At 44.3% G+C, this 72,089-nt stretch overlaps 1 protein-coding gene across 1 annotated transcript; it reads right to left on the minus strand.

The window, feature by feature from the left end:
• Positions 1-24,259: 24,259 nt before the first annotated feature.
• On the minus strand, positions 24,260-53,450 carry MOBP (myelin associated oligodendrocyte basic protein). Its single transcript, XM_062200125.1, has 5 exons — positions 53,365-53,450; positions 42,186-42,263; positions 35,742-35,818; positions 24,773-24,982; positions 24,260-24,521 (listed from the first exon to the last, which is right to left on the minus strand). The coding sequence occupies exons 3-5, from the start codon at positions 35,753-35,755 to the stop codon at positions 24,260-24,262; spliced, it is 486 nt and encodes a 161-aa protein (XP_062056109.1). The 5' UTR covers positions 35,756-35,818; positions 42,186-42,263; positions 53,365-53,450.
• Positions 53,451-72,089: the final 18,639 nt, after the last annotated feature.

Raw genomic sequence — 72,089 nt, forward strand, 5'->3', positions numbered from 1 at the left:
CGGCTGCTCCACTTCTGATCCAGCTATGGCCTGGGAAAGCAGTGGAAGATGACCAAGTCCTTGGGCCCCTGCACCCACGTGGGAGAGCAGGAAGAAGCTCCTGGCTCCTGGCTTCGGATCAGCACGGCTCGGGCCATTGTGGCCAACTGGGGAGTGAACCAGCAGATAGAAGACCCCTCTCTCTCTCTCTGCCTCTCCTTCTCTCTCCAACCCTTTCAAATAAATAAATTTTTTATAAAAAGAAGAAGAAATTAGGTATCTTGGACTGCACTCTAACGTCTATACTCATTCTACAGGCCTGTGATTCCAGAGTCATTTTACAACCTTTGCAGTCTTACGCTCAGCTGATGCCTGTGCATGGGGACATTTCTAACTCCAGAATTCCACCTGCTCTTATGAGAAACTAAGGGATACCTTCTGTATGAAAAAACTAAGGCTAGTGAATAATTCAGGCAAAAACACTTCTTAGTATTTAAGTAAATAGAGATAAATTAACCACACGTTGAGAAAAAAAATGCTAACTATGAGATGCTTGTGTCTCGAGATGGAGGTGCTTAGGTATGAGAATTTAGTGAGAGTAGCAAAACCTCTAGCAGATGACCCAGATTCTCAGGACCAAGAAGCCACCACTGCCTTGGACCAAGAGGAAAAGAGTAGTTGGACTACACACAGTTCAGAGAGTGAAGGCAAGAGCCAGGACAATAGGATAGTGTCAAAAGTTACAAAATAAAGTCCATCAAGTCTAAGTAAGGGTGCAAACCAAGGGAGTCTGAAAAGTGACCAGTGGATATGAATGAATTGTATGTGGAATATCATTTTGACTTGTTGGTGACTACAGAAATTATATTTACATGGCTTCAAACCCCAATCTGTGATGGAAAGAATTTGAACTCCTCAAAATACCCTTAAGATTTCTCTAGGTGTTCACAATGGGGTGGACAAACTAACATTATCCAAGAATTGCCATTAGAGTTGGCTTTTCCTTTTCTCAAGGTAGCATTCACCATCTTCAGAGACAAGAAGTCTCACCAACACACTATTTCCCTTGCTTACCAAAGATCTACAAATAGAGCTTTCTGGATATCATTACATATATTCAGGCAAGGTTTTCTTTATTATTTAAGAGACATAGACAGAGGGAACTCCCATGCACAAGTTCACGCCCCCAATGCCCACACTGGCTCTGATTGGGCTAGGGACAGAGTCAGAAGCTAAGAACACAATCACAGTATCCCATGTGGGTGGCAGGGACCCAAGGCCATCAACGCTATCCTTCTGTGGCAACATCAGCAGGAAGCTGGAATGTGGAGTCAGAGCTGAGACTGGAACCCACAGACTCTGATATGGGATGTGGGTATCTTAGCCAGCCTCCGAACCATGGGGCCAAATGCCCATCCAGAGGCAATAAGGTTTCAGTAATGCTCAGAGCAGGTTCTCCCAAATGTTTGGATTTTAAAGAGCCAGTGAAGGAGAGATGCTCCTGTGTTGAAAGCTTTCATTTCCTCCTCTCTCCAGGGATCTCATCTTTCTTTCATAGCTGCTGAGAACAAAGAGGACCATTTGTTCAGAGCAGTGAGCTGCCTTCATCACCACAAATCCATTTCAAACTCTTAAGCTTCCACTGAGTGAGTTTTCACAGTGACACTCATAGGAGAGAAGTGGAGCAGACTAAGCAGGCGAATCTGCCTGTCCTGATGGACTACGACCAAGCACCCACTCAGGAACTACATATTTAGAAAAAGGAACTTCAAAAAAATTGTGGAAATCCAATTAACAGGCAAATTTATTTTGGTGCAAAAAAAAATTTTTAAATCCATACATACAAAGGGGTCTTCAAAAAGTTCAAGGATGGGGTAGGGATGTAGCCTAGTAGTTAAGATACTGTTATCTCATATCAGAATGCGTGGGTTTGAGTCCCGGCTCTGCTCCCAGTTCCAGCTTCCTGCTAACGCAGACTCTAGGAGTCAGCAGTGATGGCTCAAGTGGATGGGTTCTGCCATTCATGTGAGAGATCTGTATTGAATTCCAGGCTCCGCTAACTCCGCCTGGCCCAGCTCCATCTGCTGTGGGCATTTGGAAAGTGAATGAGCATATGGAAGCGAGCTCTCTCTCCCTGCCCCCGTAAATTAAACATTTTTAAAGGTCATGGAAAATGTGTGCTATGAAAAAATGATGCATGGATTTGAAATGTTCGCCAATAAACTTGACTTTTAATTCCACTTTCCACAAACTTTCTGAAGTCCCCTTGTAGAGCACCAAATCCCTCTTTCCTTTATTCTCCCTTAACCTCACTTTGTTCCCACCCAGTACTCGATCACGCCATCCACTGCCTGGACCCACAGTGCTGGTCTCGGCTTGCCCAAATCAGGTCTCCACTGCCCCCTTATTTGGGGAAAATGGCTTCATCCCTGGTTGTCCATGTTTGGTGTATGTGATGTTTTATTACTGGTCAACCTCTTGAGTTGTTTTCTTCTTTTTCCAATTTTGTGTAAACCACAGTTTGTGTCTAAGATGTGGATTTTGCCCAGGACAGTTATTACTATAGACACCAGTTGGTGTCTGCCAGTTGTTTCTCTTGTAGTTCCTTCAGACATCAGCTGTCAACTTGTGTTCTACGGACTTGTTTTCACACTTGATCTTTGTGCTTTTTGAGGTTTTGGTGTAAGCATGCTTTGCCCCCAGATCTTTATGGTCAGACTTTTCCTTCATCATTTTACTTCCCATTTCTTCACTTATTTTATACTCTTCCTTGATTTTAAAATCTCCTGAAGAGCAGATGTGTAAGTAAAATGTACATTTTATGACACATTTTCCCCTTTATTTTACTCCTCTTACTTTTAACTAACTTTGATGCTTTTCTTATGCCTACATCGCTTTTTTTTTAGATTTATTTATTCATTTATTTGAAAGTCAGAGTAACACATAGAGAGAAGGAGAGGCAGAGAGAGAGAGAGGTTGTCCATCCACTGGTTCACTCCCCAATTGGCACAACGGCCGGAATTGTGCCAATCCGAAGCCAGGAGCTTCCTCCGGGTCTCCGATGTTGGGGCAGGGGCCCAAGGACTTGGGCCATCTTCTACTACTCTCCAAGGCCAAAGCAGAGAGCTGGATCAGAAGTGGAGCAGCCGGGACTTGAACAGGCACCCATATGGGATGCTGGCACCACAGGCGGCGGCTTTACATGCTATGCCACAGCACTGGCTCCACCTACATACCTTCTGTTTGATCTGGCCCACTCATTATGTTTTGTTCATCACCATCCACTTAACATTTTCTGACATCTATAAAATTTCCTCCATTTGAGGTAAGGCATAACAAGCCTTATGGTGGGAGTTGAGAAGCTGGTTCTGCTTTATCACCTGTGGTGCACATACCCATAATAATGAAAATCAGTGTAGACAGCAAACTCATAGAGTAACAAACACCCTAAACAGCATTCTGACCTCAGAATCAGCCTGAACTGGGTGACAAGCCCATGAGAACATTTCAGGCATAGAAAGCCCAGACACAGTGGCAAAAATTTTTTTAAAAAGTCCTACATGAAGGATCTTTGTACGACAACAGTGGAAAGAAGGGGCCATCAAAGGATTTATTTTTCTCTGAAGGGAGGAGAGAACTTCCACTTTGCTTGTGACTATCTAAATACTGACAGAGCTTATAGACTCAAAAGGCTTCCATAGCCTTGGCAGCGCATGGCAAGAGCCTCAGGTGATCACTGACATCATAAATAAGAGTGTTAATTGTTAAATCAACAACAGGAGTCACTGTGCACTTACTCTCCCGGTAGGACCTCTGTCCTTAATGAGTTGTACTATGAGAATTAACTGCAAAACTTGTTCTCAAACAGTACTTTATACGTTGTGTGTGTGTGGGTACAAATTGTTCAAATCTTTGGAGTTGGTCTTCTTATATAAAGTTAGTTAAAAATGAATCTTAATAAAGAATGGGATGGGAGAAGGAGTAGGAGGTGGGACAGGAATGGGGGTAGGAGGGTATGGGGAGAAGAACCACTATATTTCTAAAGTTGTACCTATGAAATTTGTATTAATTAAATGAAAGCTTTCTTTAAATAAAAAAAACATAGTGTAGACTAAGGATACAGAGCCCCTGCAGAGAGTGAATCATTGTTGGATAAATGGCCATCAAAAATGACACTACTTAAGGAGTGTGTGTGCTGGTGGTTGATAAATCTCAGCAGGGCTTTTCAGGGACAACATACAGTGCAGCGGCTGCTGGGAGCACACAGGCAAGGTTGTCATTGACTGCGGGGAGGAGAAGAGAAGCAGCTCTCACAGGCCACCCCCAGCACCCCCAGAAATACCGATTCTCTCCAAGGTTCCTGCATCCTTCTCTGGCAAATCAACTGCACTTCACAGAGATCTTTGGAACTATGTAAACACCCTGCAATGCTCTTTCTGAGTCCTCAAAGAATAACCACCTGCATTTTCAAACTGTCATAAAAGCCCAAGAATAGATCTCACATACTTTGGGTTAATCATATACAGACTTTTCAGTAAATAATTGCATAAATTCAGTATATTTTTGGACAATTATAGTATAGTTTTAGTATAGTATAGTTTTTCATAGTATTGTGGACTTAGTACTCTCATGTGTCCTAAGGCAACCTTGCTTTCTTTCAGCATCTATAATTCAAAGTCTAATTCTTGACCTTGGAATTAACTATCCTACCCAGGAGCGCTGGTTCTTGTTATCACAGAATAGCTTCAGAAGCCACAGGCACAAGGCTAAAAAATATGCTTCTTCCACATTCTGACTAGGATTTGGCAGGATGACACTAAAAGTATACAACAGTACAAATCACTGTAGAGACAGAACAGATAAAGCCTTCCTAACAAAATGCCAGTGGAGGCAGAAGGCTTTTAGCCTAGTGGTTAAAGATGCCCACATCCCACTTCGGAGTGCCTGGGTATAAATCCCAGCTCCAGCTCCTGACTCCAGCTTCCGGCTAATGCAGACCCTGGGAGGCAGTGGGTGGTGGCTCAAGCAAATTGGATTCTTGCCACCCACATGGATGACTTGAGTTCCCAGCTCCCAGCTGCCCAGTCCGGCCCAGCCCTTGTAGGCATTTGGGCAGTGAGACAGCAGATGGGAGTGAATGCACTCACGCTCTCTCTCTCCTTCCCCCTCTCAAATATATAAATAAAAATTCTTTTTAAAAATACCATAGATTCCTATGAACATTTCCTTTTTTTTTTTTTTTTTTTTTTTTTTTTTTTGGACAGGCAGAGTTAGAGAGTGAGAGAGACAGAGAGAAAGGTCTTCGTTCTGTTGATTCACCCCCCAAATGGCCACCATGGCCAGAACTGTGCCAATCCGAAGCCAGGAGCCAGGAGCTTCCTCCTGATCTCCTATGTGGGTGCAGGACCCAAGCACCTGGGCCATCCTCCACTGCACTTTGGGCCACAGTAGAGAGCTAGACTGGAAGAGGAGCAACCGGGACAGAATCTGGCGCCCCAACTGGGACTAGAACCTGTGGTGCCGGTGCCGCAGGCAGAGGATTAGCCTAGTGAGCCGTGATGCTGGCCTCTCAGCCCAGTCATTCTGAAATGACTTCCTGGGTCCCATTGATTGTTTGGCCAGCATCAACTTAGCACCCATACCTGAAGGAAAAGAAGTTGCAGCCTCTGAAAGAACATGAAGGAAATTTAAGAGTTTAGAATACTCAGTGGGATACATAGACAACCTCTTTGCTTAATGAAAGATTATAGAATGTAGAATAGACAAATAACACTTCTCAAAGCTTTAAAAATTCTCACTTCACTCTTGCTCTGAGCTACCCAATTTGAATGTGTTTTATATTCTCCTTCAATTTTTTCTTTTACTAGTGTCTTTATATATTTGCGGGGCATAATTTTTACTCCAACTCCAGTTTCAGATTCCCATGGGTATCCAAACTGGTGCCTGGTGCTGCCTATGCTGATTCATGAGCGTCAACTGTGAACATCTCTTCCCTACTCTGCATTCAAGGACATCACATTTGCAGCTTGAAATCAGCAAACTGGAAATATGTACACCATGGAAATCAGCAAAGGCTACTCATAGGACTTTCAAGTAGAAATCCTGTTGTTAAACATTTGCAGATAAACTTTGGGTACGCTTCTCCACTTCCCCAAAACCAGTCAAAATGTCAGAGCATAAGATAAGTGAACATTAAGAATTATCAGAGTCATGTGCTACTCATCATGCTTGATAATTTCTACTCTAAGTTCACATAGAATATATTTTGGTTCTTTGTATAATTTCTACAACATTTCTTGGGTAGGTCCCCAGAAACAACCCTGTAAAGACAGAAATATAATTGGATTACAGCACATTTTAGCTATGATATCCAAGGCACATTACATTAGCTACTGACCAGTCTCAAGTAATTTCCAGATATGTTTGATCCATCCCCAGAAGGTTTTATTTCCACAACAGACAAACACAGAGTTCAGTCATTTCTAGTTAGTAACATTGCTGGTCTAATATCCAACTTTTTGCATGCATTAATATATGCTATGCTCTACCCTCCCCAACCATTCTGTAGTAAACATGTCTTCTAAACAGCATGGAAGGACAGGGTTCTACAAGCTCTGCGGATGTGGCTTTGCCAAAGCCTGAAGGGATGTTAACTTCTTTACTAGAGCTAAAGAGGGATGGGTTAGTAATTTGTTTTCACTTACCAGTGGTCTGTCATGTACTCCCACCCCGCCCCCACCCTGCCACATCACATTATTCCTAGCCATGTAATGGCCTCAGATACCTCATCACTGGAAACTGTTCACCAGAGAGGTTCTCATTTTGTTGTTCATTTAGCACCTGAGATTAGGCAAGAGAAACGTGTCTTCCTGAAGGTTCTGTAGAGTTATATTCCCCTGCCTTCTTATTGGCTCATTGACAGAGCCATGGATGCCCAAGTGAGGAAGCCAGGCCACCCTGGTCTTCCTTCAGCTGCCTTGGGATAGGACCGGCCTGATTCCTCTCTAGGGGGAATGACATTGTGAGCCACATCTCAGACCTGAGCCTACCACTCTTCCCTGCTCTCTGCCTTTCTCTCCCCAAGCCCTACACTTCGAACAGGATTTCCTCAGACACTGCCCCTAAACTTTTACTTGCCTCTTAAACTTGGCTAGGTCTGGTTGTGCTCAAAGACACAAAGCCATGGCCTTGCTGGAGCTTTGGGCATATGCCTGTGGTGGCCACAGCAGCTCCCAGCACAAGACTGTTCTGACTGAGTGGTCCTGTGCTCTGTGTTTCCCTCTATCCTAATACAGTCCATTTTACATACCTCCACGTTCCACAACATTCTATTGTCTTCTTCTGTGTTTTACTACCTATTACTGAAGGAAGATTTTGAAGGCAGAGATGTTTTCCAATTCTTCCATTTACCCCCCAGTGTCACAAACCACCAGATGCCAAAATCGCAGGCCTGGATCTAAAATGGACCCATAACAAAGACTTTTCTTGTTAAGACCTGTTACCTTGAGCACATCCTAGGCTCTTCATCAGGCCCCTACTTTTCTTTCCAAACAAATACGTATGACCAATATTGTAAAATATTTCTATATGGCTTTTAAATTTACATAATTTCTTCAAACCAGGAGTTACTTCCAATCTTTTCTAAAAGGATAGATTTTGTGAGTATATTTTTTGGACTTTGGTGTCATTTTTTGTTCTACTGTTCTTTAGTATTTTATTCATGAATATGTCACAATTGATTCATTCATTTGTGGTGAACATTTGGTGGACATTTTGGTTAATTTCTATTTATGCATCTATTTTTTCTCAATGGCACACAACGATTCATTGAGAAGATTTGTATCTCATTTTTCCACGAGTGCAAGTTTTCTCTACGAAAAGATAACTAAAATCATAATTTGCTATCCCCATACTACTCCCAAAGATATTGTAACAGTTCATAAATTCTCATTGGTAGCTTATGAGAATTCTCCTCACATTCTTGCCAACACTTGATAATTTTTTTATTTTTGCCATTTTGATGGTTGTACAACAATCTTTTTGTATGTCCCTGAAGAAAGATATATATCTTCAGATTGAAGAAACTTGAGTCCTGAGCAGAATAAATAAAAACAAAGTCACACTTAGTAGCATCACAGTGAAACTTCAGAATAGCAAAGACAAAGAAAACTCTTCAAAGCAACACAAAGCAAAGTATGATTTACTTACAATGGAAGGACAAGCAGACTGACAGATTTCTCAATGGTAAGGATAGAAGTCAGAAAACAAAGGGATGATATCTTCAAAGTGCTAAGAGGAATTTAAAAAAAAAAAAAAACATGTCAAACCACAATTCCATATGCTACTGTTCAATTATTCTATAAGTGGTTGTATGCATACATCCCCAACTGGTCTCCCTACCTTCTTCAAAAATAGATACTGTTCCTTGATCAGGTATTTGAAACTGAGTAGATGTCTAGAAACTCATGCCCCGGTCACTGGTAGGTATAAAAATAAACAGGGGCCAGCGCTGTGGCACAGCGGTAAAGCCGCCACCTGCAGTGCCGGCATCCCACATGGGTACCAGTTCGAGTTCCAGCTGCTCCACTTCCGATCCAACTCTTTGCTATGGCCTGGGAAAGCAGTGGAAGATGATGACCCAAATGCGTGGGCCCCTGCACTCTCGTGGGAGACCCGAAAGAAGCTCCTGACTCCTGGCTTTGGATCAGCTTAGCTCCAGCCATTGCGGCCAACTGGGCAGTGAACCAGCAGGTGGAAGATTCTCTCTCTCTCTCTCTCTCTCTCTCTCTCTCTCTCTGCCTCTCCTTCTGTCTCTGTGTATCTAACTCTTTCAAATAAATAAATATTTTTTAAAAATAAATTAAAAACAAACAGAATCAGCTGTGAGACCAGTTCAACCTTGCCCCCTCCAAGTTTTGGAGATGCCTATTCTTTATTTCTGTCCCTGACATCTCAGAGTCCCAATAGGAATCTTTCCTTAAGATTTAAAAAAAAAAAAAACAAAACTGAAATAGAACCCAAACAGGACTAAGAGAAAATAAGAATGAGAAATAGAAGGACAATTCAAGAAGTTTTAGGGGCCAGCACTGTGGCACAGCAGGTTAAAGCCCCAGCCTGCAGTACTGGCATCCCATACAGGATCAAGTCTCGGCTGCTCCACTTCCAATCCCTGTTCTGGCCTGGGAAAGCAGGAGAAGATGGCACAAGTCCTTGGGCCCCTATACTTGCTTGGGAGACCCAGAAGAAGCTCCTGGCTCCTGACTTTGGATCAGCTCAGCTCTGGCTGTCGTGGTTATTTGTGGGGTAAACCATCAGAAGACCGATATCTCCCTCCCCCTTCCTGGCGCTACTTCTCTCTAACTCTTTCAAATAAATAAAGTGAATATTTAAAAAAATAAAAAAGACGACGACATTCTACTCAGAGTTCATTTTTAACTGATTATAAGCGTAGAAACAGTCAAGATTAAGTGATTCATATGGGGCCGGCACCGAGGCTCACTTGGTTAATCCTCCATCTATGGCGCCGGCATCCCGTATGGGCACCGGGTTCTAGTCCCGGTTGCTCCTCTTCCAGTCCAGCTCTCTGCTGTGGCCCGGGAGGGCAGTGGAGGATGGCCCAAGTGCTTGGGCCCCTGCACCCTCATGGGAGACCAGGAAGAGGCACCTGGCTCTTGGCTTTGCATCGGTGCAGCACCAGCTGAAGCGACCATTTGGGGAGTGAACCAACGGAAGGAAGACCTTTCTCTCTCTCTCTCTCTCAGTCTGTAATTCTACCCATCAAATAAATTAAAAAATTTTTAAAAAGATTAAGTGATTCATAGAGCCTCAACACCATGAAATACAGGAGACAAAAAGTAATGAATAAAAACATTGCCCATCAGGAAATGAGCTTCTATAGATCTACCTACAAACAATTTTCCACCTTGGAAACAAGAGCAACTCAACTTCTCTGTATACACCCCCATCCCAGGCACAGTCACCGGGTACATCTGAACGTCCTTGTGTTCTATATTTTTATTCTTCATTCAAACTAAGGACAACATAATCCATTTAAACCATAGAATTTAAGAATTGGAAAATGTCAAAAAGGCCTTTTAATATAACCCTTTCATTGCATAGATGGGTGTCAAAGATCACAGGTTGAGTTGTGTGGAGTGACAGAACTAGTGAGAGACAGATTTAGGGCTAGAAATCTTGAGTCCTTAGGCCTCACTATCTCTGCCATCACATGAATTCTTGGAGTGCCTTTCCTCAGATACTTAGCACAACACTCTGCCTGGAGTAGACATTTTCCAAATGCTTGCTGTCCACTGTGTCCTTCTTGTTCCTTCTTCTCTCCATTTTTTCTTCACTAGAAAGTTCTTGGAGTTGATGTTAAACTTGCTATCCTAAAACTTTGCCATTATATCTGAAGATTTCACATTCTAGGTATCAGAGAGATTGGGTACACCTCACCTCATAGCAATAGTTAAATAGAGTGAGGAAAGGTGGCTTGGTGTAGATTAGACACTGATGTGGGAAAATCAAATGTGACTCCGCAATTTGGAGTGGATTCTGCTCTTAGCCTAAATACTCCTTAAATTTAGTCTAATGCTTTAACATCCTAAAAGAAAAAATAATCCAAGTCCAAAAGATGAAGCCTTCAAAAAGCTTTGGAACAGGGGCCAGCATTCCCATATGGGCACCAGTTCAAGACCCAGCTGCTCCACTTCTGATCCAACACCCTGTTAATGCACCTGGGAAATCAGCAGGAGATGGCCCAAATGCTTGGATCCCTGCACCCATGTGGGAGACCCAGAAGTTGTTCCTGGCTCTTGGCTCCAGCCTGGCCCAGTCCCAGCCACTGTGGCTATTTGGGGAGCAAACCAGCAGATGGAAGATTTCTCTTGCTTGCTCGCTCGCTCTCTTTCTAACTCTGCCTTTTAAGTAAATAAAAACTAAATTAAAAAAACACAAAAATATTTGGAACAAAAATAAATCTCACAATATACATTAATAAATTTAATTAGATTTTGCCATCAAATCTTCTCTGTTCTTGCGCCAAAGTCTGTCACATTTCCTATTCCTTGGTGGTCTCACCCTCTTACCTCCCTCCTCAAAATTCCAGAATACCCCTCTCTTTGTTCAGGATTGTAATCCTCTATCTACCTCAGTACCTTGCTACTTAGCAAGGCAAAAGCGATTTGATTTGCCAAATATCCCATAATCCTCAAGCCCACTCTGATCAGGAAGCTCAGTTTGTTTGGCCAGCATACAAGCATAGCACATGCATGGTTCTCTATGCAAAGTATGGGATCAACACCTCCTTTTCTCAATACCACGTGGCTCTGAATATCATTCTGTATCAATAGACTGGCTAGACCCTACCTGATCACAGTAGTCAGGTTTATGGAATTCTTTGTAACCAATCAAAGTAAGAAGACTCATATCAACTTGCCACCTTCCTAGTTTAGAAAACTCCAGTCACTTGTCCAGGGTCATACACTTGTCCATATTCAGACAGGGACTCAACCACAGGTGTATACTCTGATTCACCTCACTAAACACCTCTCCCAAAGATGGTGAAGTGAGAGCTACCATGGTCAACTCCCACTTCTGGTGAGAATAGGAGAGCCAATCTATTCTTATGCCCTTAACACAGACCCACACTCACAACCCAGGCCATCAACCAAGTGAGCACTTGTCAACTGAGAGTGTGTTCAATGTACCCCATGAGTCTCCTGTCATGCCCTGAGTGGATACAGTAGACAGTACAGTAACACTGTTACCGACAGTTGAAATTTTCACCTCTGAGTATTTATTCAATAAACACTTAAAGATTTTTATCTTCAATATATTTATTTATTTAGTCAGAAAATAATGATCCTGTTGGTCAGTGTCAACACTGTGATGAGTAGGATTGCCCATGAATTTGAAGACAGAAACTATTAATTTTATCTTTTAAATATGTTGTAACAGTGCTTAGTGCTCCAGGATTCCATGAAAGGTAAGCTTCTAAAAACAGGCAGAGAAAAAAGTCTGGCTGATCCTCTAAGGTCTTTAAATTTTAAGATTTTTAAAGACAAAATAAATTATTTAGACAAATCACACACACCTGATTTTCCCTTGTGTAAATAATGTCCTATTCTAAAGAAGTCGGTTACCACATTCTCTAGGGAAAAAGTCACCATAAAACATTATGATCATTTACATCCCCATGGGAGTTTAAAATGATCAGAGAATAAAGCTGCCTTAAAAAACAGCCTATAAAGCCTTGTTCAGTGATATGTGTACACTAAATTGTGTGTTTTTTGTTTTTTGTTTTTTTTTCATTTTGACAGGCAGTTGAGTTTCACAGGTCAGAAAAGAGAAGGAACCAGAGTGAACTGCCATACAAACCTCCTCCCGGAGGGTAAGGACCATAATAAGATTTCCCATACCAACGGCCGTGACCTCTGAGTGCACGATTTTCAGCAAAGGGGACACAGGGAATGGGAGGCAGGGAGCCAGCCTTCCTCCCAGAAAAGGAAGAAGCCACAATCTCCTCCCGGCCTTCCTCTCTCACACACATATACTGATGCCAAATACTCCTACCTCATTCTCCAGAGTCTCCTAGAAGGATCCCAAGAACTTGAGAAAAAGCTTAGATGAGAAGAAAGACGTCACTGGAGAAGCTGGTTCATGTACTGACTCAGGGCTCTTGAAGACTGAACACAATGCAAGTAACAGTGAACTAAAACTGCAGGTGAAAGCAAGCTAAGGAGGTTGGCTCAGTAGTGAGGTTACCACCCTAATAAAGCCGTAACACATGATAGGACCATGGAGGTTGGCTATTAGGGAATTGGAGAGACCTGGAATCAGAGTCCACCTGGCCGTGGGTCCACACCCCCACCAGGGGCCCTGCTGGTTGCTTGACAGTGAGGAACCACATAGGTCAGAATGAAGCTGGTGTGGGCAGAATTTCCTTTACCAACCAGGGGAGTATCTGCAGAGAGAATGCAGTGAGGAGAGTAAAAGTCCAGAACAATAAAAAAAAAAAAAAAAAAAAAAAAAAAAGGCTGTTAGTAGAACTGAAGTCTATAAAGAAAGATCTTCTGTGAATTTAAGTTGCAGACAACCAGAGCGATCAGAGAAGCGTGTGTTGGAATAATGGATGAGGGAAAGAGCTAGAAGGAAGACGGGAGCTTGAAGGAGAAGGCGCAGTACAGACTCATTGGTAGGGGAACAGAAGACAGAAGGCTGTGGTCTCTTTCTGTTCCTGCCTGCTCCTGTCCCCCATCCTCCACCTGCAGAAATCACTGAGCAAGCTTAGCTTAGGAAAATAATGGAGGTGAGGTTCTGAATAAATAGGTTGTGCAGCTGAAACTGCTTGATCTTGATCTTCGACTCAAAGGAGAAAAATTAGGGGGAGGGAAGGAAAGGCACCAGGTGATGTTGAAAACGACGTCAGTCGGCAGAACACCAAAGAAGGGGAAAGGAGAGCAAGGTGATACTGAAAACCACTTTAAACAAGAGTTGGGGAAGCATACATACTCAAAGGTAATCATGAGGTGTCAGCAAGGCATCAGCTGGAAGCAAAACAAGTAAAACTTGGAAAATGACCTTTTTTACTTCTTGCAGGCAAAACTCTAATTGAAAATAAACACAACACCATGCAGCTGGCAGTAGAAGCGCTTAACGATCTTCAGGAGCAGAAAGCTCAGACTCTGCTAAGGGACCTGACTCGGAATGCTCCGTAGTCAGAGAAGAGCGAGCAGAATCTGTCAGCCAAATGAGAAGGGGACGTTCACAACGAACTCCAGAAACAGAAGTGGATGCATGTTATATAAAAATCTTCTGATTCATCATGAGAACTAAAATATCCCAGGCCAACAGGTCTTCCTTCTTGATATGGCAAGATTTATTCCCCTGCCTTCCTGAGACAGAAGTTGCATGTAGCAAACCCAAACGTGGGTGTGCTTCACAGTCCATAGTCACAGAACCACATCCAGGAAGATCGACCAACTATCTCCCATCAGTAAGAGATCCTGGACACCAGACTGGCTCCAAGGGGTCAATCCCTATGAGGGCAGAGGTACTTGCCTCACCATAAGTGCCATCAGCTGTTTCTGTTATGGAAGAAGTTTGCCTAGGGAGGACTTACGGGTGCTGGGAAAAAACTTTACCCTCTGATCTGTAAGCCAATATTGATTTAATTAATGAATAGTTATCGTAATGTCTATTGTGCACCCCCCCCCCTCCATCTCAGGATGACAGACTACCTAACTCTCCTTGGTGGTGGACACACAGTGTATCCCTGCTCAACTGATAACCAAATAGATTTGTCTGGAGGTCAGGATGGGGTTATGCATGGGCACCCACATGGGTCAAGGAAGAATTTTCAACATCTTGTAAAATATTTGCCTCTGGCCTGGCGCTGTGGCACAGTGGGTAAAGCTGCTGCCTACAGTGCCAGCGTCCCATATGGTTATCAGTTCAACTCCCAGCTGCTCCAGTTGGAATCCAGCTCTGCTATGGCCTGGGAAAGCAGTAGAAGATGGCCGGAGCCCTTGGGCCCCTGCACCTATGTGAGAGACCCAGAAGAAGCTCCTGGCTCCTGGCTTCAGATGGGCCCAGCACCAGCCACTGCAGCCATTTGAAGAGTGAACCAGCAGAAAGACGATCTCTCGATCTCCCTCTCTCTCTCCCTCTCGCTCTCACTCTCTCTCTCGCTGTGCCTCTGCCTTTCAAACAAATAAATAAATCTTTAAAAATGAAATAAAATATATGCCTCTAATATTGATCCTAGTTTGACTTCATTAACAAAGAAAGGCCCCAGAAGTTCTTTATGCATTTGGGAGCAGGTGTTGATGTAAATAACTTTCCATCTTTATCAGGAACTCTGTCATTAGCTCACCATGAAAAAGATTCCCACCACCAGCAGCCACCCGCTCAAACATGGACTCGGACACTCTTTCCCACCCTTTCTTCCCAGTGGCTTTCCATCCCCTAACACAGGACAGGACAGAATAGGATCCCTGCTTAAGGAACTTTTAGAAACTTAAAGCCCTACACAGAACACCTGTTTTCTGGACCCTAATTACTTAGGCTTGTCTACCTTTCTCTCTACAAAATCCTTACAACTTTTGCCCTCTAGGGAGGAGTCCACCAACCTCCCCAGACGCCAACACTGAGTCCTGAGGCTTCCAGCCTCACATTTTTTTAATTGATTCTTGGGAGAATCTGTGTGCTTCAAAAGCCAAAAAATGTTACTTTGGTAACTGGACTCAGCCCATTTTTAGAACATAGGTTTACTGTTAAGTGGTCTTCTAAAGCAAAATTATTAAAATCAGATGCACATTTGATTTGCTATAAAATTAGGCCACCACTTAAGCTGTAGCCTCCCCATTTTTTTCAATTCTCTGCAAACCTGTTTTGTCTGTTATTTAATGTAGCTTATGAGGTTAATGTAACATATGCATCAGAAATGGACTTTTAGTCCCACATTGAATACACTACTTTTACATAAACTTAAATAACTACATAACAGAAATAATTATTGGGACTGGTTGCTAATCTAATCTATGCTTTTTGCTCACTTGTAGTCTGGGTAAACCTAGCCAGTTGATCAAAAGTCAAAACACTCAATTTAGTGATAGGTGAATTGCTTCTGAAGAGGAAAGAAGTAGTAACTGAAATGTCAGCCAACTAAACCCAGACCTATGATGTGATACTACATAGCACATTCAGTAAGTCATTTTGAAAAGCAGTAACAAAAATGCTATAAATTTTTGCTTTTACCCATGAAAATGTAGATTATCAGCGGGATCCTTTATCCATATAAAATTAGAAGTCAACCATAGATCCTAAAAGCTACAGTGGAGTCATAGCCCAAAGTCCTCTTGGCTCTACCTTCCTCTCAGTTCATAACACAGCATTTTCAAGTACCCCAGCTTCTACCAAACCAAGTTTAGAAGTTTCTAGGGAAGATCAGATTCTGCCTTTCTTTCTCTAAGTCTTTCACCTTCTATCTGAAACTACGTTGGGATCAAGTTTAGATTTACTGGGAAAATGTTGTCTTGGATTTTAAATAAATTAAAAAAGATGAATCCACCTGGGAAAACAATCATGACAGAAGACAGACTTCAAAGATATAGGATGAAGTGATTGCTTTGTAATCCTCTCCTCTATCCTCACACCTCTGACCCCCCAACACCACTATCCCCCTAGAGAGCAGGCCACCTCCTCTGGTTTAGAACGATAATCAAAGCCCCAAGGAAGAACTGCCTCAAACTCCCGACTCTCAAAGCCACCACAATCTACATTTTCCTCCTCCCCTCATTTCCAGTGAAAAGTCATTCCTGTTTCATGCCTGATCCCGTCATCTGTGATGCAACTCTCTCTTCCATCACCAATTTTCTCAGCTCCATCAACTATCTTCTCCTCCTTCGTACACCCTCGGTGCTGTCTCCTTACCACAAACATTTCAGCATGTTCAATTGCTTCCTGAGTTCATGGAACTCTGTGTCCACTGCTCTATTCTTCTGACTCCCTTTGGGGTCAAGCTAGGATAGAGCTGCATTCATGAGTTTGTTCTTCACCTACATTTTGCTCAACACAGAATGCCCTTTACGGTCACCAACAGTTCCTTGTTGCAAAACCCAATAGACGCCCTTGATTTCTCCGAAGTTTCTAAACTTTTGAAAAACCATTTCTATAGCAAACAACTAACAAATATCCATTCATTCCACAAGCTTCACCTTTCTAGAGCCAGGAACTGAGGATGTAGCAATAGACAAGAGGTTGGCAACTGGGGAGCTTGTGTTCCAAGAAAAAAGAGAGCCAAGTATCAAACTGGTAGATAAATGAAAAAGATAATTCTTCTAGGTGATAAGTGCTATGAAGACAAATAACAATGAAAATGGAGAGTATGGGAAAGACACTGAGTTGTCAAGGCAAACATTTCTGAGATGACAACACCTGTGCAAAGACCTTGGGCCAGCGTATCACAGGCAGAATCAACAGCAAAAACAGAACCTTCAGACAGGCACAAGCATGTGTGTTCATGTGTGCAAAAGGAGGGAACAGAAAGAAGGCAAGAAAACGTGGTCTTGCTGGATAGGAAAGGGGTTTCTGAGACACAAGCAGAGTAGGTCAAGCCTGGAAGGACAATGAGTCCTGTACTACTGAAATCTGGGGCATGGGCTCCCCTCCCCGACACAGACCTCCCAAGTAGAAAAGTGTTGGAGGGCTTGGAGGGGTTAGAGAGGAGTGCCACAAGGATACATGCCTACATCTTTCACCTTTTAGTCCCAACTTTTGGAAATAAGAAGTCTCCTAGTGTGGGCTTAAAAGAAGCTGAGATGGCTATGGGGATGGACCCAGCTGGGTCCCGATTAGAGACAGATCTGCTCCAACCCCTGTCCTCTGGGCTGAGTAGGGAAAGCAACCTAAGCTCTCTCAAGGGTGCTGTTGAACATATGGTGGAGCCACAAGCCAAGTCCCTGAAGGGGTTGTGTTAAAGTGAAGGTTTCTCCCAATCAGCTCCAGTGGTCAAGGGCCTCAAGGGGCAGGAATGGACAGTGAGCTGACTTAGAGTAGGGCTCTCCAGTATTTGTTCCTGGGAGAGAAAATGAGCATCCGATGACATTCTCCCAAGGTTAAGCTCCCCAACACACACATGCACAACTCAGTCCATGGGGCAAGATAATCTAAATATACTCCACTTGACCCTGCAGGCAAACATTCCTCCCAGAGCAAATGTGTTTGTGTGCAAAGGATGTGTTGAAATTAGGTGAAGTGGGGCTGGGTGTTAGATCCCACAGCCCTGACCAAGAGTCCAGACTCGAGACTGAAGTCCTTCCCAAGAGTCGAGGCTACAAATACCAGGATCAAAGCACAAAGAAGAGCTGGGAAGTCAACCTCCACCCCTGCCCCATTATAGCTGAGTTCAGAGCCCCCACCCCATGGGTGACCTCCCACACAGGGAGGGAAGTCTGCATCTACTTAACCCCCTCTTACTTCTCCCCTCCTTCCCCCACCCCTGCCAACTGACCCTCTTCTCCCCCAAGGCCAGGCTCCTCTCTTATTTGTCTCAATCCCAGCATAGGGGAAACACTGGGGAGCCAGGCTGCAGAATCACTATGAGCACCATTTCTGGTGCTGTGAAAATGCCCTGGGGCCATCAGCCTGTGTCGTGAGGCGCAGAGGGACAGGAAGGCAGCAGGCCTGTGTCCAGGTTCCCTCAGGAGAGAGAATGAGGTCGGGGCAGTGTGCCTACAATGACAGCATGAAATCAATCAGTTCTGGAGTTGGGACCATTCAGGTGGACTGGACAAGGCTCCAATGCAATATCTTAGGCTGTCTGCTCTCCCCTAGGTTGGGACAGGGAGGTAATGTTCACGAACCCACATGAGGTTGACAAAGGGGCCTGTGGAAAGGCAGGGGTCTGCTTCCCCATGCCTTTTCTCCCTGCCTTTGGTATAGCACACTGCTGCATCTGACACATGAATTCAGAAAACCCCTTCCCTCTCTGGAATTTTCTTTGCATCTCTGGATTATATGGAAGCCTAATATCATACTCAGAATATAACTAGGATATGCACCAGTGCTAACTGTGGCTGTGATACTCTCCGGTGTCAACTGTGCCTCTGACTATGGGCTACTTCAGGGAACTGACTGAGGAGGTCCAATGGAAACCAAATGGCACAGGGGACAAAAGGAACCCAGACAGAAAAGTGATTATACATAAGACAGTTAAGGATTAAAAACCAGTCTCAGCAACAGGATGCCAGCGACAGCAGGGACTCGAGGCTTGGAAGCCAATACAGGGCTGGCACTTGAGCCATTCTTACCCAAATACTCTGGACACCTGTGCACATCTGAGGGATGAAATGACTACAGGTGAAACCAAAAGACCTATGCACTGAGCCCAGGAGCCCTAAGGGTGCTGCTGTAACCGAGAGACTGGAGCGTAACACAGAGATGCCCCTTCTCACCTCCAGGCAGGCTGCCCTGAGGCCCCCATGCCATGGGGACTGTGGCCAATGGCAGTTGCCACATCACTTCCAAAGCCAGATAACTTGTCCGAGGGCAGATGGGTCGCAAAACAGTGAGTCCAGGAGCTGAGGCCATCCATTCACTTTCTTGGTCACTTCTTTTTGGGGGTTGGCTTGGTTCTTCTTTTCAATCTGGTTTCCAAAAGAAAAAGGGAAATGCACAACACTGGTTAAATGATGTATACACACTCTCTCTGTGCTCGGTTACTATAATTGTAAATTTGTACATGATTTTTTAAAGATTTTATTTATTCATTTGAAAGTCAGAGATACAGAGAGAGAGAGGAGAGACAAAGAGAGAGATCTTCTATCTACTGGTTTACTCCCCAAATGGCAGCAATGGCCAGGGCTAGGCCAGGCTGAAGCCAGGAGCCAGGAGTGGCAGGGCCCCAAGCTCTTGGGCCATCTTCAGCTACTTTTCCAGGCCATTAGCAGGGAGCTGGATTGGAAATGGAATAGCCAGGACTTGAACTGGCACCCATATGGGATGCGGGCACTGCAGACGACAGCTTAACCCACTGTGCCACAGCGCCAGAACCTGTAGATGATTGCGAGGCTGTTTCTCTTCTGGGAAATTCAGCCTTGGACTCCTCTTTTTCAATTCTGGTAGTCTCTGGCCAAAATTGGCGTGATCACTTTTTTCCTGGACTGACCTAGGAAAAATATTCTTAAAAGCTCTCCTGGGGAGGAGGATTAGCATACCAGTTAAACTGCAAGTTGGGATGCCCACATGCCTGGGTTCCAGTATGGGCTCTGTTGCAATTCCAGAGTCCTGCCAACGTGCACCCTGGGAGGTGGCGGATGACAGTTCAAGTGTTTGGGTCCTTGCCACCCATGTGACAAATGCCAAATGAGTTTCCAGCTCTCAGCTTTGGCTTGGCCCAATCCTGGCTGTTATGGACATTTGGGGAGTGAACCAATGGATGGGAGTGTTTCTCTCCCTCTCTCCTCTCTCTCTCTCTGCCTCTGAAATAAAATTTTTTTAAATACTTCCATTTTTATGTGTGCCCTTTGTTGCTGTTTTTCTGGTTAATTATTGTAACTTTGAAACATTAAAAAAAAAAACAAACCACTAAGGAAATCAAAATATACCCCACTCCTGGGGAAAAAAAAAAAAAACATGTTTTACCACCCAGAAAGATCTGACAGTACAGGTACACAGAGTATAGGTGCTCACATAAAAAACTGTGGGGGGTAACAGACTACATTAAAGAAGGAAATAAACAATACCCAATAAAGACACTACAACAGTGTGACTCCAGACAAGCACTGCTTACAAGTGTACCAACTGACATGTTCTAGGACATCGCCTTTAGACAGCACGACCCTGTGTGACTTCAGGAAGGTGAGGTCATGGTGAAATTTCAGCGCATCATCACCGTTCTTATGTTACAAAACAAACAAAAGACCAATAAACCAAGATGCAGGCATTAGGAATGCAGCATGCTTTTATTTCAGGACCAGACTTATGGGCAGGACTCACGGTTTTTCTTGTAACTTGAAAGTTTTTTAATTAGAAATAAAATTAAATTTTGGTATTAGCCATAGCATTTTCCAAAAATCTGAAATGATACCGCAATCCCTTCTAACTGAATTGAGGAAACTAGGGAAAACAAATGAAGTGATGTTTTACTGAAACTTGCAGAGCAAATTGTAGCCTGGGGGTTGAAGCACATCCCTTGAAATCTGGAGAGGGAATCTATTTACATTTTTCAGATTGCTTCTATGGCCGCAAGACATGGGCAGCCGGGTGTGTTAGAACTCCCCAAAGATTCTGCGGAATATAAAACCCAGATGCTGAGATCAGCATGGAAACCCACACATCCCAGGCATCACTGTGTGCAGGCCCCACTGCAAGCAGCCACATCTGATTATCTAATGGCAGCATCTGGTTATTTCATTGGCACCTCAATAACAATGACAGCCACTTGGATGACAATGCTGATGGCCAAATTATGCAACAATGGCCCCTGAACTCCAAAGCAACCAGGGGAGGCAACTAAATTGGAGAGAACTTGCTAGGAGTTGAGATTAAATGACACAAAGTGCCCATTAAATAGAAGTTCTCATAACACCCATTTACCTAGTACTATAATAATAATGATGAACTAAACATTTAGTAATGATCACTAATGAATTAAGTAAATAATGTCTTCATTTTGCAGATAGGGGAAATTGCAGCTTTGAGAGAATAAGTAGCTTGGACAAAGGGAATCCACAGGCAGTAGAGCTTAGACTCAAACCTGATGCCAGAGCCTTTGCCAGACTGCTGGGTGTATTAAGAGATTTCATTCCATCAATAACATCCACCAAGCTCTGAGTCAGATCCTGGGGATATGCGTGTAAGATTTCAGATCCTGACTCCTACACACTCCAGCAAGGGAGATGGACAGGCAAGTGAATGGATGAAAAGCAGGCAAAAATCAACAGAGCCCAGGGAGAGTAAGAACATCTGCCCAGCACAAAGTGTGAAGGCTTGTAAGTCAAAGACCTCCTTACCACTGGCAATAACAATTTTGTAAACACAAAAGAGAAAGTGCTTTGCCACTATGAAATACTTCAGACATCATCCCCAGCAACCCATTCAAAACAGGAAAACAACAGTTCATTGTTGTGACATAACATCCTCATCGTTTAATTGCAGCACAGCTTTGAAAGGTTAAAATTATAAACACTGCCCACATAGCAGAACAGAAGAAACAAATAACTCGGGCCCATATCAGGTTGTAGAAGGAAGTGCCATAAATCCTTGGCCCACACATGGATGGCTATCACAGGACTGCTCTTCAAGGTGTTAGCATGTCTCAAGGAGAGATTGGTCCCGAATGGGAATTGGAATTAAATCCATCACATAAAACCAGTCTCTAGAGCTTTGGTAACCATCTCTCATAAACATCAGGGCGATGTCAGTACCTGGTAATTCTGACCAATTATCACCATAGTAATTCTGATCGTAAACGGAATCCCTATGGCTCTTTAAATACAAAGCATGTCTATGCCCATTCTCTACTATGGTGCCGAGTATGTCAACCAATGGACAGGGAGGAAAGTTGAGCCCCATCTGGCAATGAGGATGTGAAGAAAGCACAGGAACACACTGACAATCCAATTCAAGAACCTTGTCTGGTTGGCTCGGGCCCTTGGCTTCTAATCTCTTTAATGATCCGGAAAACCAATTTGATAAGGGCATAATGTGAAAATATTTGTCTAAAAAGTAAATGTTTTAAGCAAAATAGATGTTCAAAAATATACCAAAAAGTCATACTTAAAAGAAAAATACAGATTTATCGTTATTCAAAGACAACATGTATGTCAACATTGAAAATCCTATTACACCAGAAAAACTCTAGAAGGAAGGAAGTGAGCAAAATCACAAGATACAAGATCAATATACAAAAAAAAAAAAAAAAAAAAAAAAAACTTCTATTTTGTATGTTAATGAACACCTGAAAAATTTTAATGACGAAAAGTATATTATTTTAATAGCATCAAAAACTATAGCTATAAAATGGTAAGAAAATAGGTACAAGATATATATACTAAAATCTGGTCATTTGCTCAAAATTTTATGTTCACATGAATGTATGTAGTAGTTTTTTTTCTTAATCATCAAAACTGGAACCATCTCTTTTCCACGTTCCACTTGGCCACCCCAAGAGCCACCACTCAATCATGATCATTCAGTAAGTGACGCCTGAAAGCCAGACCATAGATGACACACCTCTTAGATAATTCATTTCCTCTTCCCTGCACATTTCTAACCACTTCCATATATCAGTGCTTACCTGGCCCAGGCTCCCTTTACTGCAACCCTCTGAAGAGTAAGTTAACGACTAGGTAACCTGACATGCAATGTGCTTTTAAAGCTTTAGTAATGGGTAGATTATTACTTCCTTCACAAATCCAATTCACTGGATCTTGCATCTTTTTTAATGCTTTCACTTTGGAAACCAAAAAAATTTAGCACCTCCCACTTTTCTGTACTACCTGCCACAGACAATCTGGATCATTTGTTTAAGGACGACTTAGGTCAGTACTGTTCCTTCTGTAGTCTGTGTACTGCCCGTCAGTTTTGCGTGGGAGAGGGGTGGGAATTAGTTGTTGAAAATATAGATCCCCAGGCCTCACCAGGGAGCCAACCAATAAGATTGTCTAGGAGCAACTTTAACACACTCCCCAGTTGATTCTTCTTCCTACTAAGTCAGTCAACATTGTGTCACATCTGCACGTAGTAAGGACCCTTACAAGTGCAGGCTATCAGAGTAGACATGAGACCCTCAAACCCAAGCAACACTAATAACAAATGTATAAAAATGATTTGCTTTCAAATATTAAAAGGACTAAAGAGTTGGCTAGCTACGTGTGCAGACAGGAAATCACTATACCTTCCTCAATTTTTCTGTAAATCTAAAATTGCTCTTCCCTACATTGTTAAAAAATAAAATAAAATCTGTTTTTTAAAATATTTGGCCTATATCTATGAGAGAAAAGATGGACATGTGCTTCTCCGGCCCTCCTTTTCTCTACTTGGATCACCCTCTTTGTACCTACTCTTCATCCTAAGCTAATCTCCTCTGCGAAGCCCCAAACTCCTGGGGCAGAGCCAATATCTCCTTCTCCAGGCTCCCACAGTCCAATATCCTACTGATTATAACAATATTAGAGCACTTACACTCTACACCATGACCAACTGTTATCTTATTTGATCCTGGATAATCACAAATGCCATGTCTGATGTACTGTCATACAAGTATGTCCTCCCCAGTACAACACAGAGAATTTTGTTGAATTGCTTAATGAGTGTATGATATTGAGACTAAGCTTAACATCAGATGATATATGTTGAGAGTACTGGTAGAATGAAATGCTTGATGCTTTTTATTCTAACACATATACAGATATTCCAGTAGAGCACCATTCATTCTCTCTCTCTCTCTCTCTCTCTCTCTCTCGGCATAGAAACTGAGTATTCATTTATCCAATCTATTACTGTGGCAAATCCTTGGACTTGGGAAATGAATGACTTCCAGCCCTATTTCATAAAGGGAGCAGTGGACACGGCCACCTTACACACACAGCCATAGCATCTAGAAGGAAAACAGAAGCCACACTAGGTATTTCAAACAGAGGGGATTTAATGTAAGGAGACGATTACACAGGCGTGGTCAGGCTCTAGGAGGGCCATTGAGACAGCCCGAGGGTTAGTAAACACAGGAAGCGGCTACTAACCTTAGGGCTGGGGTAACAAAAGGGAAGAGCCCGTGTTACCAGAACCTAGAAGCTTTGTTGGGGGACCCCCCACGGCTGGCGCCTGGCCCTCTGACGGGGCTGCTGCGCGGCTGTTGCTTGGCCTTGGCCTTCTGAGGGGGCCGCTGCTTGGCGGGCGGTGGTCGGACCTCTGGGCGGGGACGTGGCTGACGCTCAGACCTCGGAGGGGACCGTGGCTTGGCGGGCGCTCTGACCACCGCGGGGGGCGCAGCTGGCTGGACCTTGGGCCTCTGGGGGGACGCTGCACGGCGGCTGGTGCTGGGAGGGCCAAAAGAAGCTGGAGGCTGGCGCCAGGGCTCTCCGCCGCCGCTCGAGGGACGCTGACCGGAGCTGCAAACCGGAAGGCAGGCCCTGCGCCCCCTCCCGCCTGGCGCTCGCCCTCAGTGCCTTCGGCCGTCGGACCCTCGCAGGGAGCCGGGGAGGAGTGCTGGGCGTCCCCGGAGCAGAGGCGGCCCGGGGGCTCGGAGCGCACCGCCCGCAGGGCCCCGGCCGGCAGAGCCCGCACTCACCTGGTCCTCTGGCACGCGCAGCAGATCCAGTCCTCCTCCTTCTTCTGGTAGAAGCAGCCACTCTTGCAGATGCTGTACTTGCGATCCACGATCTCCGTCTTGGAGTTGAGGAAGGTGAAGGGCGGGCAGCAGCGTATGCTGAAGTGCTCCGAGAACCTCTGGTTCTTGGAGAGTCTGGGACCCTCCTTACCCGTCTTCTGACTCATCTCACTGCGGGTCATCGGGGCAAGGAGAGAGGGGAGACACAAAGCAGCCCGTGAGCCTCTGCGGGAGCAGCCCACCCTGCTCCTGCTAAGCCCACAGTCCCAACGGAGGCGCAGGGCGCAGGGTTGTCCCGCAGAATCTGCAAGATCGGCTTCCCGAGCAACGGAACCAAGGGTTTGCTTCAAACTTTGCTTTATAGCTTTGGGAAACCAGTGGTTAAGAATGTTATACTGCTGTCGTTGTACTGACCTGTGACTACTTTAAAGTTCGCTGGATGTGGGTGAAATGGTCATTTGCCCATCAATTACTGCTTATAGCCACTGGCTACATCCACACTACACTAGGCTCTTTTTGCTGTTTACTTGTTAGCCTTCTTGTTCAGTGAAGTAGTAGGCATTTTTATTGTAATGTAAATTTGAAATATGTTAACTCAAAAGCTAAAATAAAAGAAGCAAGGGGGGGCCAGCACTGTGGTGTAGTTGGTGAAGCCACCGCCTGTGGTGCCGGCATCCCATATAGGTGCCGATTGGAGTCCCAGCCGCTCCATTTCCGATCCAGTTCTCTGCTATGGCCTGGGAAAGCAGTGGAAGATGGCCCAAGTCCTCAGGCCCCTGCACCGCGTGAGAGACCCCGAAGAAGCTCCTGGCTCCTGGCTTCAGAACGGCTCAGCTCCAGCCATTGTGGCCCTCTGGGGAGTGAACCAGTGGATGGAAGACTGACCAACCTCTCTCTCTCTCTCTCTGCCTCTGCCTCTCTGCCTTTCAAATAAATAAATAAATCTTAAAAAAAATAAAAAGAAAAGAAAGCAGGGTAGTAGGAAGGAGCATGGGAGGGAGGGAGAGAGGAAGGAAAGGAACATAATTACGTTCTTAGAATTGATTGTTTCTTTAAAAGCACATTGCATTTGTTAAAAACATTAACAATTAAAAGAAAAAAGTAAATTAAATTTTTAAATAGTTTTTAAAAAGAGCATGTTCATTTTTATTTGTGTATTTATTTTTAATGTTTTCTAGGAAGGTGGGGGGGCATAGACTCTTTTTTCCCTTGTGTTTCAGAAACCCATATAGGATAAGAAAAATATTACAAAAGCTTACATATCCTTGATTTAATAATAATCCTTAGTTAAATTACATAATAGATATAGTAAAGGTTGTTTTTCTCAAACACTAAGAATAGTTTATAATTGAAACCATCATCACTATTTATACTACAAATACTACACACTATGAAAAAGAACAAAGAATCCATACACAGATCAGTAGCTTTGGATCTTAGAAATGGTCTGTTGAAGAAAATAAGTTGACACAAAAGAATAAAAGCTGTATGGCTCATTTTATGGACGAAAAGAATCTGTGGTGCTAGAAATCAGAGCACAGTTACGTTTGGAGAAGGTAGGAGCTGCCTAAGAAAAGGCACCAAGGCGCCTACAGGGGAGGGAAATGTTCCTGCTAGGACTCTGACAAATGCAGAAGTAGTCCTCCCCAATGCTCCAAAACACTGGGGCGCACAGCCTTTCAATGACTACTAGCCAACAAGTCAATCAGTATACAAGGGTGATGGGCATATCCGAGTCAGGAAGGTGCCCACTGCTGACAAAAGCAAGGTCAAGCTGGAGGCACTGGTGTGCAACAGTTCTCACACTGGCCAGCAGAGGGACTGGAATAAAAGCTGTATGGCTCATTTTATGGACGAAAAGAATCTGTGGTGCTAGAAATCAGAGCACAGTTACGTTTGGAGAAGGTAGGAGCTGCCTAAGAAAAGGCACCAAGGCGCCTACAGGGGAGGGAAATGTTCCTGCTAGGACTCTGACAAATGCAGAAGTAGTCCTCCCCAATGCTCCAAAACACTGGGGCGCACAGCCTTTCAATGACTACTAGCCAACAAGTCAATCAGTATACAAGGGTGATGGGCATATCCGAGTCAGGAAGGTGCCCACTGCTGACAAAAGCAAGGTCAAGCTGGAGGCACTGGTGTGCAACAGTTCTCACACTGGCCAGCAGAGGGACTGAACAAAGGTCAGGGAGAGAACAAAAAGCAATGGATTCTTCAAAGAAGAGGGCATGATGGCTCTTTAAGGCTAAACACAACTAAATTACACTAAAAGGGTATTTTAATGTCTTTGTTCTTTTTTGATATGATTGTCTTCTGCTACAAACAGAAATCAGGGTGGGGAGCCAGCACTGTGGCGTAGCAGGTAAAGCTGCCACCTGCAGTGCCGGCCAGCATCCCATATCGGCGCCAATTCAAGTCCCAGATGCTCCACTTCCAATCCAGCTCTCCGCTATGGCCTGGGAAAGCAGTAGAAGATCGCCCAAATCCTTGGGCCCCTGCACCCATGTGGAAGACCCAAAAGAAGCTCCTGGCTCCTGGTTTCATATTAGCCCAGCTCCGGCCATCGTGGCCATTTGGAGTGAACCAATGGATGGAAGATATCTCTCTCTCTCTCTCTCTCTCTCTCTCTCTCTCTCTCTGTAACTCTGCCTTTCAAATAAATAAGTAAATCTTAAAAAATGAAGGAAGGGAGAGAGGGAGGGAGGGAAAGACAGAAATGAAGGCAGGGAATTAAGCAGCGTGCAATTTGAGTGCGCTCTGCTGCCCCTCTGATTATGATCGTCTCAGTTTTGGGTTATGTGTCTTATTGTCAATGTTCTTTCCCAGTGTTTCACTAAATTCTGTCTATACAAAAAATAATTTTTATGCAATTAAAATTCTTATTCAAGGTTCTGTATTTTGCTTAGAGAGGCCTTCCCTATCCTACCAGCTTTTACGCACAGTCATGTATTTGCTATTTTGATGAAAATCATCTGCATTTCAGGCATGGAAAGCCAAGACTCTGTGGCAAAAAGATATCCTGCACAGAGGATCTCTGGGAGACCTCAGAGGAAAGAAAGGGTCATCAAAGAAGGAGACACTCTTCTCTGAAGGGAGGAGAGAACACCCACTTTGCTTATGGCCGTGTCCAAATACCAATGGAGTCTATGGTGACAAAAGGCTTCCATAGCCTTGGTTGCCCATGGTAAGAGCCATGGCTGATCATTGACTTCATAAATAAGAGTGTCAATTGTTAAAGGAACAACAGAAGTAACTGTGCACTTACTCCCCACGTAGGACCTCCGTCCCTAATGAGTTGTACTATAAGAATTGACTGCAAGTTTTGTTCCTGAACTGTACCCTATATGTTGTATGTGTGTGTGGGTGCAAACTATTGAAATCTATGCTTAACATGGAGTTGGCATTCTGTGTATAAAATCAAACTAAAAATGGACCATAATGAAGAAGGAGATGGGAGAGGGAGAGGGAGAGGGAGAGGGAGAGGGAGAGGGATGTGGGATGGGAGTAGGGGAAAGAAACACTATATTCCTAAAGTTGTATCTATGAAAAAATGCATTCATTAAATAAACAAAGAAAATAATCTCTGGATCCTACTACCCCAATCACTTGCCTCTTACTCTACTCCTCTTGATAAGCAAAGGCCTTGAAAACTTTTCAGTACAATTCTGTCTCCACTTCCACGACCCCCACTCACTCATCAGTGCGCTACAATCTAGCTAGTGCCCCTTTTCTCCATGCTGCTAAACCTGTTCTCCTCTGAACTGGAGCTCTCTCCATCAAAGCCCTTCCCTTTCCTGTGGCACCACATTCTCCTGGATTTCTTCATCTCTAGCCCCTCTTTCTTGATTTCTCTTGTCAATTCATCCAGTTTATCCAAATCTTTTAACATTGGAGCTCTTCTAGGTGCAATAAGTATGAAATGATTAACAGAGTTGCCCTCCATCATTTAATTCAACAACTACTATATGCCAGACACTATGCTCAGGGCCCTGAATTATGCTAAGTCCTCAAAAACTTAACTTACCCACCCCTTGGAAACAGAAACAAGTGTGAGGCTAGAATGCATAGAGTGAACCAATGGCCAAAAGACTCATTTTTGGAGCCCAGATCTGTACAAGTCACTGAATGGGGTGAGAGGATGGATCAGATAAACATTGCGCTCAGGATGAGCTGACACTATAGACAGAGGAACATTACACAGGCACCAGTGACAGCACTAGAAGGGACAGCATGTCCTGGAACCTGTGAACATGCTGACAGAATTGAATTTTAGGGCCCCCAAGAGCCCTCATCCAAAGTGCAGTGCAGAAAGGGGGAGAGAAAATGGTGTTGGGCTACAGGTGTCGAGGTAGATGGAGAGTCGCCTGTCACCACAAAGTGAGCAGCTCTAGTGCCTGGGAACATTGGCAAGCCATCAGCTGGTCAGAGGTGCAGAAAGATGAGAGGGAGGCAGGCCATCCCATCAGTGTGGAATACCCTGAGTTTGAGGTGCCCAGGACATCCCTGAGGAAATGGGCATCTAAAACCCGGGAGCTGCCGCTGGCATCGTGAGAGTCCTTCCACACATAGAAAGAGACACAGCCTTGGAAACAGATGGGACGCTCGGAAGTGAGCAGAACGGGAGCTCTGAGGAGGGTACCAGGCCCACCTTCCCCCACCTTTGGGCTACAGGAGGAAGAAGCACAGAGAATGGGGAAGCAGGGGTCCTCAGGGACGTAGGCTGAGTCACAGTCTCTTAGAAATGTCCAAATTTTCAGGAGAAGGAGATGACCAACAATATCCAAAGAATACTTTTCCCCAAACAGGCATTTGTAGACCAGTGAGAAACTACAGATGCTTCACAGGGTTTGATTCATTGTAAAGACCCCGAGTATATGCCCAATCCTACATGTGTTGCCAAGTTCAGCTTGAGAACTTCACGCACACCCACTACGTTCCAGCAGGGGGCAGCCTCACCTCTAGCTACCCAGCAGTGTGTGGTCTGGAAGGCAAAAGCAATTCTCTTCCTGGAAGAACCCTACCACCGTCCTAGCGCAACCAGCTGAAAATTCATCCACCTTTTAAAATGAGATTTTTCTCCTCCCTTAGTAAAATGTCTATATTCTGGAGCCAGGTTCTTGGTTACTAACTCCTTTCCCCTGTAACAGACACACATTTAGTTGGGGGGCATGGTTGCCTCTCCAGCTCTGTCTCACACTACCCTCCTGTTTAGACAAGCTAAGCCCTGCTCACAAAACAGCAATATACACAAGAGTCACCCTTTCCTAACACCAGGATTACCAGGAAGTCAGCTGTAGATACAATAACCAAAAGCAAAGAAGAGGACTGACACTTCGTGAAGGATCTGCTATAGGGTGGTTGATTTACATATTTCCTCTTGCTTTTTTATATGGTCAGCAAACGAAAGACGAGAGGCTAAGAAATGTGGTCAAGTTCATAAATCCAGCAAGATGCAGACAGGGGACTGGAATCCACATCCAAGTGACTACAACACTCCAAGCTCAGCGTGGCTTTGAACTCCTCATACTCAGCCCTCCTCACCAAGGCACAGAGCAGGAATCCAGGTTCCGGGCCTGGACTGCATTTCAGGAGATTAGGAATGGGCCTAGGGGTGATAGACAAGGCTGGGTCTCTGTCCTAGGGTGGAGAAGACAGAAAGCTGGGGACATAACTCACCCACAAGGGGAAAGGGATGGGATGGAACTGGGAGCCTTCACAACAACACGGCAGCCAGGACTTGTCTGCCTTGGGGGTCAGAACGTGAACCTGAAATGGGTCCCAGAGGGAGAGTGACCCACAGGTGCTTTTGCAGCTCCTTCCCCTCCAGTCCTATAGCAGGTTTTACAATCTGTTTTCACTGTTGAAAAATTAGAAAATTTAGGCCGGCGCCGCGGCTCACTAGGCTAATCCTCCGCCTGAAGTGCTGGCACCCCGGGTGCTAGTCCCTGTCGGGGCACCGGATTCTGTCCTGGTTGCCCCTCTTCCAGGCCAGCTCTCTGCTGTGGCCAGGGAGTGCAGTGGAGGATGGCCCAAGTCCTTGGGCCCTGCACCCCCATGGGAGACCAGGAGAAGCACCTGGCTCCTGCCATCGGATCAGCGCGGTGCGCTGGCCGCAGCGCGCCTACCGCGGCGGCCATTGGAGGGTGAACCAACGGCAAAGGAAGACCTTTCTCTCTGTCTCTCTCTCTCACTGTCCACTCTGCCTGTCAAAATAAAACAAAATAATAAAAATAAAAAATAAAGTAGAAAAGACTTTCTTAAAAAAAAAGAAAAATTAGAAAATATGCACAGAAGAAAGTAATATAAATTTTTGTATCCTTAACTCATTGTAAAACATTTGAACATTTCTTCCTTTGAGAATATTTGCATGTAAACATATAGTTAATAAAAATCGGTACCATAACTTCTATACTGTTCAAACATATAGAGTTAGAAAATCATTCATTTTTAAATTTTAAAATTATAGATGCAATATTTACAGTACTCTCATTGTTTTTAAACTGTGATAAATGCCACTATAACCCTTTTGATGGTTTATATAGCTCTTCTCTTTTCTTGTGTAAACTTTTAAGAGATTATCTCATCATTTTTTTCAAAAACAAGCTCTTGATTTTCTTGTCTTTGTTCTTTCTAGCTCATTCATTTAAGTGTGTGCTTTTTATCACTTTTCTTCAGTTTTCTTTAGGTTTATGTTCTTGTTCTCCATTATTGAGCCAAATGCTTGGCATATATGTGTGTGTGTATGTATATTTACAACTATAACTTTTCCATTGAGTACAACTTTAGCTGCATACTGCAATTGATAACCCAACTCTTTCATCTTCAATCCATTTTCAATGTAGATAAATTGTTCGTGAATTTATCCATTGTTTTCAAAAATCTTTTATAAAATTTTAAATTTTATGGAATTTTTATTATAGTGACTTAAAATTTTGCTGCACTTAAGTCAAACAAAGCAGTCTGTGTGATAACAACTTGTTGATATTCACTGAGATTTGCTTCAAAACTACATAGTTAATAATTATAAATGGTCCACATATGTTCATAAAGATTGTGCATTTCTAGAAATTAATTCAGGATTACTGAATGAAGATAAATAATGAATACATTAGATAAATAATGAATATGTGCATATTGGTCAATATGGCTAATTGGCTGCCCACTATCTATTCTCTCCTTCGATGACAAACCCTGATATCGTGTGACCAGTTAAATATACCCACGCCCCAGGTGACCATGCTGTAGCCAAGGAGATGTAGCACAAGCCATGGAGAAGATGAGCTTTCCTTAACACTAGGGCTTTTTTTGGGGGGGGAGGGGAGGTGGGTTGTGTAGCCAGTGGAACCCAGCTGTTCCAGGCCCACAAAGGTATTATTCCAAGCTTTTAGGTTTTTATCCCATAGGACCTTTTCCCCTTGCTCCGTTGCCACCCAATAACTGCACAGTCAATACTTCCACTCCTTTAAGGCTCAGCTCGAAGCCAAGTCATTTCTTAAGAGCCTATCCAGAGTCTCCCATAACCCAGGAGTAAAGGTTACCCCTGCCTCCGTGTGCCCTGACTTTGTACACTGTACATAATCCTAGGACCAGCATCTAGAAGTTTTAGCACTTTCTTCCACTGTCTCCTTAAATGTTCTGTCCCTAGAAGCCTCATCCAATACTTAACTGAGAGCAGGTGTGAGTAGCTGCTGGATTAATGAGAGAGCACACAAGAGCGTTTCTCACAACCTAAGCTACTCACTGGCTGTCCCCAGATGCTCTCCTGCACCCGGGGACTCTGCACTGGCTCAGGCAGCAGTGTCTGTTCAATAAAAAACACAACGCAAGCAGGGATCCTTCTAACTGACCAGAAAGTTACAAAACTGGGATCTTTAGGCAGGGGAGGGGGGAAGTTTTGCGAACTCCCTCTACTGTTTCCTATTTATGCAAATTAGCTAGCCAACTTTCATTTTCACTACACATTCTAGAGACAGCCCTAGAATCTATGTAACCACTAGTGTCATCGACATCTTTAAGCACAGCTTCACTATTGCCTAAGAAGACTGCAGATGGAAACTGAAGCCATGAATATAGAGTTTACAGAATCTACAATTTTTTAAAAATTTTAACTTCTTCTTAAAAGGCAATTGACATGTGGGGTAATTATTTAACAGAAGAGGCATGTGCAGTCCCTGGCAGTCCTCTGGAAAGAAAAGACAGTGCAAGCAGTGGGTTGACGTGAGACAGCCCACGCACCCCTGCACATCTGCCTGGAACCACAGGAAGTCAAGCATGAAGATCGCTAGGAACTGGAGTGACAGGCGGACACAGGCCACTATTCGGAAGGCAGAACAGATCTTCACTTGTCACTCGATGGCTCAGAACAAGCAAGGGTCTACCCTGCCCTTGTTACATGGTGGAACTCAGCATGGGAAGGACAGCAATGAGCCTTTATCTTGACATCCAGGACCTGAATCCTACAGGAGAGCAACATTCTGCCTTCAGATACAGAAACTCCAAAGGAAGGTATCAATCAGTCCCAAGACTGAGTCCCTATGCACTAAGAAATGGGAAGTTTAATATGTACTTAGGAAAAACAGTTTTTAAGTTAACATAGCTTGAAATTTCTGATTTATTCAAACTCAGCTCGATTTTACCCAATCCTCCCCCCCCCAAAAAAAAAAAACACAATTTTTTTCACGTCTCTATAATTACACGTCTGATATAATACTCCATGCCATTCCATACTGCTCATTAGCTGGGAAAGAAATGGGGAGGGAGAGAGCAAGTGAACCTCTGAATTTGTAGTGCCCTGATCACTTCCAGTTAAACATCTCTTCCTAGTACGCAGCCAGTTAGAATCCCATTCCCTAAGAGGACTCTTCCTCCCCTCCCTGGGTGAGAGCATGGGGAAGCTGAGTGAGCTCCCGGACAGCCTGGGTGCTGCTTTCCCCTGGACTCTGCTTCACCCGGCCTCACTGGGGGAGGCAGACGTTGCTGCTGACCACCAGACTCGCCCACAGCCTCTAGTCACCAGGACCCCTACTCAGCTCTGCCACACAGACTCTAGGAAAGTTCTGGTTCCCATGCAGGCTATGAACTGCACATGGAGCAGCAAGAGCACTACCTTGGGGCCACTGGCCTTGACAGCACCCCAGCCAAGCCGTGCACTCACTCAGGGTAGGGCTGAGGACCGGCATCCTCAAATAGCCTGCACTGCAGCCCACCCCACAACCCTGCTGTTGACGTGAGTCCGTGAGTCACTAGCCACACATACACACACACCCCACACATACACACACACCTCACACATACACACACACCCCACACATACACACACACCTCACACATACACACGCACTATTTCAAATCTATTTGGATGAGTTCATCACACCTTACAACATCTCCCATCAAAAAAAAAAAAAGAGGGGCCAGTGTTGTGGTGTAGCAGGTAAAGCCACCACTTGCAGTGCCAGAATCCCATATGGGCACCGGTTCGAGTCCTGGCTGCTCCACTTCCCATCCCGCGCCCTACTGTGACTGGGAAAGCAGCAGAAGATGGCCCAAGTCTTTGGGCTCCTGTGCTCATGTGGGAAAATAGCAAGTTCCTGGCTCCTAGCTTCGGATCAGTGCAGCTCCAGCCACTGAGGCCATCTAGAGAGTGAAACCAGTGGATAAAAGCCTCTCTTTCTCTCTCTCTCTCTCTCCCTCCCTCCCTCTCTTTCCCTCTCTTTCTCTCTCTCCCTCTCTCCCTCTCTCTCTCCATCTCTCTCTCTCTGTAACTGCCTTTCAAATAAATAAAATAAATCTTTAAAAAAAAGAACAAAAAGTGCTAATTTTAATATGCCCTAAGTCATACCCACTGGGAAATGAATTACTAATAACAATTGATTTAGTGCTCACTGTGATTCACACATGAGCATCCCAGGGGTAAATTCCTAAACATGAGATCACTGGGTCAAAGAGTCCCTGCATGCAAAGTGTTGTAGATTTCAACAGATTTGCCAACTTGCTCTCCACAGGGTTTGTACAAATTGTCATTCTGCCAGCAGCGTATGGTAATGCCCATTTCCTCATGGCCTTAACAATAAAGTGGGTTGTCAAGCCCTTAGATGTTTACCAAGCTGATAGGTAAGTTGTTCTATAATGCAAACTAAATAAAGTAAGTCTCAGAATGCTTTAAATTTGGAAAGTCTACAATTTACCACGTTAACAAAATAAGTGAAAATATATAACAATAAAATAATTCAATGAAATTTAATATCCAAACTTGATAAATGTTCTTCATACAGTGAGAAGAGAAGGAAAGGTCCCATGATTATCACCTATCATTACCACGGTTTAACACTGCACATGGCCAGCCCCGCGGCTCACTTGGCTAATCCTCCGCCTACGGCGCCGGCACACCAGGTTCTAGACCCGGTCAGGGCGCCGGATTCTGTCCCGGTTGCCCCTCTTCCAGGCCAGCTCTCTGCTATGGCCCAGGAAGGCAGTGGAGGATGGCCCAAGTCCTTGGGCCCTGCACCCCATGGGAGACCAGGAGAAGCACCTGGCTCCTGGCTTCGGATCAGCGCGATGAGCCGGCCGCAGCGGCCATTGGAGGGTAAACCAACGGTAAAAAGGAAGACCTTTCTCTCTGTCTCTCTCTCACTATCCACTCTGCCTGTCAAAAAAAAAAAGACCTTTCTCTCTGTCTCTCTCTCTCTAACTCTGCCTGTCAAAAAAAAAAAAAACAAAAACAAAAAAACTGCACTTGAAATTCCAGGCAATACAAAATAAAACAACCTCTACAAACCATTAGAACTACAAAAAAGAGTCCAAACAGATTTGTGGACATAGATCAATATGCAGAAACCAAAATCATTTCTAGAGATCAAGACAGTCCAATTAGAAAATACAAAATTTAACATGAAAGGAGACGTTTTCACCGACCATAAAACCACAGGGCACTTACAGGTAGAAATACATCAGATGAAAGATTTATATATATGCAAAACCTTCATGAAGAAATCTGCAAAATCATTTTGAAGGCTGAAAAAGAAATATTCAGTAACATAAGTACACTGAATATCTTTGATTTACGTAACATAACTCCAATCAATATCAGATTTTCACAGAATCAACAAGATAATTCTATAGTTCTTATGGAAGTAAGACAATTTTGAGTAAGACTGAATGGTGAGTGTTGATACCACACTCACCATAAATTTTACTAATTACAATAGCATTGGCTTGAGAAAAGAATAACAGATCAAAGGAACAGAGTAATAGACCCACACATGCACACATACACACACACACTAACACACGCACATATTTAGCATGGTTCATAACAGACAGAGGATTTCTTTAAAAAATAAGAAGTGAATGTACTACTCAAAAGGCAGAATGGAATTAGACCAGACTTTAGTTGATAATAGCATACACTTGGCACAAGATACAAGACAGGCACTTTTCAAAGGCTTTATATATTTAATTCATTTAAACCTCATAATGAGGCCAGGGTTATGGCATAACAAATAAAGCTGCTGCCTGCAACGCAGTGTTCCACATGAGGACTAGTTCAAGTCCCGGCTGCTCCACTTCTGATCCTGCTCCCTGATAATGGCCTGGGAAAGGCAGCAGAAAATGGCCCAAGTGTTTGTTCCACTACACCCACCTGGGAGACCCAGGTGCAGCTCCTGGCTCCTGGCTCCTGGCTTTGGCCTGGCCCAGCCCTGGACATTGCAGCCCTCTGGGGAGTGAACCAGCAGATGGGAGATCTCTCTCACCCTCTCTCTCTTTTCCTCTCTCTCTAACTCTGACTTTTGAACAAAAAATAATAAAACTTAAAAAAAAAAAAAAGAAACCTCATAACTTCACTATAGCCCAGTTGTACAAATGACAAATATAGAGAAGTCAAGCAACTCAGCCAAGGACACAGAGCTAGGAAGTGGGGCGCTAAGATACACTCCTTATCCTGACACTGTGTTCCTTCTAACACAGCAAAAATAAAGGGGAGGATATTAAACCATAAAGCCTGCCCTACAGAACGAAAAAGATTTTATTATATCATAACTTAAAAGTTCTGTGTCAGTATAAAAAGGAATACTCTAACACATAGAAGTATAAATGTTTAGTAATAATATGTTTCAATTTAAAGCACTATACATTTTTAAAAATAGGAAAACAGGCAAACACTAGAAAAATGAATATCCAGTAGCCAGTAATCATCTACAGATACTCTGAATCCTGCAGTTCTCAAAGAAGGGGAATTGAAAGCAAGGAAACGTCATTTCATGCCCACTCTGGTTGACCCTCAAAAACAAGAGAATCCTGGGAGGCAGCAGGAGACGGCTCAAGTGGCTGAGTGCCTGCCACACATGCGGGAGACCCAGGCTGGGTTCCCAGATCCCAGCCTCAGCCATTATGGGCACTGGAGTGAATCAGTAGACAGAAGTGTGCTCTCGCTCTCTTGCTCGCTCGCTCGCTCTCTCCTTCTCAAATAAATAAATAATTTCTAAAATGTAAAACAGAGGCCAGAATGGCATCAGCAAAGGATGGGGAGAGGCAGCCAATCAGAGGCGCCAGGGAGAGGGGCAGTGGGATGTGCCCCTTCAACAAGTACTGACTGGGCTCCTGCTTGGTACAAGCACTCAGCAGAGTCCGTAAGTGAGGGTTGCACAGCTGTGCTTGTAGAAAAGTTGTTCTGGAATAATAACTGGAGGTTCAAACGTTTCATCGTAGGCCAGAGCTTGCATTTAGCATAACCCTAACCACGCCTTCCAAAGACTGTGCAGCCCAGCTCCTCAGCTGTGAGAAAAATTCAGTTTTCACTGCTGAGCAAGCACCCTCCCCATTCACCAGCTCTCTGTGAGACCTCAGTAGTTTCTAAAACCTTACTAATCTGCTCTTTCAGAAGCGGTACTTTCCTCTGAGTGTAGACATACATAATATAAGATGATGACTGCTGTGTTAATTAGTCCACAGCAGCAAAAATTTCTGGTTGTAATGACGACCTGCTGTCTCTAAGGAGATCTTTAGCCATTTGTCCTTGTTCATCCATTTGTCTCCACGGCAACGATGCTGTTTACAAATTAGTACAATGAGTGTTGAACAATAATTTGTTGGTGTCAAACTGATACCAGATAATGGGAAATTCTGTCCAAATATTTATTTGAATCAGAGTGCTTTTCAACAACGAACTGCAATTGCCAAAATTCAGTAGTAGGGGCCAGCACTGTGGCAGAGCGGGTAAAGCCACTGCCTGCAGTGCCAGCATCCCATATGGGTGCCGGTTCGAGTCCTGGCTGCTCTACTTCCGATCCAGCTCTCTGCTACAGCCTGGGAAAGCAGCAGAAGATGGCCCAAGTCCTTGAGCCCCTGCACCTGCGTGGGAGACCTGGAAGAACCTCCTGGCTCCTGGCTTCAGATCAGCACAGCTCTAGCCTTTACGACCAATTAAGGAGTAAACCAGCAAATGGAAGACCTCTTTCGCTCTCTTGCTCTCTGCCTCTCCTCTCTCTGTGTAACTCTGACTTCCAAATAAATAAATAAATCTTTAAAAAAAATAGAATTAAGGTTTTAGCATAAAGTGATTTACATGGAGAAAACATTTTTGTTTTTAAAGTGTGCCAAGTTTTATCAGTATTTCCTTCTTCTAACTGAGTGCTTGCGAGGTCAGAAACAAGGACGGCATGTTTCTCCCTATGAAAATGATGAGATTCTGAATGTAAACATATTTAAGTTAAAGACATCTTCTCTCTTGTTAATCCTTTCCAGAGGGGTGCAGAAGGCAAACAGTCTTCCTGATTGTATTGTTTTAATAGAAAAGCCTAAATGCAAACTTAGTGTATGGTCACAGCAGGAGACTTAATGAAAGAATCCATGTTACTTGATAGGCTGATGTATTGCTCTACTCACAGTGTGAGTGGATGCTGATAGCTACCAGCTGCCTTGGGTTCTCCAAGGGTGAAAGTCAGAGAGACCCAGAAGAGACCAGATGCTAGAGATACAAGGCCAAACAAGCACGCAATCATTGATCACATCTTTTCTAGAATTTTCTTCCAAGATTCTGATCGCATAACACAATAGAAGTTATACTGGTAGGTTTCTTCAGCTGGATCAAATCCCACTTATCTTTGTCCATTTTGCAATCTATTTGCCTCTGTTTTTATATTCTTATTTATTGAATTCTGTTGGAATCTTTCATGCATTCAAAACAGCACATATAAGGAACCCAATACAATGTCAACCCCTGACAATACCACAAGTAGACAGAGGCCCCAACCCCAGAGAGTGCACATTCTAGCAAGCGGGTCAGGCGGTCAACAAATGTCATGTTGAGTAGCAGTTATTTAATTAGAGCTGTGATTGGTGCCATCAAGGGAAAGTGCAGAGGGTACTGAGTCCACATGGAATGAGGACTGGTACAAGGCTAGAGTGACTGGAACACTGCATGTAAGGGGGGCAAGTAGAGCAGGATGGGCTTGGAAAGGAAACCTGAGGCCTAGTCACAACCTGACGTGCTTAGTAGATCAACCACACTAAGCATATTAAGCGGGGAAATACTATACTGAGATGTGCATGTTTGTAAGGTCCCTTCTAAAGCTTTGGGGGAAATTAATGGAGGCCTATAAAGGCAAGAAACCTGTCAGAAGGCCATTTCAGAAAGTCATGGGAAAAATGATGTTGGTGACAAAATATTCTGAGTAGAGTCATGAGGAGTGGTAACAAGAGGCAGTCAAGGATAAATCCGAAGTACAGAGTTTGAGCAGGGGGCTAGTGGAAGTACCTAGGCAAAGGAAAAGAAAGCTTAGGAGTAAACAGAGTTTGAGTTCCATTTTAAATGCACTCAAGTTATTTATTTATTTATTTTGACAGGCAGAGTGGACAGTGAGAGAGAGAGACAGAGAGAAAGGTCTTCCTTTGCCATTGGTTCACCCTCCAATGGCCGCCGCGGCTGGCGCACCACGCTGATCCGAAGGCAGGAGCTAGGTGCTTATCAAGCTAAGGCATCTGTAGGCATCCAGTTTGGAGATGCCACATGGACAGTTTATAAGAGTGGTCTGGCTGCAGATAAAGATTCTTGGAGTACAGATGATAAATTAAGCCATGAAGGGGGACAGCGTTTTCTTGGTGACAAATGTAGAATGAGAAGAGACTAGGACTGAGCCTTGGGGTACTCCCGGACTTACAGGTAAGGTAGAGGAAGGGTGAATGGCAAATGATAAAGAAGAGTCAGAGAAGTAGAGGGAACCTAGAAACACGTGTTGTCATGGCAGCCATAGGGAAGGAGTGTTCCAAAAGAGGGAACAGTCAACTCTGTAGAATGACTCTGAGAGACTGTGTGACATGAAGATGGTTAGAGAGGATTTGGCTACCTGATGTGGAAATAATTGATGGCTTTAACAAGAGCTATTCCAATGGAGTGACTGAAACAGGAGTCATAGCAAGGGCTTGTAGAGAGAACAGGGGTTGAAGATCTGGAGAGAAAAATTATAAGAAATTCAGGCCAAGCATTCGAGAATAGAGGGAGAAGGCTTACGGTAGCTAAATAAATATATGGTTTCCAGAGTATTTTTTGGGGGGGAAGAGGATGTAAGGGGTGGAAGGAAGTTGGTTGGTTATTGATTTGTTATAATGAGCGATGATCAAATGTATAAATGCTCATGGGAAGAATCTGATAGAGAAGAAGACACTGAAGCAAAATCAGAGGCTGTAATTAGTGTTCTCTAGTGAAAATAGAATTCAGAGCACATGCTGAGTGATTGGCCTTTGTTAAAAGAGGGAAAACAGTTGGCTGAATGAGGTTCCCATCTATCAGCTTCCATTCTTCCAGAGAGACGGGAAGCAAGATTATCTGCTGAGAATGAGAGAGTTGGAGATTTGAGAATAGCTTGGGAATTTTTTAGGATAGATTTAAAAGAGATTCTGCTGAAAGTCACAGACCAACGTGCCAGAAAGTTTGGAGAGCCCAGATAAAGGTATTGACCATTGCTATGTAGTGATATCGAACTGCTCCAATGAGTTTTTCTCCACTACTTCTCTGTAACTCCGGTGTAGACATGGAAAAAATAGACAGGTTCATCCAGGACTGGGACTTGCCAGAGAATTTCCAAAAGGATAACTGAAATGATGGGTTTTGGAATCTACCAATAATATGAAAAAATATGTTAGAAAAGGGTGACTGGTGAGTGGGTTCATGAAATGGTGGGGAAATGGAGGAACAAGTCAACTAAAAGCATTCAATGGAAGAATAATTTTAGTGGGATACTTAAAGCAAGTTGGAAGAAAAGTTGTGAATGAGATGCTAGATGTTTGCACTGTTCGAATGACAACAAGTATTGACAGAGTGCACAACATGACAATAGATGGATGAGGCCGAGTGCATAATTCATCGGAGTAGCAAATAGTGCATTCATGAAACTACTGAAGTCATGTAACTACTGGAGTGAGGAGCCTGGGAACAAAACCACCAGTGAAAGATGGGAGGTCAGATGAAGACTGTCACAAGGAACGGAGAAGCTTCCGGATGCAGAGTGAAGACGTAGTGGCCTGAAAGCAGCAATGGGAAGGACACCGACCCCAACAACGTGGCTATGTGTCTCAGATTTAGAGCTACTCACAGAACAAAATGACAGCCACTTGGAAGGCTCACAGATAAATCTTTGCTCTCAGAAGACTGGCTAGATTCAGGTAAGACAACAAGATAGAAGGAATCCCCTGAGTAGAGTTTGAATATATGGGAGGAGGAAGTCTCTCTCACAGAATGGCTACTCCACTGCACATCAGTACATGAGTTTTTCAAGGATGGACAACTGGTGGTTGGTTTATAGTCTCTCTGATACACAGGAAAAAAAATTTCACCTTTCTACTCTCAAAACCTAGCATACTGTGAGACACCAGAACATGATGGGAAAAAATTTAATTCTTATTGAAAGTTTGATTGCAGGGCCGGCGCTCTGGCACATCCGGTTAAGCCCTGGCATGAAGTGCTGGTGTCCCATATGGGTGCCAGTTCAAAACCCAGCTACTCCACTTCTGATCCAGCTCCCTACTGTGGCCTGGGAAAGCAGTAGAAGATGGCCCAGGTCCTTGGGCCCCTGCACCCGTGTGGGAGACCCTGAAGAAGCTCCTGGCTGCTGGCTTCAGATCAGCACAGCTCCAGCTGTTGTGGCCAATTGGGGAGTGAACCATCGGCTGGAAGCCCTCTCTCTTTCTCTCTCTCTCTCTCTCTCTCTCTCTCCCTCTCCTCTCTCTGTGTAACTCTTTCAAATAAATAAATAAATCTTTAAAAAAAAAGTTTGATTGCTCCATGTTTTGCTGTTCTACATTCTGTTGTGATGTTCTGAATACTAGTTATTATCATACAATAATTTACATGCAGATCCAAAAGAATATAAGAGACACAATTTACCTGTATTTTCTTCCACACGCATATGGTGTTTAGATCTCTGATATGAGCTTGTCTTGGTATCATTTGCTTCTTTTTTTCCTGAAAGTGAAGCAGTAGAATGTGTTAATGTAGCATTTTGGTCACTTAGGCTGCAGATAACTCAAATGTGTTACACATGACATTCTCACAATCCTACAAAGGATTAGGTTTGATCATTGGAGGATGAGTCAGGGGTACAGTCACAAAATCATAGGCAAACTCTTATAAAACATCTTAATATTAAAGAGGAAAAATTCTATATGTCCAGTTAATTCACTGTCATAAAGTAAAAAATCATTAGCTTTTCCCCCATCTCTTTTATTAAATTGAGCTCCATACGACTGAATTTTACTTATAAAAGTAATGAATAAAATCACAGAGTCTGGCTCTAAAGATTGAAATCTTCATAATCAAATAAATCATCCCTAGAAAGAAGTTACAGTAATGCCATCCTCCCCCACAGCTCTGGAAATAGATGAATTTTTTTACTTATAAACTAATTGAAGAAATATAATTTGATATGGCATTAAATTGAGAACTTCCATGGGGCATCAATATTGTTTTCTCATGCAATAAGAAGATTTATATGACTATTCAACCCTTGATCCCTTCTTGCTCAATACCCTCTTACATCAGATCTTGCAAGTGTTGTTTGAACAAAGGGATCTTTCAAGATTCTTAAAATTCCAGACACAAAAATAACCTGCAAGAGAAAGCTCTAATATTGATTGGTTGTCTTAGTTGATAATGTGTTATTATAGCAATAATGTATTTGGAAGCTGTATATGATGAACTGTATAAATCTTTGTAGGCACACTAGGTCACATCAGGAAAGAATCGCAAGCATGTTCCTCTTCTCCCACCTGCTTGACAGAGTAACTGAATCCTGTGAGTCTGCAAGCTTTTTTAGTTTTTAAAAACATCAATCAGACATGACACAGTGGCAAGTACTAAACTTGCACTTCCACTAAAAACAATAAAGCTAAATAAAAATACACGAAGTATCCTTGGGCTTTGGATGGCTATGATCCCTGAGAGAAAGGAGGCAAAGAAGGTAAACCCCCATGTTCATGCTGGTTTTCTCCCTGAAGGTATTTTATCCAAACTGCTCTAACGGGAGAAAGAATGTAAGCAGAGAAACAAACAGATACAAGTGACAGGGCTGGGGCTGATGTTGTGGCACAGTGAGTTAAGCCGCATTGTGACTCTGGTATTCCACATTGGAGTGCCGGTTTGAGTCCCAGCTACTCTGGCTCCAATCCAGTTCCTCATAATGCACCCGGGAAGGCAGCAGCAAATGACCCAAGTACTGGGGGCCCTGTCACCCACAGGGTAGACCCAGGTGGAGTTCCAGGCTTCCTGCTTCAACCTGGCCCAGCCCCACCTATTGCAGCCATTTGGGGAGTCAATCAGCAGATGGAAGATCTCTCTCTCTCTCTCTCTCTCTCTCTCTCTCTCTATCTCTGTGTGTGTGTCACTTTGCCTTTCAAATAAGTATATCTTTTATAAAAAAGTTAGAGGGTGCTAAGACTTCAGGAATCCAGAAGGAATTGGAGAGGAGGCTAACAGACAGTAGGATAACAGACACAGAGAGAGAGAATTCCCCCCAGATAGTTGATCAGACCCAACTGCAGTATAACACTGTGGGAAGGGGGCAGCACTGTGGCATTGCAGGTAAAGCCGCTGCCTGCACTGCTGGCATCCCATATGGGCGCCAGTTTGAGTCCCAGCTGCTCCACTTCCGATCCAACACTGCTATGGCCTGGGAAAGCAGTAGAAGATGGCCCAGGTCCTTGGGTCCCTGCACCCACGTGGGAGACCCAGAGGAGTCTCCTGGCTCCTGGCTTCGGATCAGCACAGCTCCAGCTGTTGCGGCCAATCAGGGAGTGAACCAGCAAATGGAAGACCTCTCTCTCTCTCTGTCTCTCTCTGCCTCTGCCTCTCCTTCTCTCTCTGTGTAACTCAGACTTTCAAATAAATAAAGAAATAACAAAGAAAAAAAAAAAAGACTGTGTAAAGCCCAAGAAAAAATATCTGCTAAGAGGCTGATGACTGAGCAGAAATATCAGCGCTCACACCTTTAGGGAGACACTGGGAGACTGCCAGCTTCCAACGGAGACCCCAGGAAGACCTCACTTTGCAGAGACCACCCCCAGGAATGAAGACAAAGATGAATAGGCCTGTCCTAACCAGGCCGACAACCCAAGCCTTGTGGTATCTTTCTTTTCTTAAGATTTGTTTATTTATTTATTTGAAAAGCAGTGTGACAGAGATGGAGAGACACACACATGCAGAGAGAGCGCGAGAGAGCGCGCGCGCACAAGCCTGGTTTGAGTCCTGGCTCTTCCAATTGATTCCAGTTTCCTGCTAATGACTACTCTGGGGGCAGCAGGTGATTGTTCAACTACTTGGGTCCCTACCGCCCACAAAGGAAACCCAGATTGAGTTGCTGGCTCCTGGATTCTGCCAGGCCCAGCCGTGGCTGTTGTAGATATTTGGGGGAATGTGTGTCTGTCTCTGTCTCCCTGCCTTTCAAATAATATGAAAATAGATCAATAAAAATTTTCAAAAAAAAGACTGAGGAGGGGCTGGCGTTGTGGCATAGCAGATAAGGCTACTGCCTACAACACCAGCATCCCATATGGGCGCTGGTTCATGTTGTGGCTGCTCCTCTGATCCAGCTCCTTGCTACCAGCCTGGGAAAAGCAGCAGAGAATGATCTAAATGCTTGGCCCCTGCCATCCACATGGAGCTCCTGGCTCCTGGCTTTGATCTGACCAGCCCCTGGCCATTGCAGCCATCTAGGGAGTGAACCAGCAGATGGAAGATTCCCCTCTCTGTCTCTCTCTCCCTATCTGTAACTCTGACTTTCAAATAAATAAATAAATCTTTCTAAAAAAGAAGAGCAATCACAGATTAGAGAAGATCGAGGAGAAATGATCACTAAGTGTACTGTGGGATCCTGGATCAGGTCTTGGTATGGAAAATGGACATTGGTGGTAAAACTTCTTAGATATGGATACGGTCTGTGGATAATTAATAATGTTTATCACTGTTAACTTATTTTAGTTATACCAGACAGTTCTGTAAGATGCTAACTTTCAAGGGATCTGAGTGAACAGTACACTGTATGTATCACCCCCAAGAGGATGAAAACTGGTTCTTGGAGGGAGGGGTGCAAAAAAATCTTGTATTTTCTATGTGCAAAACACATATCCCTATGCTTACATTACATAAACAGATATACAGTATTCTATAGTGTTAAAATATTATGGAGGGGGAGAACAATTAGGAGAAATGGCTCCTGGTGGAGATGAGAGATATAATTTAGATGACACATACTTTTAAGAGTCTATATTTCATTGAAGTTAATGTCATCGTGTGTTTTCATTACAACAGTGCACAATATTTCAGTGAATGGAGTAGGAGCTTCCAAATTTCTTATTTGGATGATTCAGATAACAAAGCACAACAGGTAAAGAGAAGCTAAGCTGGTATTTAGCTCCTATCTCAATGTGCTTCAACCACACTGAATCTTTTCAAAGCTGTATGGTTTCTCCTGCCTTGGACACTGACTAATAATAATACTTTTTCTGGAAATACCCAGCTTCCTCTACTTGTGCAATGCCTGTTTGAGAATACGAGATTTCAGAGGGAATTTCCCTGCCACTTAGTCTAGATTAACTACCAAGCATCCTATTACACAGTATTATAGCGTCCTGCATTTTTGTTCTCCTTTTCTTTTCTGATTATTGGAGTTGTTGTAGGATGCATTTTTCACTACCACTAAAATGTAAACATGCTTTGTCTACCTTTGATCTCCAGGGACTGACACAGGGCCTGCCACGTGGGCTGTCAACAAGTATTTGCTGAATGAGTGAATGAAAAGAAATGCAACGCAAGCTTGTGAAGAACCTGGGATAAATGCTGGATGTGGACTTTCAGGTGACCTGGAATTCTCTGACTTACTACGATTAACATTAAATGTTAACACCAACCTGATTAACATCAAGTGCCTACATGTTGGCACTAAAGCACCAAGGCTATTCCATGCATAGCTACTAGGAAATGTGCATGTTAGTAATAAGCTCCACAGAGTTAGGTGTAGGACAGAACCATGCAGAAAAAGAATAACCTGTCTCCTCTACTACTACAGAAGGCACTAGGACTCTTAAGTCCCCAACTTATTCAACATCTATTAATTAGCAGATTTTACTCACCACTGTGCACATGGTAGTTTTATTAAGAAACCAAATTATCTTGAAGCAATGCATACTACAAGGAGAGCACAGTATCCAATCACAGCCTGGCTTACAGTGAGCTGAGGCCCTGAGGAAAAGCTGAAGTGGATTCAGACTCGTATCCAGTCTCTGCATTTCTCATGGAGCGTCTGGAAGCGGACTGTGGACGCGCTGTTTATCTCGATTACATGACAGGTGTTACCCTCACTTGCTTGACTCGTAGTTAATGACTGAGGTCTACCTCCTTCACATCTGGTTGTGACCTTTACCACTTCTCATTAAAACTCCCTGAGCCATGCATTTGCTTCCTCTAAGCGATGAGCTTCTACATGCCAGGGTCTAAGCCAACTGTCCATAAATAATCAGCAAGAATATCTACGCCCACGGACTACATCTATTTTCTTCCAGTCATGACTTATTTTCTCATTTATTTACTTTTTGCCTTGGGATCACTGAGAGAGCCAATGCTTTGCCTTTTCTCTGTCCCTTCCTCCCTCTTTCTTCCTCCTTCTCCCTCTCCCAAGGAATGAGTTTATTGAAATATGTTCAACAAGTATTTATCAAGTGCCGACCATGTGCCAGGTGCACGGAAACAGAGTAAAGACATCAAGTCCCTGACTTCTGAAAGCTCACAGCTGAAGCCATCCTGAGATTGGACGAGCAGACCAGCACACACTGTGGTGATACCCATGATCAATGTGTGCTGCCGAACAGCTGGGACCCCTACTTCAATCATGGCTGAAAAAAATCAACAGTGCCCATCCAGAGAAGGGGATGATAACCAAAAGATTCAAAACATGAGATCCAACTATTCAAGTAATGACATGGGAAGGGTGTTCCAGGAGTTGGAAATTAATAGTGCAAAAACCCGCATAAAAGAAAGATTCGCCCATTGGGATTGCAAGCAGTTCGGTTTGACTAAAGAGATTGGTTTGTACGTGGTGGTGGCAGGAGTAGGGTAGGGAGATGGGAAGTGACAAAATGAAGTTGAGGGCTATGCAGGGGAATTTTTGACAGTTGAAATATTTTAGTGTGGAGTTTTAGCCTGAAACTACTCCAATAAATTTCATCCTTTCTGGCTAAGAAATCAACTATGACTATTGTATATTTCATTTAACAAAAACTAGGGGACTAGTACTATGGCACAGTGGGTTAAGCTGCCATCTGCAGCACCGGCATCCCATGTGTGTGCCGGTTCTAGTCCTGGTTGCTCCACTTCCAATCCAACTCCCTGCTAATGTGCCTGGGAAAGCAGTGGAGGACGGCCCAAGAGCTTGGGCCCCTGACCCATGTGGGAGACCCAGATGAAGTTCTTGGCTCCTGGCTTCAGCCTGGCCCAGCCCTGGCTTTTACAGCTATTTGGGAATGAGCCAATGGAGGGAAGATCTCTCTCTCTCTCTCTCTCTCTGACTTTTAAATAAAAGCTTAAAAAAGAAAAGAAAAAACTAGTAGTTAAACTTAGATAACATTTTCAACCTAAGATATTTGGCCTGCTGAGGTCTGCAGAGGTAAAGGAACATGCTCAGAGCTGCAGATGCACTGATGGGACTTAACTCCTAGGTCATGTATTTATGTAGTCCCGTGGTGCTTCCTGAAACACAAAATTTCAACATAGGTAGATTTTTTTAAAATTTCAAAGTATTTATGATGTAGATATGATTTTAATATATCAGACTAGGCTATCAAGTCTTGCAATGACCCTTACTCTATTCAGCCACTTTATCACCATAATCCCAAAGAAAGCAAGTGTGAGTTCTACTCTGACCAGGAAAAGGACATGATATTTGAAGGGTCCATACAGGATGGAAAGATCAGTTGAGGGAACCCTTCCACTTGTGGGAGAGAAAGAAGAACTGGAGAAAACAGACACGTATCTGCCCAGAGAAGGGGGCTTTGGAAAGTTCATGAGAAGTTGCCATCACCTTCTAATTCCATTTTCCCATAAACTTCTAGGTCAAAATCTAAAGGGTAGGTGGTGAAAGAAATATCTGGTGTGCTGTGGGCCAACTCAAAAACCTTGGTTCCCATTTTCAAGAACATTGAAGCAGAGAGTGGGGCCACAGAGTGGTGGTACCTGAGCATAGAAAATATGGGGCACTCAGCTGTGCCCTTGGGTAGGTAGAGATACATTCCCCACAGCAGTTTTCTGTGTAATGACATGACTCCACACCTCGCTAGCTGTAAGCAGAAAATGTGCCCATAATCTCTTTAATATACACAGACCAGGAGAGTCTCATAGAGGGGCCTTCCAAGCTTTCCATTTCCTGGCCTCCAGTTCTTTTGGAACTGGAAAGAAGGGTCCCTCCTGTTTTATCCCAGGATAGTTCGTCACGGGAACACATAGTCCTTTAAGCAAAAACTACTTCATCAAACCATACACTGACTTCCATGACCCAGACAAGGCAATCATAGTAGTCAGTGCTACCTTCTCCTCAGTAGCTGAGCTCCCCAAAACTAAACAGCACATATGCAGAAGCCCAAACTTTTAATTTAGTCCCATATTTGGTAAACTAGAAAACATTTATCTACCTCCTCCAGGGACTAGTCTTATGAAGCCACCGTATGTTCACTTCACTACAAAAGTCATACAACAGGTTCATCAACTACTCCATATTCAGATTTCTGGTGACTGCAACATTTTCTCTGAGCAAAAAAAATGAATGCTTTATATGTGCATATATAAAGAGTACATTTTAGTACTTTTCCCCAAATAAAGGAAGTCAAAAGTCTGTCTTGATAAAACTGCCAGCTACCTCCAAACACAAGTTCCCCTACTTACAAACCAACCAACCAGGGTGTCTGGCTAGAAAACCATCTCAAGGGTGATATTAGAAGTGCACCCTGGTGGTTCTGTGGAAAGCACTACAAAGGCTCTCCATAACAGATACAGAAAATCCACTGGGCTTGAAGACACTAGAAACCCTCATCCCTTTCAGTGCACACATTATGTGGACAAATGAGCTCAGCTCTGGTGTTCCAAAGGGGTAGATCACACTTGCATATACCTATTACTTCTTTGGGGAAATATAGCACATATAGTTCAGTACGGGTTGGATCTCCTTCTATGTGCAATACTAACTGTAACTTTAAAGTGTACAATATCTGAATAAAAAATAATGAAGGCTACCCATAAAAAACCCACAGACGTCTATCCTAGTTTGAGTCCTGAGCTCTGCTGTTCACTGGCTGTGGTCATGGAGCAGGCTCTGGATATTAACTTTCTCATCTGGAAAATGTGGGTAACATGTCCCAGCTCACAGATTTTGAGATTTGTTTTAGGAATGCCTGGTTCCTCTCAGGGATCTCAGAATTATGGGTCTTGTCCCCACAAAGACAGAGTTCTATGCAGGGTTACGGATACTGGAACATGAAGCAAACTTTTTTAAAATTTACTTAAATGTTTTGTTCACATCAAATACTTGAACATTTCTATGGGGTACAGTGTAATACAACGCACATGCACATGATAAACCAAGGAATCCAGGCAACCAGAGGCATCCTTTTCTTTGTGTTTGGTGCCTATCAGCTTCTCTCTTCCAGTTGTGTATACAGCATATAATATGTTATTGTGAACTACAATAACTCTACTGAGCTGTGGAACACTGGAATGTGCTACTTCTGTCTATACCTGCGAGCCAATCTCTCCCTATCCCCTATCCCAACCCTTCCCAGCCTGTAGATCAACTATTTTTTAACTTCCACATGTGAGGCAAAACAGACAGTATCAGACCTTCTGTATTGGTGGGAATGTAAATTAGTATTACCATTATGGAAATCCATATGGAGGCTTCTCAAAAACTCAAACTCCATTTGGCCCAGCCATTCCACTTCTGAGTATATAGTCAAACGAACCGAAATCAGTCTAGCGAAGAGATACCTGCACTCCCACGTTCATTACAACACTGTTCACAAGAGATAAGACATGGCATTAACCTGCATGTCGACTGACAAGAATGGATACAGATGTGGTCTATACTCACAATGGAATATTCAGTCACAAACAGTGCAATCCTGACATTTTGGCTAAATGGATGGATCTGGGGACCATTGTACAGTGAAATAGGAAACACCTTCGATCAGGAGCCTTTCTCCAACATCGACAGAGCTGTGCCTCCTCCATTTGTGCACGCCCCCGGCCAAGCCACTAACAGATGCCAGCAAGCCTGGAGGAGCACTCAGGACCACCCTTCACTGCACTGTACCTGCTCTCAGAAGATGGTTGTGCTTAGAGAGGAACAATCACATGTGTGAGACAAATACTCCCAGAGCAGTAGATGTGAATCCAACACACACAAACTGAATACCTCAATCTAAGCCTATCAGGTTTCTGTAATAGTCAAAGGGCAGTGCTTACACATTTTTGGTGAATGCTTAAGAATTATCCATAAAAGTTGTGGATTTTAAATGTTTGGTCACTTTGTGTACAAAGATATTAGGGATTCATTGAAAATCCCACTTTTGGGGCCAGCGCTGTGGCTCAGTAGGTTAATCCTCCGTCTGCAGCACCTGCATCCCATATGGGCGCCAGTTCTAGTCCCAGCTACTCCTCTTCCAATCCAGCTCTCTGCTATGGCCTGGGAAAGCAGTAGAAGATGGCCCAAGTCCTTGGGCCCCTGCACCCGTGTGGGAGACCAAAAGGAGCTCCTGGCTCCTGGCTTCGGATCGGCACAGCTCCAGCCATTGCGGCCATTTGGGGAGAACCAGCAGACAGAAGACCTTTCTCTCTGTATCTCCCTCTCACTGTCTGCAACTCTACCTCTCAAATAAATAAAATATTTTTAAAAAGAAATAAAATCCCACTTTTAAATAAGATCTTGAATTAGAAGTTTGTGGCATCAGGTTCAAATATAAATTTGCTGCCGGCGCCCTGTCTCAATAGGCTAATCCTCCGCCTAGTGGCGCCGGCACACCGGGTTCTAGTCCCGGTCAGGGCGCCAGATTCTGTCCTGGTTGCCCCTCTTCCAGGCCAGCTCTCTGCTACGGCCCGGGAAGGCAGTGGAGGATGGCCCAAGTCCTTGGGCCCTGCACCCCATGGAAGACCAGGAGAAGCACCTGGCTCCTGCCTTTGGATCAGCGCGGTGCGCCAGCCGCAGCGGCCATTGGAGGGTGAACCAACAGCAAAAGGAAGACCTTTCTCTGTCTCTCTCTCTCACTGTCCACTCTGCCTGTCAAAAATTTAACTATATATATATATATATATATATATATAAATTTGGATATGTGTGATCTAAAACACAAGCATATTCTTTTAAAAATTGCATCATCTGAACCTAAACATGAGAAAATTTCAGACCCAATCTGTACTGAGGGACATCTTAGGGTACTAGTAATGTTTTGCTCTTAATTTGGGTGTTTGTTATGAGTGTGATCAGAAAACCCAAAACTCATTTATCTGTACACTTGTGTGCATTTCTCAGTATGTATACTGTATTTCAATAAAACACTTTTTTAAAAGACCTAAAAATTCGTAATAACTGGCCTATACTCTCCAAAACTCTCGAGGTTGTAAAAGAGAATGGTGATCTCAGGAGTAGTTCCAGATTACAGGAGATCAAAGAGACAGGACAACTAAAGGCAGTGCATGATCCTGGACTGGCCCTGGGACTACTGATGAAATCTTATTACCTCCAGATTAGATAATAGTATTTTCTCAGTGTTAATTCTCTGATTGTGACAACATCTAAAATTTAATATCAAAAGGCTCAAAAAATAATATGTAGGGGGCCGGCGCTGTGGCATAGTGGGTAAAGCTACCGCCTACAGTGCCGGCATCCCGTATGGGCACCAGGTTGAGTCCCAGCTGCTCTACTTCCAGCTTTCTGCTATGGTCTGGGAAAGCAGCGGAGGATGGCCTGAGTGCTTGGGCCCCTGCACCTGCATGGGAGACCTGGAAGAAGCTCCTGGCTCCTGGCTTCGGATCAGCCCAGCTCTAGCCATTGTGGCCATCTGGGGAGTGAACTAGCAGATCGAAGACCTCTCTCTCTGTCTCTGCCTCTCTGTAACTCCGCCTTTCAAATAAATAAATTGTTTAAAATAATAATAATATGTATATATGCATGGATACAGAGAGAGACTGAGAAAGCAAATGTGGTAAGATGTTAACATTTGGATAATCTGAGTGCATCTGGAATGTCTTGCACCATGTGCCATTTTTCTGTAAATCTGAAGCAATTTTTAAAACCCTCTCATGATGCTCCCGTCACTCTAAGTAATCATAAGAGCACATCTGTACATCTGCCAGCAATCTGTCTTCTGCCTCCCTGTTTTATTCACAGAGCAGTAAAATCTTTTCCCCCACTTTCTTCCCAGTGCTCTAGCCATGCTATTACTGGAGTCCCCTGACACATAATCTTTCCATTCCCTTCTCTAGCAACCACAGAACTGAAAAACTCCCTGTGATTTCTAAGAGATTTCATATAAGACAAAGCATTCATATCTTTTCGATTTAAACTCAGTGGTCCACAAGGAACAGAACTGCGGAATTCTAAGAAAACGCAGGCCTTGTTCTGTTAGTTTCCTCCCCACACAAATCCATGTACACGAGGGAAGAAAAACTCATTTGCAAATCAGAACAAATAATAAAATAAAAAAGCGAAGGAAAAAGGAGCCAGCAGCACCAATGACCTTGTTCCAGGAACATGGGGCTTTGAACCCAAGGAAGTCTGAGTTAAGATCTCAGAGACTGCCGCTGGGCCCAGACGATTCCCACATACCGGCAGGAACACCCCTGGAGAGCCCTCTGCCCACATCAGAAGCCTGGCATTCCTTCATTCATACTTTCACGTCCTCCCAAAATTGACTGCTACTACAGCCCATTTCCCCTGGGATGTGAGAAAAAGGACCCATACAAAAATGTACACCTGCCATTTAAAGACGAAGCACAACATGAGGTGACACGAACACCAAAGGGATCTTCTTACCTTCGAATAGCAATTGTTGTGTGCAACAGGTTCCACGTCTGTACCAGGTCCCTGAAGGGTTCCAGCTACTTCAATGCACGCAGAATATATAGGGAGAGATTATATATCTGGGTTTTTCATAACACAAGGTGTTTGTGATGGGTCCTCAGCCAAGATCCACTTTAAAACAAAAGCTACACAAAGACTACAAAAAGGCCACACAAAGTTTGAACAAAAGGCTAAAGACGGACCAAACAAAAGCCAAAGAAAGTTTAAACAAAGAGTGAAACAAAGACAAAACAAAGACCAAACAAAGACAAAAACAAAGGCCAAAACAAAGAGCAAAAGAAAATCTAAACAAAAGCTAAGTTAAGTCACACACACACACACCATATCCACACTATAGCCTCACACACACTCAAGTACTCCAGCCTCCCGCCTCTCGCAGCTCACGATACCAACTACCAGAAAGGCTCATTCCAAACCAACTGTACCCCCACATCAAACCACATGTCAGGGCTAACCATACCACACACCAGCCCACATCACCAAACCACGCCCTCCTGTCAACACACCGTGCCATCACAGTAACCATCACCCCAGCACACCACACCTCACCCCACACATCACTAGCCACGCCCATAGGCCATGAACAATGTTGGAGTCACGCTGACAAATTCCCATCTTGGGCTCCTGTTTTTATACTCTATGCAGATTAAATATTCACCCATACTCCTCTCCCTAAAATACCTACATACACACACACCAAGACTAATGCTCACACATGCATACCCTTGCACATTTAACTTGACAAGAATCTAGTCTACTTCAAACTGACATTGAGGTTGGAGGATTCCATGACAATCACCTTATGCACCCAAATTTATGAAAATCTCTATAAACCATCTCTTACGGTACATGGTTCCTATAAATAATGAATCTCATTTAGCTAATGTAATAATGTTGATTTTGGTTTTTGACATTTTCTTATTATGTTCCTAAAATTTGGGGTTACCCTATCGAGTCCCATAACTCCCTGCACTGTGTTAAATTTCATGGATCCTATAACTCTGTGCTTCTACTAAATTTTATTAGACAGATTTATATATATATATATATATATATACACACACACACACATACATACACATATAGACTAACCCACTATTGATGTGAGAAATGAAAGCTTATTTCTGAACCCAATCCAACCAACAGCAGCTCTGCCTCTTGAATTCCCAGAGTACCCTACATGATGGTGAAGTAGGATAACATTATCACCAAGTTTCCTTTTAGGCCCTTGTCTCAGTATGTGCAAAAGAGAATCAGCCAGGGAACTGACAATCCAATGACACCACAGCATTCCATGTAAATCTCATGGTATACCTAACTTCATGGTTAATTAAATTCTTTCTCAGAGCAGTGAGTTACAATTGGATTCTGGTTGACCCACTCCTCCTGTGTTCCCTGGCTGATTCTCTTTCGGGTATTCTAAGAGGCTAGCAGTCGTTTGCGTTATAAAGAATGCGACTGAGAGATGAGGAGTGGAGTGAGGTGGGTCAGAGCATGGGTTCTGGAGGCCCTGACACCTGGGACAATCACAGGACCCACCTGAAAGGTTAGAGTGAGGACCAAATTGGTTAAGGTGAGCACAATGGTTTCAGTAGTGCCTGGAACACAGAGTACTGCACCAATGCTAGCTTCCATGCTCCTGGCCCTGAAGAAGCTTACAAAAAGGTGTGCGTGACAGCTATAAGGACTTGCACCCTATTTACAAAACAGCTGCAAACCAATTCAAGATATTTTAAAACTGCAAGGTTGACTGCGTAGATGATAAAGACCCGTGTTCACTAAAGAACCCCTCTGCTTCTCAAACCTTTCCAACAGGGATCCTTAAAGGCAAACTTTTGTGAAACAAAATAATTCTTTTAAAGAAAAGCAATATTTTTCCAAATTTTATCTATTTGGGGGAGGGGGTGGGAGAGAGAGCGAGCTCCCATCCACCAGCTCACTCCCCCTAATGTCTGCGAGCTGGGAAGCTGGATCCCAATCCAGGTCTCCCACACGGGTTGGTAGGAACTCAGCTACTTGAGGCATCACTGCTGCTTCCCGGAGTCTGCACTGATGGGGAGCTGGAGTCAAGACCTGGAGCCTGGAATCAGACCCAGGCACTCCTCCATGGGCGCAGGCCTTTTAACCCCTAGGATAAATGCCCGTCCCTGTGGAGTCTCCTCCATAATACCTATTTGGGATGATACCTACTTTATGCAACCAGCATAAGGAGGTCTCACAAAATGCTCATTGTGTCATCTCTGTTTTATTCCTAAATGTTGGTGCTTGCCTCCACACAACAGCACTTCCAGTCCCAGAAAGACTGCTGAGACGGCCACTTCTGAGTCAGGGCCACTCCTCTTAGATGACAGCCAGCATTCCGCACACAGCTGGACCTCCCAGCCATCCACGCAGACTCACACGTTACAGAGTGAACTGTGCTCCTTTGCCCTCCTCCAAACCCTACGGGGAAGACCTAACCCCTAGGACATCTATGGGTGCCACTACTTGAAGATAGTCTTTAGAGAGGCAATCAAGTTAGAATGAGGTCACTAATCCAGTATGTGTAGTGTCTTGGCAAAAAGGAGAAATGTGGACACAAAAAGAGAGAAAGCAGCCATCTACAAACCATGGAGAGAGGCCTTGGGACAATCCCTTCACTCACAGCCCTCAGAAAGAACCAATCCCACCAGTTCCTTGATCTGAATTGTAGCTTCAAAAGCAATGCATTTGTGTTGTTTAAGCCAGCCAGTTTGTTATGAAAACCCAAACAAATTAATACACCATGGTGCCAATAAGTACTATATTAGTTTTCCTACTTATTGAAATAATGCTTGTGCAAAATTTTTCATTAGTGAGGCTGGCGCCGTGGCTTAACAGGCTAATCCTCCACCTTGTGGCGCCGGCACACCGGGTTCTAGTCCCAGTTGGGGCGCCGGATTCTATCCTGGTTGCCCCTCTTCCAGGCCAGCTCTCTGCTGTGGCCCGGGAGTGCAGTGGAGGATGGCCCAAGTGCTTGGGCCCTGCACCCCATGGGAGACCAGGAGAAGCACCTGGCTCCTGGCTTCGGATCAGCGAGATGCGCCGGCCACAGTGGCCATTGGAGGGTGAACCAACGGCAAAAAGGAAGACCTTTCTCTCTGTCTCTCTCTCTCACTGTCCACTCTGCCTGTAAAAAAAAAAAAAAAAAAAAAAAAAAAAAATCATTAGTAAAAAGCTTACGTTTTATAACAATAGCCCCTTATGTCACCTCAACCTACTCCATCATTCTACTCACCAGAGATAACCATGTGTAACTTTTTGGAATATTTTATTTATTGACAGGCAGAGAGTTAGAGAGAGAGAGACAGACAGACAAAGACAGACAAGCAACAGAGCTCCCATCCACCGGTTCACTCACCAAAAGTTGAAGAGAGAGACAAGACTCAAACTCAAAGAGGCATTCCAACCAGCAGTTTAAACACTAAGCCAGACACACCCTGATCTACAGTCTTTATTTACTTCAATACATGGAATAATGTTTTCTGTCTGTTGTTCCCTCTCATTCTCTGTACTATTGCTCTGGGTTAAGTTTCGCTCTCTAGGTCTGGGGTGGGCCTGAGTCTTCTTCCCTCCAATGCTTTACTGTAATAGTTGACCTTGGCCTGGATACCATACTATTGTCATCTTTAGTTTCCCCCCTCATTTTCCTGAAACACACCCTTCAATACACCTTTCTCAAGAAGTTATATTCAAAGTGGATTTTTTCCAAGTGCTTGCATACCTGAAAATGGTTTTCCCCTGCCCTCACACGAGTGCCTCTTTAGGCACAGAACTCTAGGTTGAAAGGTAAACTCAGAATTATGGACACATCTCCTTTTCTGTAGTTTTCCCCTAGTACTTTTGGGAGAAGTCCAGATGTTTCAGATTCAGATTGTAATTTTTTTTTTTATTCCTGAAGTTCAGGATCTTATTCTAATTCCAACTGCTCTAAAACTTCACCATGTTACGATTCTATTTGAGTCTCTTTTCATCCCCACTTGGTGGACTATTTTCATCTGGAAATTCATCACATTTCATTCTGAAGTTTTCTTTTTCTTTTTTCTTTTGGTTCTTTATTAATTTATTCCTCTCCATTTTCTTTCTTCTTTCTGAATTTTCTATTTGGCTGTTGAATCATCTCAGCTGATCCTCTAAACTGTTCCTAATTCTGTTCTTTCCAGTTGCCTATTGTTGTTTTTTTTTTATTTTTCACAAAGTTTTCTGACTTTATTCACTGTTCCCCTTCTGTTGAATTTTGAATTTCATTTTGACATTCTTATTTTAAAATTCCAACACCTTATTGTTATTTGCTGACTTTCCCTTTTTCAAAGCACAAAGCAGTTCCTCCAAACCTAGAAAAATAGTCATTTATGACACTGGGGGATGTTTGCTTGTTTTGGACTTGCTTGTCTGCTTCCTTGTAAGTTCTGCTCCTCGCATTACATTGGTTTGCTTACACCAGCTTCCTTCATCCTAGTTACTTGTTTCCATTCTTCCCTTCTTATTGAAACTTTCCCCTTTGTCTAGTGATCTTTCATTGTCCACTACTGTCCACAAGAGGTAACTGGATGCTCTAAGTACAAGCACGGAGCCTGCTCGTGGGGTCTCAGTGAGTAGTCATGCTGGCCTTCACATTGGCAGACTTCAAGATATACAACTCCAGAGGAATCTTCAAGGGTCACTGAGCTTCTTCAGAGAGGAGCAATCTATTTTTCACCTTGGTAGGAGTAGGGAAGTTAAAAGAGTCTGAATACCTTACTGTTAGTATTCTGTGATAAGACTAGAAAGGAACCTGTGCGACCCAGATGAGTATGTGAACTTGTTCCTTGGGTAAGCTCTGCCCCTGGCTTTTCCATGTTCGTGAGTCTGGATATTTCTCCATAGCAAGTTAGGGCAGTGAACCTGGGGACCCTTTCAGATGGGCAGCTTCTCCACGCCTTACCCTGGCTGCCCATTGCACCTAGTGCCTCAGGCTGTAACCTGACAGATGTTTCCACATGGTTTTCCCTGATGTCGCACCTGCAAGCACCTAATTTGGTGCTTCCTCCACTCTAAGTCAGTTGCCAACCTCCATCTACTTTCCGTCTCCTGGAATTCTGTTATAATCTTTTGTCTTTAGGTATCTCCCTGTCGCTGGGGTTTAAACCTTTTTTTTTTTTTTTCCAAAAATGCTTTGCTGTCCTTAGGAAGTAAAATCTTTTAAATCCTTTATCTTTTTTTTTTTTTAATTTTTGACAGGCAGAGTGGACAGTGAGAGAGAGACAGAGAGAAAGGTCTTCCTTTTGCCGTTGGTTCACCCTCCAATGGCCGCCGCGGCTGGCGCGCTGCGGCCGGCGCACCGCGCTGATCCGATGGCAGGAGCCAGGTGCTATCCTGGTCTCCCATGGGGTGCAGGGCCCAAGTACTTGGGCCATCCTCCACTGCACTCCCTGGCCACAGCAGAGAGCTAGCCTGGAAGAGGGGCAACCGGGACAGAATCCAGTGCCCCGACCGGGACTAGAACCCGGTGTGCCGGCGCCTAAATCCTTTATCTTTTAAAAATGTTTTACTCCTATAATGATAGCAATGTTTTAGAAGAGAGAATACATAAAGTAAGTGTGTGTTTGGTAGTCTATCATTTTACCCAATGGACAGAGTGATTGTTTTTATTGACATATGATTTTCATGCCACAGAGTTCACCAGTTTAAACTGTAAATATGTAGAGGTTTTTAATACAGGCACAAGACTGTGGCTCCATCACCACTCACAGATTCTTCCAGGCCTGAAATGTACATAATGTCATAGTCACATCAGACAATGATTGTTTATCTAACAAAATTATGCATCAAAATACTGTAAAAGTTGTGTTTTTTTTATTAAAAATGATACAATGCAGGCCAAAGATCTTCAGATTTACAACAATTTTCTTTTTCCCATCTAAACACGGAAAATGGGTGCTTTGTTTTATGAACAGCAGTTAAGACCATGTAACTAGCGGAAGACGATAATGAATTTGCTGGTCAGATGTGAGACAAACAAGCCCACACGGCTCCGCACCAGCCCCCCAGTCCTCATTTTCAGTGTAAATCTGTCTCCTTCAAACTTCCGACCTTGACCTTGGAGATGTGGAGCCCAGTCTGCGGCATTCGATGGTAAACAGCAGAATAGGACCCTGGACTGCCAGTCACGCAGACAAAGACTCTATGTGTTCCCAGCTTCACACCCAACATCTCCGTCAATCTCCTGCTCTACTAGGGCCCAGTCACAATTGTGTTCTGGCTGGTGGTGACCTGCGAATAACGTACACTGTGTTCTCTAATTAAGGGACTGGGTTCTTTTTCCAACTTGTTGTGTTAAAAGTCTCTCGGTAGAAGCCATACCTCTGCTGTTCAACTAAACGACTTCGTGTAACACTGCCATTAGAGAAGCATAGAGTGGATGCGGGATGACAATACACAAACACATCACTATGTCACACTCAGGGTTCCCAAATTCTACCAAGAAGCCACCCTAGACCACAGCAAGCTCCAAGGGGTGCCATGGGATACTGCAAATTTCTGTCCAAAACCCTGTGTGAACCCTGGCTCAAGATAATTCACTATCTTCACTATAGAAAATACTGTGTTCCCAAGGACAATGTCACATTTTTTATGAAGATGGCTTTTAAAAAAATTTTTTATTTGAAAGTCGGAGTTTCAAAGAGAGAAATAGATCTTCCACCAACTGGTTCACTTCCCAAGTGACCACAATGCTAAAGCCAGGAGCCAAGAGCCCCATGCAAGTCTGCCACACAGGTGGCAGGAGCCCAACACTCGGGCCGTCCTCCAGTGCCTTTCCCAGGCCTTAGCGGGGAGCTGGATCGGAAGTAGAGCAGCTGGGACTTGAACCGGTGCCCATATGGGATGCTGGCACTGCAGGCAGCACCTTTACCCACTATGTCACAGCACCAGTCCCAAAGCTTGTTTTTTAAATAATTAGAATTGCAGAAAAGTCAATGTGGAATGGGAAGTAGGCATGAGAATGTGAAAATTTGATTCCAAAGTCTGAGAAGTTGTACAAGGCTCAATAGGTACACACCTTATAGCTAAGAAAGTGAGATTATTTAAGAAAAAAAAATAAAAATACTACAGTTGTTGCCTATCAACACAAATTATTTTTTCAGACTGCTACTAAGCTGTTAGAACATCAGCGCTTATTAAGTTATTCAGGCCTAACTACTTCACAAAAGGAAATATTAAGTATTTCTTTTGGGAGCCAATACTGTGGTGTAGCTGGTAAGGCCACTGCCTGCAGTGCTGGCATCCCACATGGGAACTGGTTCGAGTCCTGGCTGTTCCACTTCCCATCCAGCTCTCTGCTGTGGCGTGGGAAAGCAGTCGAAGACGGCCCAAGTGCTTGAGCCCCCACAACCGTGTGGGGACCTAGAAGAAGCTCCTGGCTCTTGCCTTCAGATCAGCTCAGCTCCGGGCATTGCAGCCATTTGGGGAGTGAGCCAGTGGATGGAAGACCAATCTCTGTCTCTCTGTCTCTCTCCCTGCCTCTGCCTCTCTGTAACTCTGGCTTTCAAATAAAATCAATAAATATTTAAAAAAAGAATCTCTGGTGTAAATCATTCCAAAGTGACAGAAGTGTTCCACAACATTAAATCTTTGCTTTTAATAGAATTTTTTAAATAAACCTTCAAGTCTGATTTTTACAAACTTTTTTTTTTCCATTTTATTTGAAAAGAAGTGAGAGAGAAAGAGAGACACAAAGACAGACAGAGAGAGAGATCTTCCATCCACTGGTTCACCACCCCCACCAAACGATTGCAAGAACCAGGGCAGGGCCAGGCCAAAGCCAAGAGCCAGGAACTCCGTTTGGGCCTCGCACATGGGTGGCAGGGACCTAAGTACTTGAGCCACTATCTGCTGCTCCGAGAGTGCGCGCTGACAGAAAGCTGGGGGCAGACATGGAGCGGGGATGTGAACCAGGCAGTCTGACACAGGTGCAGGCGGCCCAGTGGCATCTCAACCGCTGCACCAACACGCCTGCACCTTGAAAATCAGTGTTTGTCTGTGGAGTCCCTAAAGCAACTCAGAAGGGCCCTACGTTTCCTCAAAGCCCTGTGTGAAAAATCAATGACCGTGAATTCTTCTAACCCTGGGATCCAGGCGCGGCAACATCACGCAAGGTGGGAGAGCAGGAGGTCAGAGCACCTGGAATACGCCAGCCACAGGCAGGAGCAGTGGGTCAGAAGCCACTCCACTACCGTCTGATGCGCCTTCTTCAGAACACCGCCAGCCCTGACCAATGCCCTTACACCATAAAAGAACCTGCCCTCCCAGCCCTCCCTGCACGTGGTGGGGGCCAACCAGCCACAAGCAGGAGCCGAGGCCATCAGCACGTGCTTTGGGGGAACTGACTCAGCTGTCAGACACCTGTTCGCCCTGCTCCTTCTCGCTTTTCCTGCCTGTCGTATGGGATATTTCAAATGGTGCTTGGGTGGCTTTCTTGCAACCATGGAAACAGAAACTAAGGCAGCTCAAGGAGGCGAACCCTAGGGCACTACAGGCATTTGGAGCCTCTGCACTGTCCCTGGATTGTCACCCTGCAGAATTCACTTTGCAGCAGTGAAAGGGATGCTCCTGTCTCAATCAGGTCTCCGTGAGGAGTGGAAGAGAGGCAACATGGCAGGAACCAATCCCCATTTGTAATAAATACTTACAGCATAAAACTTGAGCACATTAATTTTTTAAGTATTTGCATATTTATTTGAAAGACAGAGGGAGAAAGAGATTGTCCATTCACTGGTTCGTTCCCCAGATGCCCACACAGCTGGGTCTGTGGCAGGCTAAAGACAGCAGCCACAAATCCCATCTGAGTCTCCCACATGGGTGACAGGGGCCACAAATCCCATCTGAGTCTCCCGCATGGGTGACAGGGGCCACAAATCCCATCTGAGTCTCCCACATGGGTGACAGGGTCCCAGATACCTGCGCCATCACCTGCTGCCTCCCAGGATGTGCATTAAGAGGAAGCTGGACTCAGGAGCCAGAGCAGGAATCGAACCTAGGTACTTGGAGGCGACATAAAAGCATCTTAACCAAGTCATACACAAAGGGATGTCCAGGGGGGAGGGGGGAAGCAAATTTACAATATTTTTTTTAAAGATTTATTTTATTTATTTGAAAGATAGAGTTACAGAGAGAGGTAGAGACAGAGAGAGAGAGAGAGAGAGGTCTTCCATCCACTGGTTCACTCCCCAGATGGCCACAATGGCCGGAGCTGAGCCGATCCGAAGCCAGGAGCTTCTTCCAGGTCTCCCATGCAGGTGCAGGAGCCCAAGGACTTGGGCCATCTTCTACTGCTATCCCAGGCCATAGCAGAGAGCTGGATGAGAAGAGCAGCCAGGACTAGAAGTGGCACCCATATGGGATGCCAGTGCTAAAGGCCAGGGCTTTAATCCGCTGTGCCACAGCGCCGTCCCTGAAATTACAATATTCTTTACACAGCTGTGCAGTCCCTGGTTGCCCCAGAAAAGTCTCAATTTCTTGAGATAAATCTAAATTAAGAGAATTCCCAAGCATGGAGAGGTGACTCTGCTCTGCAAAGAGGTAACATTCTCCAAGGGCTCAAATTACTCAGATTTTTGAAAACAATTTTCCAAACAAAATGCCCTGCGCACATTCAGGCAAGCACTCCAGATCTGAGGACCACATTCATGGATACCCTGCCCCTCCAGCTTCCTGCAGAAAGCGGGCTGTGAGAGGCTCAGAGCAGGACTGTGAAAACACACGTGCACACACACACGGGCATGTGCGCGCACACACACAAAGTCTTTCCCGGGCCTCCCATTTCTTTGCCTGGTGCAGGCCCCTCCTCTGCTCTCGGCAACAGCTGCCCTCCTCAGCCAGGAGCTGTCCTCTGTCGGCACAGCCCCCCTTCGCTGGAGCTGCTGCAGGGTGCGCCCTTCGCACGGGGGTCTCGCAGCGGGCCTCTGCCTCGCTCACATCACCACCTAGTCAGGACCCCCACGGGTTCCTGCATGGTGCCTGTGCCAGGCCACCCCCTGCAGCCACACTGCCACACTCCCCTCCTCCTAGCTTGCCTTGCTGTTCACGGAGAACTCGGGCAGCACCGCCCGACCTCAGTTTCACATTCTGAATCTGAGAAGTGCTCTTAGCGAGTTATTCCGGGTTCATTGCTATTCACAAGACTAAACAACTTCATGTAAAAAATACAATACTCTACCAAGCGCCCAGAACGTGAGTTTTCCTATCTTTTTGAAGTCCACATTGAAAGGGGTTCTGTATCATTACCTTTTATAAGCATAAATACTACTACTAATGGGTGAGGAAGGAGCACACGGTGAGCTTCAAACAGCTAAACTCCATGCCATCAACAGCTGAATCTCCACCTTGTCCTGCATGTCAATTCCAGAGAACACATTTCCTTCAGGAAACCCATCAGAAAGCAGGAAAAGGCTCGCCATCTTGTTTTAAAGGTTTATTTTATTTGAAAGACAGAAGGAAGAGCGAGAGAAAGAGGGAGAGACAGGGGGAGAGACTGGAACAGGTGTCCATATGAGATGTGGGTGTCACAGGCAGCGGCTTTACCCACTGCACCACAACACCGGCCCTGGTTCACGGTCTTACACGTCAACATAGAGAATGTATGCACAAGAATAATTCCAAATTTTCAACTGGATACTTTGGGCTAATCATCACATAAAGGACATAGTACACTTGTATTTTTCATGTGCTTCATCTATATTATCTCACATATTCCCCCCACAAAATTCCTATTAGGTAGATATTTTTGTTATTCCCAAAGATGATGAAACTGAAACACAAAAATCTTCAGCAATTTTCCAAAGTCACAAAGCAAGGGGTAGAAATGGGATCCTAAATCTGACCCAGTGTTTGGGGCGATCACTGGGATCGACTGCCCTCTTGTGGTCAGAACCAGTCAGTGACAAGAAATGAATGGACTCAAGCATGCATCTTCAGAACGGGGTTTTCCTGGATTTCAGCCCTGGCTGCCTGCCGCATGGCAACTGGGGACTAAAATGTGATGTTATCCTGATCTGCGGCAACAGAGTCCCTAAAAGGCAATCTAGAGAAGTGAAACTGACACTTGAAGACGGATGACTTCGAACGGCCCTAATCTCCACTGTTGAGGAACAGTTTGGTTTTTTTTTCTCATATTATTTGTTGAACTCCTTACTTAATGTAGGGTTAATCTTATGCATAGAAAGCTAATTGAAAATAGATCTTAGTGGGGCCAGTGCTGTGGTGTAGTGGGTAAAGGCACCACCTGCAGCGCCAAGCATCCCATATGGGCACTGGTTCAAGTTCTGGCTGCTCCACTTCCAATCCAGCTCTCTGCTGTGGCCTGGGAAAACAGTGGAAGATGGCCCGAGTCCTTGGACCCCTGCACCCACGTGGGAGACCTGGAAGAAGCTCTTGGCTCCTGGCTTCGGATCAGCCCAATTCTGGCTGTTGTGGCCATCTGGGGAGTGAACCAGCGGATGGAAGACCTCTCTCTCTTCTCTGCCTCTGCCTCTCTCTAACTCTGTCTTTCAAATAAATAAATTTTAAAAAAAGAAAATAGATCATAGTAAAAAATAAGAATGGGAATAGAAGAGGAAGAAGGGTGGGCATGTGGGTGGTAGGGAGGGTAAGGTGGGAAGAATGTTTCTAAATGTGTATTTATGAAATGCATGAAGTTTGTATGCCTTCGATAATTAAGATGTTAGCCAGCTTCTGCTCTAGCAAGTCCATTAACAGTGGCCAAAGCTCAGGACACCTCCTTGGAGGTGCTGAAAGTAAGGCAAGAAGTTCCCAGCCGCACTTACAGTCAGCTTGGAAAATGGAGCATATCAAAAACTAGTGGGGGGGGGGGAGCTGTTGTACAAGTCACATTTGATACAGGAAGACTTCTAAGGGAAAAATTTTTTTTAATTTATTTGATAGACAGGCAGAGAGAGAGAAAAAAAAAAAAGAGAGAGAGAGAGAAACAAATATGAGAATTCCCACCCACTAGGTCAGTCCCAAATTTTTAGAATGGCTGGGGCGGGGCTGGGCCAGGCCAAAGCCAGGAGCCAGGAACCCCATCCAGGCCTCCATATGGGTGGCAGAAAGCCAACCACCTGACCCATCACCCTGCCTCGCAGAGTCCACGTTCCCGGGAAGCTGGAGTCAGCGGGGCGCTGGGAACTGAAGCTCAGTGCTCTGACGTGGACACAGGCCACCCTACTCAGCAGTCTAACCGCCAGTCCCGAGGCAGGTTTTCTGAAAGGCAGTTAAAGCAGGGTGCTTCCATGTACTGGGCTATTGAAAATTAATACTAGAATGTGCATTTATTATACACTGCTAAAAGTCATAAGATCTTTACTTACCAATTATAATTACGTGACAAAAATGACTACTAAAGGTCACTTCTCCTATGAATAGAAACTTAAATATTCTTTGATTAACTTAAAAAGTTAATATTTAAAATTAGTCATATAAATTATTATACAAGGTTTATAAAAAATATTTCTTTGGGGCTGGCATTGTGGTGTAATGGGTTAAGCCACCGGCTGCAACACCAGCATCTCATATTGGAGCAACAAATCAGGTCTCGGCTGCTCCACTTCTGATCCAGCTCCCTGCTAACGTGCCTGCAAAAGCAACAGAAGATGGCTCAACTACATGGGTCCCTGCCACCCATTTGGGAGACCTGGACGGAGTTCCAGGCTCCTGGCTTCAGCCTGGCCCAGCCCCAGCCATCACAGCCATTTGGGGAGTGAACCAGAAGATGGAAGATCAATCTTGTACTCTCTTCCACTCTGTGTCACTCTGCCCTTCAAATAAATAAATCTTTAAATAAGAAAATGTTTATTATTAAAAATATTTCTTTGGACTACAATTGTGAAACACAATACAATTATCATGTCCACGTACAGCCACTTTACTCAGATGCATCATGGAGTAAATTTTATGTCTTTTAACCACAGGAGTGTTTACAGGTGCACCATTCTTCCCTGTTGGGCTGCTTTCCAGCCTCCTGGAGATCTGAGTGCAGTCTCATCTCTTCCTCCTCTGGTACAAGGGAGCAGCCCTCTCTGCTGAAGAAGCTCGCAGAGGGCAGAGTTAAGGAAGAAAGAAAACACAGCCGTGGACTGAGGTCACTCTGGACCAGCCGGCGCACTCCCGCCAGTCTTCAGATGACAAGGCTGCCTTCGGTTGTACCAACCACAGTCCAGCATGCAAAACTCAAGGCAGGACCCTGCTGTGTGCATTTAGTCATGCCAGAACGGAAGTCCTGTCATGTTGATCACAACAATTACAAAGACAACAGTCGGGGAACGAATCAGCGCTCTAAGTTACACTGCACCTGCAGTGACTCTACAGTTCCTTTGATGAATAGCTTTGTGTTCCACTTTCCAAATAGTTCAGCATTGATTTAGTGCTTCTGCTTGCCATGCACGGTGACTCACAGGAATCTGTAATTGGCCAAAAGATAGATCAGCAGATAGAGTATCTCTAAGTCTTGTGGCCAAGAGAGGGGAGGTAGGGCACGGATCCCCGTGGCTTAATCCTGGTAAGAGCTTAGCACCGAGTCCTGTGCTCTGGTTTTCAAAGCTGAGTATCCCATCTCTATGTGCCCTTTTTCCCCTGCAAAAGACATTGCCCATCATATTACCTCTCCCCATAAATATTTTATGGCATTTAAGGTTTTTGCTCGGCTTGGGAAGTTTAACGATTCCTTTGAACCAGTCACGAGTTGACAGGACAGAAGGTTTGGGTGATTTTTTTTTTTCTAAAAGACTGAAGATGTAAAAGCTCAGCGGTTGAGATGTATTACTCTGGCCTGGGATCTTTAAGAAAATGAGATGCTGTTTCTCTTCACTGTTGAACAAGTGTAACCTATTGAATATCAGTATTTCCGATTCAGTTAAATCTTATTTTTTGTGAATTTCAGAGAATGCTAGGGTTACATTGTGCTTTTTCAGCTGTGGAAAATATACTTCAGCATGGATTTATGCTTCCCGAGAAAACCATTCAAATGAATTCCCATGCTCTGAGAATATATTAACTGAAAAATACAAGATACTTCAAAAAGCTTGTGAAATGGAATTAAAATATAAGTTTATCTTGGTGCAAAAAAATGTTGAAATCCATGCAACTTTGCATAATATGCATTTTCCATTAACTTCTTAAATATCCCACATGTGCACGAATTTCAACATTTTTGCACCGAAATAGACATCTTTCAATTTCATTGTATAATAACTCTCTGAGCTACCCTCACAGAGAAAAAGCTCCAGGTATCAGGTCTAAGGAATAAACCAGGAGAAACCTGGGATTTAAACTTTTTCTTTTTTGGGGGGGTTACTTTTCTTTCACAAAATAATTCAGGCACACATTGCTGAAAACTGGCAGCACCTGTGTAATGTGTCAGGACCATATTTAAAACAAATACCTGTACAGCTTGTTTTCTATGTATTAGAGTTATCAGCACATGGTGTTTCGTTGTTGAATAATCAAACACAAGTACGTTCTCTCCAGAGAAAATGGTAAAAATGCCATATGCCGAGAAACAGCAAACAAAAAGCTGTCGGAAAGAGGCCAGGGTGTCTGAGCCAGCCTGGGAGGGAAGTTGTCAGGGCTGCCGGGGTAGGGGTCGAAGGCGCAGGGCCGGAGGGCAGACTTGTAATAGGAGGATCACAAAACAGGCCTGCAGAGATGAGCAGAGAAAAACACACCATCCCCCAAGGTTTTCATGGGGCGTTTGGGCCCTACACTGAACAGAGGAGCTCTGCTCTCGAATTACGGAGCTCTGGCCACTGTTACTCCAGCAGCTAGCACAAAGACTGGCTCTGCTGGGCTCCACACGCACATCTTATAGCTAAATAAGTGACCGAATCAATAAATGTATCATGGGGCTGGCACTGTGGCGCAGCGGGTTAAAGCCCTGGCCTGCAGCGCCAGCATCCCATATGGGCACCAGTTCAAGTCCCAGCTGCCCCTCTTCCAATCCAGCTCTCTGCTGTGGCCTGGGAAAAAAATAGAAGATGTCTCAAGTCCTTGGGCCCCTGCACCCACATGGGAGACCTAGAAGAAGTTCCTGGCTCCTGGCTTTGGATTGGCATAGCTCCAGCCATTGCAGCCATTTGGGGAATGAACCAGCAGATGGAAGACCTCTCTCTCTCTCTCTCTCTCTGCCTCTCTTCTGTGTAACTCTGACTTTCAAATAAACAAATATTTTTTAAAAATAAAAAAATAAATGTATCATTAGGGGAGGGTATTTAGTGCTGTGGTTAAGATGCTGCTTGTGGGGCCTGTTCTTTGGTGTAGCGGGTTAAGCCACAGCCTGCAGCACCAGCATCCCATATGGGCGCCAGTCCAAGTCCCAGCTGCTCCTCTTCCCATCCAGCTCCCTGGCAATGCGCCTGGGAAAGCAGCAGAAGATGGCCCAACTGCTTGGGCCTCTGCACCCCCATGGGAGAACTGGAAGAAGCTCCTGGCTCCTGGCTTTGGACAAGCTCATCTCGGGCCATTGCAGCCACTTGGGGAGTGAACCAGAGGATGGAAGACCTTTCTCTCTATCTCTCCCTCTCTCTGTAATTCTATCTCTCAAATAAATAAAAAAAAATATTTTAAAATTAATATAGAATGTGCATTTATTATACATTGCTAAAAGTCAATTACTTACAAATTCTGCATGGGAGAACTGGAAGAAGCTCCTGGCTTCTGGCTTCAGATTGGCACAGCTCCAGCTATTGCGGCCATTTGGAGACTGGACCAGCAGATAGAAGACCTATCTCTCTGTCTTGCCCTCTCACTGTCTGTAACTTAACCTCTCAAATAAATAAAAGGTTTTTAAAAATTTTAAAAATTTAGAAAAGCTGCTTGCAATGCCACATCCCATGTCATAGTGTCTGGGTTTGAGGGCCAGCTCCACTCCCTACTCCAGCTTCCTCTTAATGTGTGGCCTGGGAGGCAGCAGATGAAGGGTCAAGTTGTTCGGGCCATGACCACCCACTTGGGAGACTCACACAGAGTTGCAGCTCCTGGCATTGGCCTCTGGTTCATCTCCAAGTTTCTGGAGCATTTGAGGAATAAACCAGTGGATCGGAGCACTCTTTCAAATCAGTAAAAATTTAACAACTACGCTGTTACACAATTTATAAGCTGTAGGTCCTCCATTTTTGTCGTCGCTACATTCCTCTTTGTGATGATTATCTTCAGGACCCCAAGTCAGGTGAACAAGCAAGGGGAGAAGGGGGAGACATGGAGAATCCAAAGACAAATAGAGACCAGCACCGCACTGACGTGCTCACGCATACGAGAGCTCCGAGTGTGTGGGCCAGGCTGGGAAGCCAGTGTGGGCAGAGGTTTCTCAGCCTTGGATAACCTTTGCTTTACCTCTACAGCTGACACTGAATGAAGGAACTCTTTCAAGACCTGGTCCCAGGCCTGCACCGTGGCTCACTAGGCTAATCCTCCGCCTGCGGCGCCGGCACACCAGGTTCTAGTCCTGGTTGGGGCGCCAGATTCTGTCCCAGTTTCTCCTATTCCAGTCCAGCTCTCTGCTGTGGCCCGGGAAGGCAGTGGAGGATGGCCCAAGTGCTTGGGCCCTGCACCCGCACGGCAGACCAGGAGAAGCACCTGGCTCCTGGCTTCGGATCAGCACAGTGCGCTGAACGCAAAGGCCATTTGGGGGGGGGGGGGGGGGTGTGAACCAACAGAAAAAGGAAGACCTTTCTCTCTGTCTCTCTCACTGTCCACTTTGCCTGTCAAAAAAAAAAAAAAAAAAAAAGACCTGGTCCCATCAACTGCTCTCTGAAGGCACAGTCTTAATGTGATTGGTGCCTGGGAGCGGGGTGCACAGGAGGGACTTTGCTGTGCCTCTACAGGTGCAGGTCTCTGCCTCCAGTCTGCCTCCAGGCAAGTGAGTGGCCGTGGAGGCAGATCTAGCTATATGGAGATAATACAGATTTATATAATTTTGAGAGATAGAGAGACAGAGAAATAGACAAAGAGAGCTAGCTCCCATCTGCTGGTTTATTCCCCAGTTGTCCACAATGGCTGAGGTTGGACCAGGCCAAATAAAAGCCATGAGATACAAATTCGTCCTGGTCTCCCTCATGAGTGGCAGGGATTCAAACGCTTGACCCTCCCAGGGACTCAAACCCAGGCACTCCAGAAGGAATGTGACATTGCAAGCACCGTCTTTGCTTTTTGTTTTTTGTTGGTTTTTTTGTTTGTTTTGTTTTTTTGTTTTTTTTTTGCTTTGTTTATGGGGCTTGAGTTGTAGTGGAGCAAGTTAAGCTGCCACCTGCAGCGCTGGCATCTAATACCAGCACTGGTTTCAGTCCCAACTGCTCCATTTCCAATATAGCTCCCTGCCGATGCACCTGGGAAAGTGGAGGATGGTCCAGGTCCTTGGACCAATGCACCCACGTGGGAGTACCAGATGAAGCTCCTGGCTCCTGCCTTTAGTCTGGCCCAGCCCCAACAGTTGCGACCATTTGGGGAGTGAGCCAGCAGATGGAAGACCTCTCTCTCTCTTTCTGTAACTCTGCCTTTCAAACAAATCCTTTAAAAAAAAAAAAGATTTGGAAGTTAGAGTTACATAGAGGGAGAGACAGAGGCAGAGAGAGGGAGGAAGTTCTTCTCTCTGCTGGTTCACTCCCCAAATGGCCACAACAATCAGGGCTGGATCAGGCAGGCGCAAGCCAGGAGCCAGGAGCATCATCAGAGTCTCCCACATGAGTGCAGGGGCCCAAGCACCCAGGCCATCTTGTGCTGCTTTCCCGGGCACATCAGCAGGGAGCTGGATTGAAAGTGGAGCAGCTGGAAATTGAATTAGACCCATATGGGATTCCAGGACCACAGGTGGTAGCTTAACCTGCTGAGCCACAGCTCCAGCTCCATACAAGAAGCATCTTAACCACTGCACCAAAAGTCCTACCCTAATATCATAATTACCAAATATATTCAAATAATAGGCCAATATTTTTGTACGTTCCATTCCATTCCTGAGGTACATTCCAGAAGCACATTAAAGTCTTGCTATTATCTTCTTCTAGATTTTTCCTTGTGTTATCAGGAGTTCATCTATTTAGATATTATTGTTATCTGGTGAGTAAAGATGTGTGTTCTTACTATTCAGCCTTTTAAAAGAAAGGAAATTCTGTCATTTACAACAACATAGATGGAACACACAGCGGTTTCACTTTTATGAATTTAGAATGTTTCTACTAAAAAACCAACAATATCTATGATGATGGATGCGTTAACAAGCTTGGTTTCATTATTCCAAATTGCATTCATTTTATATCCCATAAAAACATGCAATTTGTCAATTTACAAACAAAATAAAAGATTTGCGCTTTTTGTATCTCTCTGCAGGTGTCACCTCATCTGTTTATGAAGCATCCTCCTTGTTCTTATTTAATACGTTTCCCCTTTAATTTAACCACATTTCAACTTCTTTTCTTTTAAAATGTATAGTATTTCTTCCATATTCATTTATTTTTTTAGAAGATTTATTTATTTATTTGAAAGGCAGAGAGGCAGAAAGAGAGAGAGAGGTCTTCCATCCACTGGTGGCCGATCCAAAGTCAGGAGCCAGGAGCTTCTTCCAGGTCTCCCACATGGGTGCAGGGGCCCAAGGACTTGGGCCATCTTCCACTGATTTCCTAGGCTGTAGCAGAGAGCTG

The sequence above is a fragment of the Lepus europaeus genome, chromosome 9, assembly GCF_033115175.1.
Source record: "Lepus europaeus isolate LE1 chromosome 9, mLepTim1.pri, whole genome shotgun sequence".
NCBI lineage: Eukaryota > Metazoa > Chordata > Mammalia > Lagomorpha > Leporidae > Lepus > Lepus europaeus.

Bases quoted from the DNA above. Each gene is read 5' to 3' on its own strand.
- MOBP (XM_062200125.1), bottom strand. The intron at 24,522-24,772 runs GTGAGTGCGGGC...TGGCCCTCCCAG, and splicing joins TGCGCGTGCCAGAGGACCAG to CACCAGCCGCCGTGCAGCGT.